General features: G+C 33.1%; 2 protein-coding genes across 2 annotated transcripts in view; both read left to right on the top strand.

The window, feature by feature from the left end:
• Positions 1 to 5,153: 5,153 nt before the first annotated feature.
• On the top strand, positions 5,154 to 38,253 carry LOC113059462 (sodium/hydrogen exchanger 1-like). Its single transcript, XM_026227995.1, has 12 exons — positions 5,154 to 6,021; positions 22,022 to 22,482; positions 23,567 to 23,817; positions 27,623 to 27,840; positions 28,888 to 29,090; positions 32,160 to 32,249; positions 33,101 to 33,171; positions 33,462 to 33,638; positions 35,500 to 35,614; positions 35,708 to 35,809; positions 35,990 to 36,062; positions 37,264 to 38,253. The coding sequence occupies exons 1-12, from the start codon at positions 5,748 to 5,750 to the stop codon at positions 37,560 to 37,562; spliced, it is 2,334 nt and encodes a 777-aa protein (XP_026083780.1). The 5' UTR covers positions 5,154 to 5,747; the 3' UTR covers positions 37,563 to 38,253.
• A 9,259-nt stretch (positions 38,254 to 47,512) lies between these two features.
• The window catches only part of LOC113059463 (mannosyl-oligosaccharide 1,2-alpha-mannosidase IC-like), a 104,985-nt gene continuing 80,408 nt past the window's right edge, over positions 47,513 to 72,089 (top strand). The window contains exon 1 of the mRNA XM_026227996.1: positions 47,513 to 49,478. Within this exon, the coding sequence (XP_026083781.1) occupies positions 48,927 to 49,478 (552 nt within the window). The 5' untranslated portion in view covers positions 47,513 to 48,926. The remainder of the gene's footprint in view (positions 49,479 to 72,089) is intronic.

Below are 72,089 nucleotides of genomic sequence, written 5' to 3' on the forward strand. Positions count from 1 at the left end.
TCATCATATGTTCATGATTTCTGAAGATCATGTGACACTGAAGACTGGAGGAATGATGCTGGAAATAAATTAACTACATTTTAAATACAATAATTATAATAATATTTCACAACATTCCTGTTTTTTTACCATTTAATCATATTTTTGTTCCTGATTGTTATAGAAGCAATAAGCCCCTCAAAGCTTCACTGATGTTTTCAGACAGAAACAGCAGATCAGAGCAGGTTCAGGTTTCTTCTGCATGTTTTCCAGATGTTTTTCTGCTTTAAAGTCTACCAGATGCTCATTTAATAGCTACTGCTGATTCAGAAGTGTGTGTTTTAGTTAAACTCCTTAAATAGTCAGGAAGAGGAGGATATAAGGTGATTGGAGCAGATGCGATTGTGGCGCGAGCAGAGAAAGTCACGTGACTTTGTTTTCGGCTAGTTTCACTAGTTTACCATCATTTAACTAGTGACCAAAGGCCAACAGCGCCACCTGCTGGAGAAACATCTATCTATCTATCTATCTATCTATCTATCTATCTATCTATCTATCTATCTATCTATCTATCTATCTATCTATCTAGAGCTGACGTTAAAAATGCCTGAATAGCAAAAAAAAAGTGTGGATAAACCAATATTCTGCACAAAATATGATTACAAATACTTCTTTTTTTATTATTATTTTATTATTTTTATTTTCTTGACTGAATATATTCAGATCAGCTGGTATTTTGGTTATATTTTGAAGTCGATGCATCACTAAAAATAACGCTGGCATTCTAGCAGAGGAGCAACAGATGCATTTAATCACATTATTTATGAACACGTTCAAGTATTACATAATAAAAGTCACGCACTGTGCCTGTGCAGATCCAGAACGCAGTGTCTTTTTTTTTAAAAAAAGGATGATTTGTGGTTAACAGTATTTTCTGAGTGAGGACAATAAATCCTGCGATTGATGAGTGAAAGATAATAAACTATATTACACACACACACACACACACACACACACACACGCAAAGCATGTCTGGACCAGTGTGTGTTATGCAGTTATTCTTCAGTTTTCAAGCACATTGTCATTAGCCTACATTGATTAGGTTGTTCTATAGTATAAATTACATTTCAGCATTTGTTATTTGTCTTGCAAAATACTTTTTCAAAAGTTGGGCACAATTTGTTTTTATTCTGGGCAGGTGAAGTAATCATTTCCAGAGCTTCTCTTCATTTACTATCATTTGCTATTCACACAGTGTGCATATGAGTATAAAGCATTTCACGACACATGCACACTGCATTAAATATACTGTTTCCCACAATGCAACGCACTCAATGTGACCTTCTGCTTCCATTGTGATGAATGAACTTGGTAAAACTGCTAATTTGTTGATCGTACAGTCAAACATTAACACATTTGCAAGGTTAAAGTGCAATGATGATAATCAGACAATACTCACAGACTTGATGAGCAGCATGCAGCGTGATGAGGTCACATGACAACATTTGAAACATTTATCACTGCATGCTGGAAAAACAAAAACAAGAGTAAAAACCTTATTCGCCAAGGTAATAGTTAGTAATAGTTGCATCAGTGTGTATGCGGTTTGTTCAGACATTACAGCATGAATATAACCGTGTTGTTTGCTGGGGACAGAGACATTCGTTTAAAGCACCATTTGTCCTAATTGTCCATGATGTCATCTAAACACTTTGACCAGGATGAAATGAGCAACTACTTTAGGATTCTGACAGATAACAGTGTTTGTGTTGAACATGATGATGTGATGTCTTTCATTTCTGCATCGCTGACGTCACGTTCTGATATCGTTTCTGCAATTGTGGAGAAAGTCAAACCGTTTAGTGTTCACTGCAGAAATACTGCGGTAAAATCTTTTTTTTTTTTTTTTTTTTTTTTTTTTTTTTTTATGTGTGCGTGTTTTAGCTTGTTTGCTTTCCAGAATTTGCAGTAAAAGCTATTTGCAAGTGAGTCACAAGGTTTGTGTTTAGTAAGAAAAAATGGTTTAACCACACTGTTTTTAACCACAAGTGCACAAAAGATCAAAAGCAAAGATATATTTGATTCTGTATTGACAAGACTGATATATGAGCTGGCAAGGTCTGACAAAACCTTCACAAATCTCATAAACTCAGTATTCATCTGAAGACGATCTGTAGCTGTCTTCAGAAGTTCCTCTCAGCGAATGTCACATGGAAGTTTTTGTCATTTCCTGTGGCTCTCAGACAGCGGAAGGCTTTTAAAGACACAAATGTTTTTCCTGCATTCTCCACGTTCTCTCGTGTCCCTGAGGATCTCGGCTCTCAGCCATCCGTGAGCCTGGGAACAGAAGACGCCCCCCTTCATTTTACAAAAATGCAACTTTGGGACTTTATACTCAACTGCCCATGGTTTTAATGTTATTCACAAAATTGTGCATTTTACATTTTTGTACTTTTTAAAAAAAATACACAGCCATACAAAGTACATCTAAACATCATGATTTTATAACCAGTGTCTTTCTAAAAAAATAAAAAAATAAATTACACTAATAATACTACAAAATGCTTTTATATATGTTTACAATATTTTTCTTTTTTTATATTTTATTTTTATACTTTCTGATTTTAGTTTTTAATTTTAATTAGTTTTTGTCATTATTTTTATTTTTCATACGCTTTTATTTTGTATGAAAATTGCAATTTATAAATGTAGAAATGTTTTTATTTATTTTTGTATGAAATTGTGCATTTTACATTTTAAATACACAGCCATACAAAGTGCATCTAAACATCATGATTTTATAACCAGTGTCTTTCTAAAAATAAAAAAATAAAGTAATTTAATTATAATAAAAATGCTACAATATGCTATTATATATTTTTACAACATTTATATATTTTTATTATATTTTATTTTTATACTTTCTGTTTTTAGTTTTTAATTTTAATTGGTTTTTGACATTATTTTTTATTTTTTTTAAGCTTTTATTTTGTATGAGTTATTTTAGTACTTAACTAAACAAGAGAAATGTTGCCTTGCTACTTTTTATATTTTAATTTCAAATTGTACCATGTTATTTATTTAATATGTTAGTGTTTTAGTATTTAATTTTATGTTTAATATTTTTTTTATTTAATTATTGTTTATATATATATATATATATATATATATATATATATATATATATATATATATATATATATATATATATATATATATATATATATATATATATATATACACACACACACACACACACACACACACACACACACACATATATATATATATATATATATATATATATATATATATTTCAGTAAATAGTTATTTTATTTCAAGGAATAAAAATGTTTTTAAGGTTTTTGACATGTTTCAGTTTTGCCTGTAATGTAAGGTTAAGGTTATTTTGTCATTCCTTTGACATTCTGGGTCACAATGAATGTAAGTCCTTTTAGTCTTTAAATTCAATATAATAAGGAAGAAAAACAATCAGATGAATTCACTGACATTTTGAAGACGTTTGTGGCCTTTGCATCTTTTTCTTTCAGCTTTCGTTTCCCATCTGTATTAATTGTTAATTCATTCACTTGTCTTTAACATCTAAGAAGGAAGTCCTGTTTAGACGCACAGTAAGACACAGATAAATGTAATAGATAATTTGCAATCAGATGCTCATTATTGTTTTTACATGCTCTCTGTGTGAATACACATGTGGGTGGTCAAAGTAAATTGCTAGTGTGTGTAATGACGCCAAATAAAAACAATGCAGGTAAATGCATGACACAATGGATCTTTTGTTTGTGCACCAATTCTGTACATGTTTTAACTTCTCCTTCCTCGTGATTATAGTTATCTGAGTTGTTTACTTGCTTCCACTTGTAGACAGTCGTGTCACAAGTCAGCAGGAGGATTATGAAACTACTAGTTGGTTTCACGTGGCTAATTGGTGCATGATATTTCACCTGGTTTTATTTAAAAACACTTTGTCATATGACAATAACAGTCATTTTGATGCAAAGTGCACATTCCAGACTGTGTGTAGAGGTGCATTGCAGTTTTTTGGATCTATTGAGCCCCCTTCAGGTGTAAAGGACACGTGTGCGGTGAAAATGAAATAAAGAGGTGATATGAGAAAGGGTGGGAACCGCACTGATTCTTGGTTCTTGATTTTCTTGGAAAGCAGCAGTTAGTGTTGAATGACTAACAATGGAATCATCTTGTCATGGCACGCAGGGTTGCCAGATCTACGTGACATTAACAAACCAATAACAAAACTCATCCCATTCCACCTCGAAATCAAAAACAGAGATTTCAGATTATACATAGGCCTTTACACAAACACATACATAAATTTATAGATGCTATATATAACGTATCAGTATGAAATTTAAATATAAATAGAACTTATGCATAATGATTTGCTACTTAAACGCTATGAATTAAATTAGTACATGCTTTAAGGGTTTCTTGAGTGATATAAAATCATAAAATACTGTATTTTATACATTTGTCAACGTCTATCTGACATTAAACATTTAAATTACGCAATTCTATTTGTTTTTAAGTATTGTGTAAATTTAATACACATAAACAGAATGCTATATAAATCTTTGTGTGATGTACAAAATTAGACTATGGATGACGTCTAAACCATTTAAACGATGGCATATTTCATTTCGAAAAGCACTGGTTCCTGTGAATACTGACTTTGATTTCTGTTTATTCATCATTGAAAGCTCTCATATGACTTCTATATGGTGCTTTTTATTTTAAATCTTGTCCGCACCAGTCTCCATTCACATACATTATACTATTTTTGTGTTTGAACAAGGAAAGAAACCCATACAGTTCTGAAATGACATGAGTGTGAGTAATACGAGGAAATACATTGACCTGGTGTTTTTGTTTTCCTTTTAGATTAACAGCACCAGTCCCGATTCATTTATTGCATGAAAGAACCCGACCCTTTTTTAGTGCACAATTTAAGAAATAGAAAGGTAACACAGGTTAATGTAAACAGAATGTTCTTTATTTTATTTTGCACAAACTACTCCTTTTAAGAATCCCCAAATCGGCTGAAAAACGCGCGATCTGGCAACCCAGCCTCCTCTCCGCTGGATGCCGCTGCAGTCCAATGAAGAGACCCCTCCCACATTCTCCTCTAAACCTGCCCAAGGGTGTGTTTTTAGAGGGGTACGTATACTTGTTCTGCATCACGCACTGCATGCATGGAAAAGGGAGTCGGTGTGTGTGTGTATAGCAGTCGAGGAAGTTCTTTGAGGAGCCGCGAATAGTGCACCGACATCGGGACAAGACGCAACAGGCTCCGGTGCTTTAAGAAGAGAAGCCACCGAGATGCGGAAAACGTGTCTGTATCGATGAGGACTGTTTTTGGAGTTTCCTTTTCACGGGGTGTTGTTGGTGATGATGATATAGGAAGAAAAAGAACACCATTTGTACCTTATAGTGTAATGCGTTAAGATAATCTTTACTTTATAAAGCCGCACATATTTTCTCGGTTATTTGCAGGTATATGTGCACGCGCACGCTCACCTGTCTATAGTTCCTGGTTATCCGTCTTCACCTGGAGAGGGTGCACTGCTCGGTTTAAGAGCCAGGAAGTAGGAAACCCAAGATGCTTTTAGACTTCAGAAAATGATCCAGGAATCATCTCGTAACTTAGATTGACACGAACCCCCCCTGCTCCGAAAATACAGTGTTACTCGTGTTTCCGGAGAGGCTCGGTTCCTCTCATCTTCTGAAACATGGAGCTCAAGATGTTCCTCCTGGTCTCGGGGCTCCTGGTGGGCAGTTTGGTGGCCCTCGGAGGGGCCTCGGGCTCTCCAGCGAAGGGATGCAAAGACAACAAGCCTCCCGTGATCGAGAAGGACTGTCACGAACCCGCGAAGAACAGAACCGATAAGAAAGAGAACGAAACCGTGAAGAAGTCCTTCCCGGTTCTGTCTTTAGATTATGAAAACGTCCGGCTCCCCTTCGAGATCTCATTATGGGTTCTGATGGCTTCACTAATGAAACTGGGTGAGTGTGTTTAGATTATTATGTTTAGACACATCTATCTATCTTTCTGTCTGTCTGTCTGTCACACATAATATCAAAAATTTTATATAAAAGTGTTATTTTTCCATTTTCAGTGTCTTTTTCATTCTATACGTGATCGACTATGATGTGTATATAAAACAATGCATTATTTTTAATATGAAGTTAAGTAGACCCTCTCTGTAATGTATTCATGTATAATTAATGTATATTAAAATGAATATATATATATATCATGTCACGTATATCACATATGCGTGATGTATAATATACTGTTTTAAAACATGTTATTTATTTGGTTATATAGTAATAAGTAATATCACAAATGTAAACTATAATATCACAAAAATGTGTGTGTGTGTGTGTATATATATATATATATATATATATATATATATATATATATATATATATATATATATATATATATATATAATATTTTAATGTATTTGAAATATATATAAAACTTATTTTATTATAATGTAATATATTCTGCATAATACCTAAATCACATAATTTCTAAATGTTTATTTTTATATTCAGTGCCGTAATTTCTAATATAAAATATTATAATGTAAAAAAATAAATAAATAAATAAATATATATATATATATATATAATACCATAACATTATTTTAATTAAAAAAGATTTTTAAATATAGGCCTTGTTTTACAGACAGGGCTTAGATTAAGTCAAGATTAGGCCGTAGTTCAATTAGGATATTTAAGTAATTTTTATAAACATGCCTTAGAAAAACAAAATCTTTCAATTAAAACAGCTCAGATTTACAATTTAGTATGGCACTAGGCTTTTTATTTAATTTAATTTTTTTTATCATATTTAATATTATATATATGTGTGTTTGTGTGTGTGTGTGTTGTGTACTTATGAGTTGACTCATATGTCATAATAACACATAAAAAGTGTTTATATGATTGTAAAAATTTCTCAGAAATGTGAAGTGAGTTCTGCGAAAGTCCCTTGCAGAATTGATGTGCATTAATATTTTTCGATCTAGTGTAGACGTGAATTAGACGTTTAATGTGATAGAGTCTTGATGCTGACAGCTTGTGCTGAGCGATCGAGCTCATCAGCCCAGAGAGACACTCAATTACCTTCATCCCAGGGGCATTTTCTTCTCTACTTCTCTATTTTCCTCAGTAAACATTAACTTTTCACACTGTGATAGTCGCACAATCATCAGAACAAAACAGTGAGTGTTTAGTCTCGCTGTCAGCATGAAGTCTGGTCCAGTCTGCAGTTTATCTGGACGAGAACTGTGTATTTAAGCAGGAAGACTGACATGTGAAGTGACCAATGGAACGTCTGGCAGCTGTGCGGCATCAGCCAATCAGCTCTTGCCATCGTGTGCATTGTGATTCATGCCAATGTGTGCCATCTGAGACTAGCACAGTGGTAACCTGAGAGTCTAACATGCTTGCCATTGACTGATACCTTACAGTGGAAAGTGTCGATTAGACGTAGTGCTAATTAAAGTGCATACTGACTGAGAGTGCACACTGCGCTGGGCCTGTGTATTTAAAGCTTTCGAATGGTTTTGATAAGTGTAATATGGTTTATTTAATCTTGTGCTCCTCCCTGAGTGGGTTGTATTTGGTGAGGCGGTTCATGCATGATGCTTCTTGTGATGTTTTGGGGAAATGCAGCAGGCGTGTGATGCAAGAAAAGAGGAGGATGACGGAAGGTGGGTCACGTATGTTGCAACGCTGAGTTTGCACGCTTCTTCCTGTTTCAGTTTACTAGTCACGAGTGCTACTTTCTTCCTGATGCACGAGTCGTCCGCTGCAGTCTGAAGCCGTCTGCATGTCGTATATTCATTGCCAGGCATTTTTAGATTTTCTTCATTGACCTTTTTTTCTTATCTTATCTTATTTTTTTAAAGAAACTCCACCCAGATCTTTTCTGAACAGCTAATGTAGCACCAAACCAGTCTTGAGTCTCCGGGGATATATTTGTAGCAATAGCCAAAAATACATGGCATGGGTCAAAATTATAAATTTGCGTTTTATGCAAAAAAAAACCCAATTAGGATATTAAGTAAAGATCATGTTCCATGAAGCTATTCTGTAAGTTTCCTACCGTAAATATATTAAAACTTAATTTTTGATTGGTAATATGCATTGCTAAGGAAATTCATTTGGACAAATTTGAAGGTGATTTTCTCAATATTTAGATTTCTTTGCACCCTCAGATTCCAGATTTTCAAATGTTGTATCTCAGACAAATATTGTATGATCCTAACGAACCATGCATCAATGAAAATCTGATTTATTCACCTTTCAGATGATGTATAAATCTCAATGTTGAAAAAGTGACCTTTATGACTGGTTTTGTGCTCCAGGGTCACAAATGAGTTCAGATGGCTCATGCACTACAATATTATATCGTATACATTTTCCAAAGTCTTTGGTTTGGTTTTGTCTGGTCTCACAGTCAGGCTGTGTTCAGTCTGGCTCCTCGGTATCTTTATCATTCAGAGTATTTACATCTCAATCCATCTGTTCAAATGAATTGGCACCTCTGCAAGAGTTAAGCATTAATTTTTCTGAATATGTTAGTCATTATTAATAAATGCTCATCATGGAGAGTGAGTGCCAAGTCTCACAGCCTGAAGATGGCAAGAAGTAGTTCATACAGTTATCGGCATGGGTGTAAATCAAATGCCATCCGAGGGTTAATGCATCAGTTTAAATGAACTCCTGTCAGGCGGGTTCGGATTGCATTGATTGCTGGGTGTTGTTTGTTTCGTCATCTGGCAGTGCAGTAATTATGTTGGCATACTGTTATGCTATTTAAACTTCTTCTTCTTCTTTTTTTTTTCTTATTATTATTTTTCTGACAGAAATTCTGAACGCTACTCCTCCTAGGGCTTTAAAGCAACAAGCCCCAAACTCGGCAGACACCTGCGGGATAGAGCGTTGCTGGTTGCTATATCTTTTCAGACGGATCAGACTTAAAGTTTTTTTTTTAATTAATTTTTAAATGTCAAAATACATTACCCATAGACTTACATTATCTGAGAAAAAATGCGCCCCTAGTTGCAATACCCAAAATTAAGGGAGGAGTCGGCCGGGTTTCGTTTCACTTTTAAACCGGTTAAAAATACCAAGTAAATAATACAATTTCCCTCAAACTGACAAGCTAAACCAACATATCTGATTATTACAGGGGTCAGGGCTCATTAATAATTGATTTCTGGGCAGAGAGCAGTCAGAAAGATGAGAGAAGAATCACTGCTGCTGTCTCCACGGAGCTCACAACGAGCGAATTCATTCTTATTTAAGACCTTTTAAAATGTCGATTGCACGCAATCCACACGTTAGAACACACCAAGAGCTAAAATCAGATGTTTCTGAACTGTTTAAAGTAATAACATGATATATTCGCGGCACCGCAACTGCCCGCGAGCTCGCGATGTATTTCTCTGAACACTTGAAGAGAATTTACAGCCTGTCACATTAAAACACTGCAGCGAAACGGCACAAAACAATTAGAACAATATATTATACTCATGAAAATGAGTGTTTATATGTGATTGTGAGATTTGGTGAACCTCACATCAATTGTTATCCATCGTCACAACATGGTAAAGTCATTTATATATATTTTTTAAGAGCTTCTTAAAATAAATATTCCTGCGAATGCACACAATCCACCCATTAGAACACACTAAGAGAAAAATCCAGGGGTTTTTGAGCCGTGTATGTGTGCAAAATGCAATATTTGACATCGCGAAGGGAAAAAAAGTCACATGACAGCCGCGTTTAGGGCGAGATCAGACAAATAAATAGGCTACACATTTCATTCACACTGACAAGCTAAATCAACATATGTTATTATTACCGGGTCAGATATCTCATTAATAAATTATGTATCTGACCAAAGAACAGAGAGAAAGACGAGAGAGAAATGAGCACTTCATCAGCATTTTTTAAGAGCTTCCAAAATAATATCACAGCACTAGTCCACCCATTAGAACACAACAAGAGCAGAATTCAGGTGTTTTTGATATGTTTATGTGTGCAAAATGACATATAATTTGACAGCGTGATACAGCTTATGAATACTGGAAGGAAAAAAGTCACGACAGCCTTTTAACTCTGGAGTCGATTAACGCATATACGCGTTTTGAGTCATTTTCTCCTGATAACCCCGACAATTACTTAAATTACATTTTCAGTTTTAATCGTACAGATAAGAGCAATACATCAATCGAATCTGTAAAGGGTCTACTTTTTTTTGGATACAAACATAATAACAACAAAACTTTGTGCACTTATAAAATAAAGATAACAAACAAGGTGTGCTGTCTTCAACCTTGGTCTGCGCTGATCTTCATTTACAGCACGTCATTAAAATGAACTTTAACTCCATGAATACTCAACGAAGAGACATGAGAGATATATCTATAGAAAGCTTGACATGTCTACTTTTAAACCAAACAAGTGCTGCCGAACAAATATTCTGTGATAAAGTAATCCATATCAAAACAACGCGATATCCTTTTTTCACGTCTAATGTGTATGGAAGGCCAAGAGGGTCAAATATACACGTGAATTTTAACGTGTCTCTGTAAAGGGTCTACTTTTTTTTGGATACAAACATAATAACAACAAAACTTTGGGCACTTATAAAATAAAGATAACAAACAAGGTGTGCTGTCTGCAGCCTTGGTCTGCGCTGATCTTCATTTACAAACACGTCATTAAAATGAACTGTAACTCCATGAATACTCAACGAAGAGACATGAGAGATATATCTATAGAAAGCTTGACATGTCTACCTTTAAACTAAACAAGTGCTCCCGAACAAATATTTTTTGATAAAGTAATCCATATCAAAACAACGCAATGTCCTTTTTTCACGTCTCCCTCATTATATCTAATGTGTATGGAAGGCCAAGAGGGTCAAATACACGTGAATTTTAACACGTCAACAACACGTTAAATACGTGTATTTCATGCGTAGACAACACGTATTTAATATTATTCATTTATCGGCGCTGCACAACATGGTAAAGTAATTTATATATATTTTTAAGAGCTTCTTAAAATACTATATTACTCCGATATTATATCCAATATTAGTTAACGCGTTAAATACGTGTTGTTTACACATGAAAAATCAGTGGGTATTTAACCTGTATTTCACGTGTTAAATACACGTGAAATACACTTGAAGTACAAGTTAAAAATCAGTTTGAAGAGGTCAATGTCATTGGCTGCTGAGGACTTGGGTCAAACCACTTCTGTGAGCTTAGAAGGGTGTACCATTCATAGACAAGCAACCACCATTTAACATGCTATAGATCAGCTTATTCAGCCTTATTATTTAGTCTTTTTTCTTTTCCGTTTTGTATAGCCTATAGAAATAATATATTTAAGTTTCAGTTTTATGAAATATTTATTTTATAATAAATATTAATTAAAATTTTGATTCAAATTCTTTAATTTTTCAGTGATGTGTGATAACTTAAAATATGTTGTCAGTACTATTAAAATAAGATTAAATTGAATGGTATTTAGGAGATTATGGTTTTTGCATGACTTATTTCACATTCAGCTAGACAACACTGTCGTAGCTGTTTTCATAGCCTAGGCTTTTTATTTAAAAAGAAAACCGCAAGGGACCATGGAAAAAGACTGTTGCAGGTGTATTTTTTTATGGTATTATTATTTTTTATTTTTTTTGGCAGCGGGGCAACTCAAGAATGCTAGGCACACAAGTACTGTGGCTCTTTTGCCCCATGGCCAAGATGGCCAAGCCAACATCAAAGTTAGTTCACTAACTTTTAATTCTAGTTCAGGTTGCTACTCCTCAAGAGACAATGTGAAATTCTTGGGGGGTGACCCCAAATAGTCAATGCTTTGATAGGAGACGCCCGTTTCGACTACCAATCTCACAGTCGAATATTCGACGAGGTGTTATGATTGTGCCATTTTTGGCAATTTGGAGGAGTTCAAACGTCTGATTTGACATAGAACTACTGGTTTTCTCCCAAAGTTATCATACAACCTATTAAGATAATGCTGTGAATAAGAATCGGAAAATAAAAAGAACGTGCATGCATAAATCCATCCACCCCTATAGATTTAAGTTTCACTTTCTATAGTCCGTGACTTATATAACATTTATAATGAAAATACTGTTATAATAAAACGCTGTGAATTTTTAAAGTTTAATTGCCATTTTTCTGCACGTTGTTGCCTGAAGCACGCGTCCACAAAAGGAGTTCATTCAGAGCCGTGCAGATATTATCTTGAATTCGGGGTATTTTGTGCCTATAAGTCGTAAAATTAACCTTATGTTGAATAAATAACGAAGCGTATTCTATATGAGATTAACGACGAGTTAAATCCCATTTGGTTTTCCAAACTGAGGTTTTTATGAGTTGATGAAAAGAGAATTTTTCATTAAATCCTAAAAAATAAAATAATAAATTAAATTAAATTTTTAAAATAAATTAAGTAAAAAAAAAAAAATCATAAAAATAAAATAATAAATTAAATTACATTTTTAAAATAAATTAAGTAAAAAAAAATAATAAAAAAATCATATATATATAAAAAATAAGTATCCCTGCCTTAGTTTAACACAACACTGGAGTATTTCAATATTGACTAACGTTCTATAAATGTCATAAGAGGAAATAAGACAACAGGCCCAGATTTCCAAGGAAAGCATCACAGATTTCAGCTCTCATTGTTCAATCTCTTCTCTGGTTTCATTGATTCGTTGCATGCTACCTCAGTCTAAATCGATCTCCCTTGACCTCAGAGAGTGAAACTGGTTTAGGCTTTGGTTAATCAGTGTTTTCAGCAGACCACCGTCAACCACCGTTCAGGAAAGTGTCCGCCCTAGCCAGAGGGATTACAGCACAGCCCCTTCCCTTTCAAAGCAAACATCCGAATTCTCTGGTCTTTAAACGCTTTGTTGATCCCTAAGGAATCTTTAAGAAGATCTCAGTCCTCTTCAATCAGGATTTAGTTTCTGTTTGGCCGATTGGACTAGTAACTAATGCATATGTATGTTGTCCGTTTGTTAAAGTTTTAAATGTAAACCTGACCAGTTGAATATGGGCGAGACTTATTAATAATTAATTAGCATTCTGTGTTTAATCTTATCAGCATTAAAGGAAACCGATAATTTGAATCTTGTTGACAGACACCTAAGATTTGACCTTTGCCCTTCACTCGGCTCACATATGGCATGCAAAACAATGGCTTTTTTAGAGAATCTTCTAAATGCCATTGTAGCATAGGAATATCATAATCATTCAGTTACATGGTATAAATAAAAATACTATGGCCCGTTCACAAAAATAACAATTTCCAGGTCTTTTTATTTCTGTCATTTTATTAATGCTGCAGTAAAAGTTAAATTAAATAATTGTATTTATCAAGGATGCATTAAATTAATCAAAAAGTGAGAGTAAAGATGTCAGATGTTGGAAAAGATTTCCATTTCAATTAAATGCTGATCATGTGACACTGAAGACTGGAGTAATGATGGTGAAAATATAGCTTTGCATCACAGAAATAAATTATATTCTAAAATGCATTCACATAGAAAATGGTTATTTGAATGTGTAATAATATTTCACAATTTTTGACTTGAAGCAGGAAAACCGCAGCCAACATTGATAATAATCAGAAATGTTTCTTGAGCAGTGAATTAGAATATTTTCATGATTTCTGAAGATCATGTGACACTGAAGACTGGAGGAATGATGCTGAAAATACAGCTGTGCATTACAGGAATAAATTACATTTTATCCATATAGAAAACAGTTCCAGATGATGCTGGCGGTTCACTTGTAACCAAGATCAATGAATCATTGGCACAGCAGTTACGAACATCTTTAGTGACCCTGTGGTCAGAGGAGCTGATGCTGCTTCTCATTTGCGTTTCTTGCCCGTTTACCCCTCAGATTTACATGGCAGAGGTTTGCTTAGCCTGTTCCATCTGCCAAGCCAGAAATTTGACTGACTGATCCAACATCTAAGACTCAACGTGATTAAAAACAAATAAAAAATGCCCGGCGATGAGAACCATCTGCAGATTTCAGGATTCTGTGCAAATCTCCAGCAGCGGTACCCAATAACCAGGGGTTTCAGTTTAGCTAGGTAAAAAATGGCATATAAAAGTTTCACTCGAATTAAGAATATAGAAGATAATTGTTTTCTTTCTGATGTGGCACACATATTTTATCTATATTTTTTTATTTTAATAAAAAAAAAAGCTGGGTGGTTTTAAAAGTGCTTCACAAAATATTCAATGGCATTTTATTTTAATTTTCGCTCCATGTAATTCCTAATTAAGTTCTTAATCTCAGTGCTGCTTTGTCAATGCACTTATTTTGCTGTTCCATAAGCGCCACCTGCTGGCAGAGAGTGGCATTACATTTACATTCGGCCTGTGTGCAGTTTTTGTTTTATTTTTTATTTTTGCCAAAAAACTGACTGAATTTCCATGGCATGTTTTACATTTTAATTGGATGATGAAAACAAGCTTATGTGGATTCAACACATTTAAACAATTCAGTCTGAAATGTGAAGTTAACCATTTTATGAAACTTTTTCAAACCTTTATTTTGTATAGTTTCACAAAGCGGATAAGGAACACGTCTAGGCATATTTCACTCTAAAATCTATTTGCTTGAATAAAATAGGGTTAGTTTTTTCTTTTTTTTGCACCCCCTCCTCCCCAAATTTTCATTATTGTAATGCAAGAAAATCTTATTATTTTTTCACTGTAGATAAGAAAATACACTTGTGGAGCATTTACATTTAAAAGTAAGTCTTTAATTTATGCATATTTAATTAAAACAATATTAACTGACTTTAAGACAAATCGACATCATTAAGACAAATGGAAGTTAAAAATATTGAAAATAAAAACTTTACAAAATATTAAAAAAATAAATAAATCTGAAGCAATCCAAATTAAATGAAAATTTGGTTAGCAATTTTTTTTTTTTTTAGGTTTTTAATTCACATGAAAAAGCCACGATTCAAAAATTATAATTGCCTTTTAAATAAGCCTGTCTTATTTTATGCAAAATGTTGTTTTTCGTTTAATTTTGAGGTCTGAGGATGTTTTCATGATTTATACTCACTCTTTAATAAATGTATTTGTTTATTGAGCGCTGTTGTTTTAATCGCTGAAGCAGGAGCACACACACTCAAGTGTGTTTTCATCTTGGTTACGGGGTTTAGTGTCATGCAAATCATGAACCGTGGTAATTAAATCTTTGGGACTTCGGCAGAAACCAAACACAAAACCTCTAATGCTTCCCTGTCGGGCTAAAGAGAGACCTGTACACGGACATTTACAGCAGTGAAGAATAGCCGTCGATGCTGTTTTACAGGTCTGAGCAAACAACGACCTTTAGATCGCATGCTTCTGAAAGCCTTTCTTTAGAAACGTCTGCGTTGCTTTGTCACTCAAGTAAAAAATGTAAAGCAGTCCTGTCTGCTGTTACTGCATTCTGTGCATGATGCATCAATACATATAATACAGAAAAATCTTACTAGCTGACACATTTCTACCAACACGAGGTGTTTTTATCATTCTGTACGTGTTCATCGCTGCTGGTTTTCAGAGGCAGTCATGAAGACTTTGCTGCTTGTAATTATGGGCTGTCACCAGCACTTTATTGCAGTCTAATGCTTCCTAAAGGGCTTTAGTAAGTGGCATGGAAATGCTTTTGAAATCACACATTTAAATGCACAGTAAAACTGTAATACTTGCATGCAATTCGAAATGGTTGCATTCTTCAGTTTTTTTTTTTTTTTAATATATTTAATTTGTATTTTTTTTTGTGTGTGTATTTTGTCTATTTGAATTTTATATTCATATTATTTTAAATGTATATACTTTTATATATTCATTTTATTATTTTTTTAATTTTTAACATAATTTTTATTTTATTTTAACAGCATTTTTAAATGGCAATTCAAATAATTGGATTCAAGATGTAATTTTTAAAAAATGTTTTTATTTAATTTAATTTTTTTATTATATTTTTGATATATTTCTGGACTTTTTGAGGGAGAGAGACAAAGAGAAACAGAAAAAACACTCTCTTTGCATTAGTGAAGTTTAAATGAGAGATGCTGATTAAATTGGTTTCTCTTTCATACTAGATCCAGTCTTTAGTAATGATGAAAAACCTGCTTTCTAATGTTAGCAATCATCATGACAAGCAGGAAGTATGAAAATGGTGCTTGTGGGCTTGATGACTTTCATTACACTATTAAAAAATAAAAGATCTGACACACTTCAGGTGTGAAACTGATGCATGTTGTTAATTGACGGTAGATTTTCCAGGTATAATAGATTGTAATATCACATGCTGTTGCTGTTATATGAACCAGACCTTGTTCTGCTTTAGTCTGCGTCGGTCTTGTGCTGGATAACGCTTCGGGTCTCACAGGTTTAGCCAGTTTTGATGAATTTGATCTCTGCTCTACTTGATGAATGAGCCAGAAATAACATTGACCATGTCGTAGTATTAATAGTCTTTTCATTCATTTGAGAAAAACATTGCGTTAAACGAGAAATGCAACGTTTGCTTGTGTAAGGAAAGAGCAAACTTTGAATACAAGTTAGAAAAATGATTTAAAAGTCTTGAATGCATCATAATGTCTTCGTATTTGTGAGTATAAATGTTAAATAAGAAATGCAATATTTTTTTTTTTATTTCTTTATTTTTTTTACTGAAACATGCTGCAGCTTTTATTTCAAAGTGATTCTATGAAGCACTTTATGTCACACATGCACAAACACCGATTTGGGTTTGTGCCGAATGATAGAGTAACATATCATTCTTGACTCTTACATGATTACATCTTTGTGTGTATGGCACATTTCCCACATGCTTGTAGTTTTGATTTCACTTAAATCAGAGTCACGCTTTATTTAAAGTTGTGCACTCTCAGAAAAAAAGGTACAAAAGCTGTCACTGGGGAGGTACCTTTTCAAAAGGGACACTTCTGTACTTTTAGGCTTTTAAATGTACACTTAGGTACTAATATGTACCTTTAAGTTACCAATAGGGACTCTTTCTTTAGGTACAAAGGTGTGCCTTTTGAAAAGGTACCGCACCAGTGACCGCTTTTGTACCTTTTTTTCTGAGACTGTAGGCTTTGTATTATACTTGGATTTTAGTATTTTCACCAACAAGTGTTTTATTTAATGAAGGCGATTTTTTTTATTTATTTATTTTTTTTTAAACTCATAAAAATGATTTCCTGTGATCTTTAGCCATGAACACACACGGTTGAATATAACTGGGTTAATATAGTTAACAAAAACATTTTAGGTACTTGGAATAAACCTTAACCAAAAAAAAAAAAAAAGTAAAAGAAATAAACTCAATTTAAGGTGTATTTTAACATTTGTGTTAAAAAAAATATAAAAAATAATAAAATAAAAACTAGTAACGCTAAAAATGACTGAAACATCAAAACTATTGAAACTTTAAAATTAAGGTGAAAGCTGATTTTTAAAAAATTTTTTTTATAAATGACAATGAATCAATACCATGTAAAAATGTCAAAAAACTAAAACTAATAAAAGAAATCACAAAAAACTAAAATTAAAGTAAAAACAGAACATAAAAGATGGTATATGAACAAAGCATGTTTTTTTTTCAATTATTATTTAAAAGGACCGTGTTGTGTGCAGAAGATTTTGACGACTACACACTGCATTTGTTTAAAGTTCTTAAAGCTACAGAACATTCTCTTAATTAATTCCAAGGTTGTAAAGCTACATTGTGTCTTTTTGTGGTGCAAGAAACCTTTATTAAAAGTGTACTGCTGTACATTCTTGACCCTTTCATCCATCTTTCCACCAGTGGTTCCCAAACCTTTCCATTCCACGACCCACCTAGACAAGTATAACCTATGTCACGACCCACCAAAATATTTGAGAAAAAAAAAAAATGGTTGACATTAGTTTAAGCCTAATCTTAAAAGTTTGATGACAAAGTAAGTGTGTCGGCGAGAACGGAGCACAATCCAACACTTTTTCTTTTTTAGAAAAGCATAAGAAGCCAAGCAGAACTATCTGAAACAGTTTGGAAGTTAAAGCGTGAAATGCTCTTTACAAACCGTGGGATGTTGACATTTGTTATGTGCAGTTTAATTAAACACAGGTAACATGTTCACACTATCGGTCTTCATGCAGTTATCTCGTCTCTCCGCTCCAGGGGGTCATTGTTGGCCGTTTGAGGGCCCTGATGATGGGGACGGGGCCAGCATCGAGGTCAGATCATCTCATAATAACTGAGGGATTCTCATGCTGCTATTTTACCCACAGTTGCTGCCAGCCCTTCGTGTATTTGTGTTTAATAGCGCTCTATTAGCACTTTAAGTCCACTAAAAAATTGTTATATTAAATCGCCAAATGCTAATGGCTACAAAATAAACATGTTGTTTGCTTATTAAAATGTATTTATTTATTTATTTTTAAGATCAATTGAAAATAAACTGAATTAATTTATTATATTGTAATTTTTAAGATGCAGAGCAACTAAGCTGTAATTGTTTTTTTTATTAAGCTTATTTTAGTTATTTAATATTATTTTAGTTTTAGTTATTCATGTTTTTTTTTTGATAAATGAAACAATTTAATTGTATTTAATTTAATGTAATTTTATTAATAATATTTGTTTTATTGTTTATTTTGTTTATTTTATTTTTTATAAACAGTTTTTTTATTGTAATTGTTTTGATGGTTTGTGTATTAACTTGTTCATAAACTAAGTAGAAGGTAGCTATATATATATATATATATATATATATATATATATATATATATATATATATATAAAACACTTCAAAATGATGTCCTTCTGATGCATGTGCATGTAGACAAATTTTGTGTTAATTTTTATGTTAACCAAGCCAAAGAAGCTATTTGTTAATGTAATCTTTAATGATCCAGTTAAACTAAACTGAAGTGAGTTATTTATTTAATAATTATATTATATTGTAATTTATATATATATATATATATATATATATATATATATATATATATATATATATATATATATATATATTTGTAATTCATTATATTGTACCTTTTATATTTAAACTAAGCAGATTTTTTTGTTAAATATATAATTTTTAGCATTTGTTTATTTTAGTTATTAAATTTTTCGATAAACAAGTGAAACAAGCCAAGTTATTTGTTTTATTATTAAATTTTATTTAATCATTTATTTGTGTTCAAAACACTTGATGCATGTGCATGTAGACAAATGAATACAATAGTGAAGTTGATTGCATAATAACTAGTGAAAACACTGGGCTGCTTTGGGTGGTTGTCAGTGGAGAAACTGTACAGGGTTAAACAGATGAAGGTTGATCTCTAGATTCAGCTGGAAAGGCCGGATCCATTATAGACCAATCCATTGCTCCCCGCTTTAATTGGCTTTAATTTATGTTGTAATACACAGATCTGATTATGTGGATGCGTAGACAACTATAATGACTTTCTTCAGCTGAAATGAAGACGACGTCAGTCTTTAAATAAACCTCAGATGAATCACTGTTCCATATGAGCTACAGATTTCCTATTTGTCGCATGTTTGACCATCGATGGATTGATTCAGCAGTCGCCTGATGCATGCAGGATCATTTGTGTGGGTTTCTCAAAGAGTATGTGCATGTGTCCTTTATCCAAAAAAACATTCGGCTCTAACAAACGTGCTCTAAATACCTGCAGAATACCTCTTCAGTTAGGAAAAGCCTTGTTGTTGTTGTTTTTCACAACTGCACACAATTGATTGTGACCCTGTCTTGAAGCTTTGACACTTTCGACATCATTCTGCAACTCTGAGGTTCACACACTTAACACGTCAGAGAACAGTTGAGTTCTCACATCGTTTCTGCTGCAGCTCTGCACCGCATCAGCATTTAATTCGGTTATTGCCATGAATTACCTGGTGAATATTTCATGCATGAAAGGAGCCAAATTTGTCCTGTGTTAATTAATGTTAATATTAATCTAAATCTTAATTAATGTACAGAGAATGGAAGCCAGACCCCGGTGTTTGTTTTTTCCTTCCACCAGTTAACGATTTTATTTTATTTTATTTTATTTTATTTTATTTTATTTTATTTTATTCGTTTTGTCAACATGCAGAAATATTAGGATCAACTGTATTATATAATTTTATAATTTTAATATTATAATATTAAATAAATCACTCATAAAAAGTTTTGGTCATATGGCCCCCTCATAATCGTGTTAAATAATCGTGATTACAATATTGACCAAAATAATTGTGATTACGATTTTTGTCATAATCGAGCAGCCCTACTTATCAAAAACTACATCTGGACGATGTTAGGTAGTTTTGCACAAAATTATGCATTTTTATGAAACCTACCTATATTAAAGTGTTTAGATAAAAAAAGAATGCTCTAAAGATACAGTTTGTAGGACCTGCCACTAGAGGGCGCACTATCAAAACAATAAGAATCGTGTGGTTTGATGACGCTAAGAAGGAGCGTGGAATGATGGGATTTGTTGTCTTCTACCCAACCGCTGACAGACATCAAATCAGACGGAAACATAAATCATGGATTTAACGCGAGTTCAACGATTTGCGCAAGTAGATAACATACAAAGTCAATGCAAAGACACGTCCTCGCGCAGGTCTAGAGACGCAATGCCCCGCGTTTGTCGTGTGTATGCCCCATAATACTAATCTTGTTGATCGTTATAATAGCATACGTTTTCTGTAAAGATATGAATCAAAACAACTCCCATGTCGAGTAAAACACAAGCAAGATCGGCTTCTCTTTCTAGTTGAAGTTTGTCGCGAAGCTACTTCAGCATTTGTCCACAACACTGTTGTCATGTGGTTTCTACATCCGATACAGTAGGTGGCGGTATGCATCTGATAAGCCATGGTTGCAATCTACCATAAAACTAAGAAGAAGAAGAACTACTGTCATTGACAGGTGACTGCACTGCCCCGTGTCACTGTTTAGAATGGGAATTTTCTCATGATTTACAAGTAGTAAAAAACATTAGAGATATTGTTAGTAATCAGCTGCACAAAATATATAACACTAGCCTAGTGTTTTTCGGATATTTTACTGCAAATATCTTACAAATTGTACCTTTAAAGCTGCGGTAGGTAACTTTTGAGGCTCTAGCTGTCAATAAACAGAACTGCTTGCGTCTTGCGGAAGAACATCGTAGCCGGAACTACTTCTCTCTGTTTATGTCTCTGAAAAATCACAAAGGTACTGGGTTACTCCGCCGCGGTATCCCCGAAGCAATCTAAAATAGTCCGAATATAAACACTTATTATAGGTGCACCCTAGTGATTCAGGACAAGCAAAAAACACGGTTTGGAAAATGGATTCATGGTGTACTCGCTTATTATATACATTTTTCTACATTTTGAACACAAACAAAGTTACGGACTGCAGCTCTGATTGGTTGTTTCTTACCAGGAGCGGATGTATTTCTGCAAATGGCAATAGGACACTGGGAGGAGCCAGAGGAGCTTGATTTTTTTTTTCACAGATTATCCGTCTTATATTCTAATGTCAGGACATAATGACAGGTTTAAACAAATATGTAAAAATAAATATTTTTACAAAAGTTAACTACTGCAGCTTTAAGCTAGAATAAAAACCTTTTTTTTTTTTTTTCAAACAGATTTTTTTTTTTTTTCAAGAAGCTCTGATCTTTATTTCGGTGCATTGCATATTCAAATTCGTACAGAAAAAAAAAAAAAAAAAAAAAAAATATATATATATATATATATATATATATATATATATATATATATATATATATAAATTAGGATAACTTTGGTTTCAGTGTTTCTGGTGGAAAATGAATTCCAGAGCATCACCATTTCTATGAAATCCTAAAGAATTCAGTGCGCCGTCTTCATGCATCCATGCTCCTCTTTACGTGTAGGTTTCCACCTGATGCCTCGCTTGTCCTCCATCGTGCCCGAGAGCTGTCTGCTGATCGTGGTGGGTCTGCTGGTCGGGGGTCTCATAAAGCTGGTGGGCGAAGTCCCTCCGGTGCTGGAGTCCAAGATCTTCTTCTTCTACCTGCTGCCTCCCATCATCCTCGACGCCGGCTACTTCCTGCCCATTCGGCAATTCACGGAGAACCTGGGCACTATTCTGATGTTTGCAGTGGTGGGAACGCTCTGGAACGCCTTCTTCGTGGGTGGTCTTCTGTATGGAGTTTGCCAGCTCCAGAGCGCTAATCTGGGGGACGTGAACCTCCTGTCGTGTCTTCTATTCGGCTCCATCCTCTCAGCCGTGGACCCCGTGGCTGTTCTGGCTGTGTTCGAGGAGATCCACATTAACGAGCTGCTCCACATCCTGGTGTTCGGAGAGTCTTTACTCAATGACGCCGTCACTGTGGTGAGTATGTGGAATGACTATAGGCAATGGTTAAATATTACCATATAAAAAATATACTGTCTTTATGTTGGTGCGAAATTCATTTGAAAATTGAATGCGAAATTATTGCAATATAAAAGTATATTTAAAAACATTAATGTTGCGTGGGATTGATTGTGATTTAAATTCAGAAAAGAAAATGTGAGATTAATAAATATGTGGATATATATATATATATATATATATATATATATAGAGAGAGAGAGAGAGAGAGAGAGAGAGAGAGAAATAATTTGCAATTAATGTTTTACATAGCACTGTATATTATTTATTTATTAAAATTAATTTATTTTAATATATATATATATATGTATATATGTATGTAAAATGAAGTGAGCTACAATAAATAATTTGTATATAAACGATGTATATTATTTATTCTATTTAAATTACACACAGATATATATATATATATATATATATATATATATATATATATATATATATACATATATATATATATATATATATATATACATATATATATATATATAAATAACTGTGTATATATATATATATATATATATATATATATATATATATATATATATAACTGTGTGTATATATATATATATATATATACACAAAAATACAGATATAGAGAAAAATATATTTTTATGAACATAATACAGTTTGCAAATAAGCAATATATATTATTTATTCAAATTAATTTATTATTATTATTATTAAGATAGCTAGACAGACATTTAATTTGCAATTTCATTTTAATTAATTAAATTATTGCATATTAATATTATAACAACTAATACAAATATGACCCATACTGGGTTCATAACATTGTTATTATTTTATATATCTATATATATTGTATTTATATTTCCATACTGGGTTCGTAACATTGTTATTATTTTATATATCTATATATATTGTATTTATATTTGTAAAAATAGTAATAATATTTTTTAAGTTAATTAAAATTCTTAATACATTTTTTTAATGAAACGCCTGTTAATTTTAGTACGGTGGCAGCACTATATGTCTTGTGTGTGTAATGCAGTGCTGGTGTTGATCTGTGATGCTGCAGGTGCTCTATCATCTCTTCGAGGAGTTCTCCAATGCCAATACGATCACTGCCACCGATGTGTTTCTGGGTGTGGTGTGTTTTCTGGTCGTGTCGTTGGGTGGCATCGTGGTGGGTGCCATCTACGGCATCCTGGCGGCCTTCACGTCACGCTTCACCTCGCACACGCGTGTCATCGAGCCTCTGTTCGTCTTCGTCTACAGCTACATGGCTTACCTGTCGGCCGAGGTGTTTCATCTGTCCGGCATCATGGCGTAAGTGTTGTCTCAGTATCAGTGAGATGCTAATACACTGTTTAGTTCATAATTTGAATTATTTTATTTTTATTTTTATTTTTTTCCATTTTACATTCAATTAAATTTCATTTTTATTTATCTTTGTTTTAAATGTAAAAAAAATAAATAAATAAATAAAAAAAAATATATATATATATATATATATATATATATATATATATATATATATCTTTTTATATTTTAGTGCATCTAGTACATTTACTACTTTTCAGATAAGGTTTGTTTTAAGTAACGCAAATAATTTTATCTTTTGTTTTGACTTGAGTTAAAGTTTTAGCATTTTTTATTTATTTATTTAATATGTTTATATAGGTACATTTTTAGTTTTAGTTATTTTAGTGCATCAAGTAGATAAATAGAAAATGTTGCTTAAAAATTAAGTTTTGTTATTGTATTTTATTTCAAGTTACGGAAGTGTTTTATTATGGCTTTAGTTTAATTTGAGTTTTTTTTTATTATTAGTTTTCTTTTAAATATGACTATAAAGTTTTTATGAATTTTTATTTCACTTTTAGTTTTAGTTATTTTAGACTACACTAAAACTAAAAAGCTGCCTTGGCAACTAGTTATTTTAAACAAAACTAAAAAGTTTTTTGTTGTTTTATTTTAAAATAAAATGCATTTTTTATATATATATATATATATATATATATATATATATATATATATATATATATATAATTAACTATAATATCCCTGTTTGCTTAAGTGACTTTTTACATGTTGCTGAAACATTTTTATTTGTAATAACATGCACCAATAAATTGTGCACAAATAGATGGGGAAAAAATGAAAATGTAAAAAAGAAAAAAATATAATTTTTTTTTCCATTTAGATTTTTTTTTTTTTTTTGTGAAATTTTTTAGAATGTTTTTTTATTTGGTACAACAGTGAGTCACACACAGGAGCATGCATTAATGTTGAATTTCTTTAACATTAAATTAAATTGCACGTTTATGGGGTTTTGTTTCTTTTGAAAATGTTTGCTGAGGACTCTCCAAAATTGCATAAGAGATAAGCGATCAGGGCAGGTTTTTCTCCGAGTAGAAAGCATCCAGTGATTTAACAGCTTGTCACAGACACTTGATCAGTCACTGCTCGTGAGTAACAGGCTGTCAGAGCTCGCTCAATACCTCGGCACTGAAGACGGCTGTCGGTTATGATCTGGTGATGCTCGAGCGGATGATAAAGCAAGTCTGAAGCTCTGACAGCGATGTGATTCACAGTGTGCATCAAGGTCCGCCGAACTGATCCACCCATCACAACAACAAACCAATACTAATGTGCCGTTCTGACTAGGGCTGGGCCGAGGATTATTGTTCAAACATTCTTTTCTTTGTTTTTGAAATAGGTTAAAGTCAGTAAGGATGCATTGAACTGATTAAAAGTGACAGTAAAGATATTAATAATGTTACAAAAGATTTCTGTTTTAAATAAATGCTTTTCTTTTGAACTTTCGATTTATCAAAGTATCGTGAAAAATAAAATGCATCACAGTTTCCACAAAAATATGAAGCAGCACAACTGTTTTCAACATTGATAATAATAAAAGCCCCTTATTTGACAAATGAATACATAAAATAACAAGTAATTGCTGTATTTCTCATTGGATTATTTTTCTAAATGCTTATTAAATTGGTTACAAAAACTAATGTTTTATGTAAATCATTGTAGTATTTAAGTTGTGCAGCGTCTTGTCTGACAAAAAAAAGCTTTTGTTGTAAATTTGTAATATTAATATCAGTTGATTTTTAAATAATAAAAATGTAGTTATTTGTACTAAATCATACAAAAAAATAATCCAGAAAGATTTAATAAAATGGAAAACATGAAAAAAAACCCTACTGAATCTTGTTTACAACATCAGAAATTATTGATTGATGATTTGTGATCAAATTGATGATTTGATCACAGGAATAAATTATATTTTACAACATATTGACATAGAAAAAAACTAATTTTAAATTGTAAAAATATTTCACAATATTACTTTGATTTTACTGTATTTTTCTCAAATACAAAATTAATTTTGCTGAGCAGAAGAGACTTTTCAAACATAAAAAAAAAAAAATCATTATTAGTGCATGCATTTGCTTTTATTTGTCTAAAAGTGTTTTTACCCTGATTAAAAACAGCACATGGACACATAACAGTCTCGAATGATTATTGCTCTATAAAATGCCACATTTCTTTTTCTTGATCTGTGAACTAGTCTATTATGCAAAGCATTCTCCGGAAGGCACAGCTCACTGCGGTCACAGGAAGTGTTGTCACAGATGCCCTTTAAAAAGAGGAACAGATGAGAACAGGAGGAACCCAGGAGTGAAAATGATCAACCCTGATAATGTTCTCAAAGGTTGAACTTTCTGACAGAAGCCAGTCACTTCGGCTGTTTTTCATGACCTCACCGTCGCCTTTCAGACTCGTCTCGACTGGAGGTGGAATTAGTTCCTGACATGTCGAGTTAAATGAGGCTGACCGAGATGTTCCCTTTCAAGGGGCGTATGCTTATATTTTTTGATGAGTTATTGACAGACAGTTATGCAAACTGTTGGCGTGCTGCGATATGCAAGGGCTTGTCGAAATCAGCCCTTGGATCAAACTGACTGAATTACGACAGAAATAAATTACTAATGTATTTGTCAACGTGGTTATACATTGTATTGTATTATTGTTATTTTATTATTATTATGTAAGGAATATCATAAAAAAAACTATTATTTGGGTTAAGGTTAGCAGCACCTTATTTGACTAATAATAAATAAATATGCAATGTTATATTGTTTTGTTAAAGTGTTATATTTTTATTTGACTACATTTTAAAAGATTAGTTACATTTTTTACATTTTATGATTTTAGTATTGCTTAGAGAAGTAATTATTATTATTATTATTATTATTATTATTATTATTATTATTATTGTTGTTGTTGTTGTCATACAACCAAAGTATTTAGTTTTAATTTCTATTGAATACAAGCACCATATTTATAAAAAAAATAAAGAAAAATAAAATAAAATTAAAAAATGCAATGTTTTGCTTTAATTATATTTTTGTTTTCCGAATTAAAGGGGTGGTTGATTGCTATTTCACTTTTTTTTAACGTTAGTTTGTAATGTTGCAGTTTGAGCATAAACGATATCTGCAAAGTTGCAACGCTGAAAGATCAATGCAAACAAGATATCGTCTTTTACAATTCTAGCAGTTTAATGCCTACAAAAATGGCTGGTAAGGGACTACAACAAGCTTCTTCCTGGGTCATGAACCCAGATAAACCCCGCCCCCAGGAACATGTGACAAAGGGGGCGGGGCCGTATTGTGCTACTTTAGAGAAGAGGAAGAGAAAACTAGGGGTGCACATAAAAATCTGTGCATATATAAATCGCGATTCTGTCTTCTAACGACAAATTGTTCCATTTATTCATTGCTATTTTTCTAAGGAATATAATGCAATTTAAAAAAAAGAAAAAATGCAATTTTTTTTATATTTTCATTTGTTTTTAAAAGAATGGTTACAAAGGTTTATGAAGTCGTTTAATCAGATACCGTATTTAATGATGAATGTGTAAAACACAATCTACCAAAAAATAAAATGGAAAACAAACAAAGTTATGATTGCATTGATTCTCAAGGCCTAAAACAAACACATGCAATTCCCGATTGAATGAAATTAATATTGTGAAAAATCTTGATATCAGATGATATGGAGGAAGGATATGAGGATGTTGTCATGTCAGTAATGTGGGTGGATCTTCTGTCTTCAGACTAATCGCATGTGGAGCCGTCATGCGTCCTTACGTGGAGGCCAACATTTCCCATAAATCCCACACCACCATCAAGTACTTCCTGAAGATGTGGAGCAGCGTGAGCGACACGCTCATCTTCATCTTCCTGGGAGTGTCGACGGTGGCCGGGCCGCACGAGTGGAACTGGATCTTCGTGGGGGCGACCCTCTTTTTCTGTTTGGTGGCGCGTGTTCTGGGTGAGTGTGGCTTTTTGGTTATTATTCACTAGACTTCATTAGAAGTATAACTCAGAAAGTCTCACTCCTGGGGTGTCAGTGCGATTGTGTGTATTTACATCATAGGTTCAGGGAAGGTCCATCATCTCCAAGTAGTTCCTTGCGATATGATACATTTATATATAAAATATAAATACTATACAAACATATAATAAAAGTGCATATATCAAATTCTTTTTACTGTGTTTTTAATTTGCATTTCATGTTCATATCATATATATATATTTAGTTAATGTAAAATCAAAATATATGATCAAATAAAATCTTTAAAAAAATAAAATGATATTAAATAATATTTACACTTTTTGTTGTATAATACTTACATTACTTAAATTAAATACTTGCAAAAAATATAATAAATATATTACAGTAAACTAATTAAATATATATATTTTTAATCATAATGGGGGAAAGAAATTAAGAGACCACTTGAAAAATCTCAGTTTCTCAGTTTTATATATAAAAATATATTAATAAACTTTTTTATTATTATTTGTAGCTGTGTGTGTGTACAAATATATAAATTAATTAAATAATTAATTTGATGTAAAATATAATTTTTTGATCAAAATCGTAAATAAAATAAAATATCACAATATAATATATACACTTTTTATTGTATATGGGTTCAGAAAAGGTGAAAAATGAAATTAATAAAAATAATTTAACTAATACAAAAGGTGAAATATTTGCTAAAAATTTTAAAAATATATATTAATTTAAATGAAAATACATTATAAAAGTATTATAACATTTTTAAATAAATATACTATTTTTAGTGAAAATTTAAAAAGTATATATTGTTTATTTTTGTATTCAATTGTTATTTAAGTTAATTGAGTGTATAGATATATGAAGGTCCATCATCGTTAAGTAATTACGATGAACTGTGTTTTGATTTTAATAACTTTGACTTTAGAGACTTCAGTTCACGTAATTAAAGAAGCGGTTGTATTCTTCGGTTCTCTCAGTGCTTGTGTTTATTGAAATGTTTTGTTTTATCCAAAGGTGTAATCGGCTTGACCTTCGTGATCAACAAGTTCAGGATCGTCAAACTCACGTCTAAGGACCAGTTCATCATCGCTTACGGCGGTCTGAGAGGAGCGATCGCCTTCTCCCTGGTCTATCTGCTGAGCTGTGATCACTTCCCCAGGAAGAACATGTTCCTCACCGCCATCATCACGGTCATCTTCTTCACCGTGTTTGTGCAGGTCAGTGTCCGGCTCCTCACATCCAGCACAGGGAGGATTTCCCTTCAGATGAATCCCCATCAGATCCTTCCGTGTTTTCTGCATTGAGTGTAGCTGAGTGATGCCAGATTCTTTGAGATATGATACACGTTCATTTTATACGTTTTTAATGATTTTATAAAAATATTTTAATGTCTAGAAAATGTTACAATATTTTATATATGTATAAAATATAGAATAGAAATAAACACACACACACACACACACACACACACACACACACATATATATATATATAAACCTAAAATGAAATGCAAATTAAAAGTACAGTAAAAATTATTTGATATAATATATGAACTTTTATTATAATAAAATTGTATTTATATATGTGTATGTGTGTGTGTGTGTGTGTGTGTGTGTGTGTGTGTAGTTTTAAGATAGATAGATAAAGCTAAAAATAATTAAGAATACAAGTAAAAAATATATATAATTCATGTGTATGTACACACACACATATATATATATATTATATATAGAAACATAAAATGAAATGCAAATTAAAAGTACAGTAAAAATTATTTGATATAATATATGCACTTTAATTTTGTTTGTATAGTGTTTATGTGTGTGTGCATGTGTGTGTGTGTGTGTGTGTGTGTGTGTGTATAAATGTATGTATTTTTAAGAGATAGATAAAACTAAAAAGAATTAAGAATAAAAGTAAAAAAAAAATCTATAATTTATGTATATGTGCGCACACACACACGCACACACATATATATATATATATATATATATATATATATATATATATATATATATATATATATATATATATATATATATAATAAAAATAAATATATGCACTTTTTATTGTGTATAGTATAAATATATACATTTATTTAATATAAAATATATAATTTATTTTGTATAAATATAAATTGATTTATAAAATTTATAAAATTATATAAAGGATGTGTCTGAATAATATTGTGAGAAAAAAGAATGATTATATCGGCATTACTCAAGATCTGATTAGGTGAATTTAGGTGAATTTGACAATGCAAATCAATTAAATTCTGTGTAAAGATTTCAACTACGATGAAACACCAATCCTAATGTTAATGTTTCTGCTGAAAACATCTCTTTGAGAGAGCTGCGGGAACCCTGATGCCTCTCACAAATGCATGAGCTGCTGAAAATGGTGAAAGTGACCCTCTTGGTCTCTGTTTTGAATGACTGATATCGTAACAAGAGTCTTTCTGCGTTGTGCTACAAGAGAGCAGAACCAGCGTAGAGTCTGTTTACAATACACAGACATGATCAGATCCAGATCTCCACAGGTTTACTGATGTTTTAGTGTGTCCGAGTGCTTTAGCGTTGTGCTAAACTGTTCTGCAGATCTAGTGTACTGTAAATCTCGCCGCTCTCAAATAGTTTTAATTCACCCTTCCACAAATTAAAGCCGTAACAAGATTTTATTTTATTTTATTTTATTTTTATGTATTTATTTTTTTATTTAATATATATATTTGTTTTTTTATTATTATAATGCAGTGGAAAATTTATTGTATAATTATAATAATTTATAATATTGTAATATTAATTATGCAGAATTAAATTTAAAGCATTGGCTTTCATGCAATTTTATTTTTAACTCTTTGTGGACAATGCATATAAGAGAATATCAGGGTTTTTTTCTATCTTTTTTTTTTTTTTTTTTTGCGATGCAGTTCTGTCTAATGCAGTGACTTTCATACAGTCTTGGGTGCATTATTTGGGGTCTCTGCAACACTCTGTGAACTCGCTGCATAGAGTTTGTGCTGTTCACAGGAAGTGGGATGTGGAGACCGTCTGCAGTGTCAGATGTGATGGTGCGTTTGCTATTGCTGCATGCGGTGTAGCTTGATCTCTGCCGGCATCTGGCCTTAAGGAAAAGCCCTCTTCGATAGTGTAACAAACGCTGTCACAGCATCAGTGCTCAGAATACTGTAGTACGAGCGATGAGGACACGTTATGAATTACAGCTCAGGACAGGAGGTGCTACCCATGTTTGTTTTCATGAAAAGTGAGTTCAACCCATAGGTGTAATGGTTTTTATTCTGTAGAAACTGTATATTCTATCGCCCTACACCAACCCTACACCTAACCCTAACCCTCACAGGAAACTTTGTGCATTTTTACTTTCTCAAAAAAACTCATTCTGTATGATTTATAAGTGTTTTGAAAAATGGAGACATGGGTTATGTCCTCATAAGTCACCCTCTCCTTGTAATACCTGTGTCATACCCATGTCATTATACAGAGTTGTGTCCTGATATGACACAAAAACATGCCCCCACACACACACACACACACACACACACACACAGACACACACACAAACCGTGTTACAATGCATAGTTTAATTTAATCTTATGCAGTGCAATGCAATTATATCTAATGCATTGATAGATCTGCTTTAGTAGTCTGTGAGAAATATTCAGCTGGACAGTTTTGCTATATACATTTTTTATTTCATATCATTATATTATGCTATTTTAATTATTTTATATTTTATGTTATACTATTTTATGAAATTATACCTAATTCAGTGGCAGATCTGTTTTTAGAATTATTTGAGAATTGCTGTTCGACAGTAGTGCTATTGTATTGATTTGTATTTTATTATATTATTGTGCTATTTTATATTATTTTATGTGCTTATATTTCTAATGCGGTGACAAATCTGTTTTAGAAGTCTGAGGAATATATTTAAATGGAAAATTTGGCTATTTAATAATTATATTATTTCATTCTGATGTGCCATTTTAATTTTATACTATTTTATGCAATTATATCTAATTCGGTGGCAGATGTGTTTTTAGAATTCTTTGAGAAATGCTTTGTTTGAAAATAGTGCTACTTTATTGATTTGAATTGTATTATTTTAATAGTGCTACTATTTGAGCTTTTTTAAGCAGAGCAATGCAGTTTCTAATGCAATGACTTCCATGCAATTTTAGGTTTACCTGTTTGGGTCCACTGTCATAGTTTTGCATTTCAATAGGATAGCACTCATCAATTTGTCTCCTCTCTTTGTTCTGGCAGGGCATGACCATTCGTCCTCTGGTGGACCTCCTGGCGGTGAAGAAGAAGCAGGAAACGAAGCGATCTATTAATGAAGAGATTCACACACAGGTTCTGCTCTTCTCTGAGTTTCTCCCATCTCTGATTCAGGAATATTTGATGCTTTCTGGATATTCTGCATGTCTCGAAGTGATTAGATTACACAGTCCTGATCATAATAAAGCCGGGCTGGGTTAGAGGAGATAATTATGATAAGTGAATTATTATATGTATTTTCATTACATCCAGTGCTACTGGAGACGAGTGTTTGAGTGCCACCTGCTGGTCACAAACTGGTACAATCACAGTTTTTCAGAAGATAAACACTGCTTGATATATTTAGAATGACAGGTATCAAAACATTTCAAGACCAAGTGTCCAAATGAATCCCTTAAAATCTGCCTAGAATGTTTCCAGGTCATATTTTAACACAAACCTACAGGGTAACAGTAATGAATTTGATTTTGCATAAAGAAAACGATGCTGATTTTTATCCCACGATGATTTTTGCATGGTGACGTTTATTTTATTTTATTTTTCAAGTATGCACCATAATGCATAAAAAAAAAAAACTTAATTGCAAACATTTATAAATGCTGTAGTATTTACTGGTTGAATTAAAAACTAATTTAAAAAAAGATTAAAATGGTAAATGCATTCAGGACAATAGGGCTGGGAAAATAAATCGATGCATCGCGAATCGAGAAATGATTCAGCATTGATTCTGCGATTTTTCCCGAATGCATCGCGATTTTTTCTTGAATCGATTTTTGAGCTTAGTTTTGAACAGCAGAGGGCGCTGCATGCTTTAGAAACACCCGTACTCTGCTCGTTTCCAAATCCTTACACACACTTGCACCTAAAATAATCATTCATTAATCTATTAATCTACAGCACATCTATTGTCATCTTGTTGATTTTAGTTTTTGGATCATCTGCTAACCGGCATCGAGGACATCTGCGGACATTACGGACACCATCACTGGAAGGACAAGTACGGATAAGTCTGGTCTTGACGATTTCGATGCGATATGTATTTTGATGATGGGTTTTTGAAACCAGATTAGTTTAGTTGGTTGAGTGAACAGATCTTTTCCTGCTGCTGCAACAGAGAAAGTGAGATTTAGGATCAAATTTAGGTCAGAGATGGTTATATTCTACATCCATTTCAGACAAAGCGTCAGTGTTTCTCTGCCACTGATGACGCAAGAGGAAGGGTTTTATCAAATGGATAAAAGATGAGCATGATTTTATGAGAGCTTCACCTCTTCTGCTCCTTTCCAGGCTGAACCGGTTCAATAAGAAGTACGTGAAGAAGTGCCTGATAGCAGGCGAGCGCTCCAAAGAACCACAGCTGATCGCCTTCTACCACAAGATGGAGATGAAGCAGGCCATCGAGCTGGTGGAGAGCGGCGGAGGATCCAAGCTGCCCTCGGCCATGCCGTCCACCGTCTCCATGCAGTGAGTGTTTCCAATCACGCTTGATTTGGGCTAGAATTTATGGCACGTAGACAGAATTTAAGGAATGTGCATTGAATTTAAGGAGCGATTATAGCATGTTTGGGATGAATGAAGAATGTGTGGAACTAATGTGTTTTTAAAGGAAGAATTTTTGATGGACTTTGGAATGTGTATGGAATGCATATAGAGTCTGGAATGTGTAAAGAATTTCGAGCACGTGGAATATATGCAATTTGGGTGGGATGTGTAAGGATTTTAAGGAACGAGTGGAATGTGTGCAATTTATGGAATGCGTATGGAAGGTTTAAGGAATGTATATAATGCATTCAGAATGTATGCAATTTAAGAATAGCATATAGAATTTGGAATGTGTTTAGAGAAGAGTGGAATGTGTGCAATTTATGGAATGCATATAGAATGTGGAATGTATGGAAGGTGTTTTATGGAAGGAATTTATATAATGCATGCAGAATGTATGCAATTTATTGAATGCATATAATGTATGGATTGTGTAAGGAATTCATAGAATATGTGGAATTTGTACAATTTATTGAATGCATATAATGCATGGATTGTGTAAGGAATTCAGAGAATATGCAGAATTTGTACAATTTATTGAATGCATATAATGCATGGATTGTGTAAGGAATTCATAGAATATGTGGAAATTGTACAATTTATGGAAGGTGTAAGGAATTAATATAATGCATGCAGAATTAATGAATTTTTTGAATTGCATATAGAATGTGGAATGAGTAAGGAATTTAGAGAAGAGTGGAATGTGTGCAATTTATGGAATGCATATAGAATGTGGAATGTATGGAAGGTGTTTTATGGAAGGAATTTATATAATGCATGCAGAATGTATGCAATTTATTGAATGCATATAATGCATGGATTGTGTAAGGAATTCAGAGAATATGCAGAATTTGTACAATTTATGGAATGCATATAGACTTTATGGAATGTTTAAGGAATTTATATAATGCATGTACAATTAATTAAATTTATGAATTGCATATACTGTAGAATGTGGAATGTGTAAGGAATTTAGAGAATGAGTGCAATGAGTACAATTTATAGAATGCATATAGAATTTATGGAATGTATAAGGAATTTATTTAATGCATGCGGAATGAATGCAATTGATTGAATGCATATAATATATGGATTGTGTAATGAATTCAGAGAATATGCAGAATGTGTACAATTTATGGAATGCATGTGGAAGGTGGAAGGAATTTATATAATGCATGTGGAATTAATGAAATTTATTAATTGCATATAGAATGTGGAATGTGTAAGTAATTTAGAGAATATGTGGAATGTGTACAGTTTATGGAATGCATATAGAATGTGGAATGTTTAAGGAATTTATTTAATGCATGTAGAATATATAAAATTTTATTGAATGCATATATGTGTATGGCATGAGTAAGGAATTTAGAGAATGAGTTGAATGTGTTCAAATTATGGAATGCATATAAAATGGGGAAGGTGTAAAGAATTTGTAAAATGCATGTGGAATTTCTAGAATATGTATAACTTGTGGAACGCATGGAATTTAGGTAGAATATGTGTAATTTTTGCAATGTGTATGGACTTTAGAGAATGCACAGAGAGTGTGTGAAATGCATATAGAGTCTGGAAGGTCTAGGGAATTTATACAATGCACGTGGAAAGTATGCAATTTATGTGGAAGGTGGAAGGAATTTATATAATGCATGGAGAATGTGTGGAATTTCGAGAATGTTTGTAACGAGGAATAAATGGAATGTGTATAGAATCTTTGGAATTTGTGGATTGGAAGCCTTTGTTCTCGGATACTCAGTTTATATTTTCGATCCCCAATGTTTTCCAGGAATATCCAGCCCAAGAGGTCCTCTCAGGAGCGTGCGCTGCCGCAGCTCTCCAAGGCTCGTGAGGAAGAGATCAGGAAGATCCTGCGCACAAACCTGCAGAAGACACGCCAGAGAGTGAGCGCTCGCCACTTCCTGTTCTCTCTATTTCCTTCAGTCGTGTGATTGATGCGGATCAAGCCAGACTCAGACTCTCTTGTGTGTTTTCAGCTCTACTCGTACAACAGACACACGCTGATCGCTGATCCGTATGAGGACGGCTGGAACGAGATGCTCATCAGACGGAAGAAAATGAAGGATCTGGAAAAGAAGGTTTGATACGACCAGATTATCAGTATCTAGAAGCTATCCATTGCCTAATTCATTCATGCACTTTGTACAATACAGAGGAAAAATCAATCTCAGTTGACTGCTACTTGACACTGAGTCTTGAAAGATAGAATGCACTGTATTAATCCTAACCGAATGTCACCGTACTTTCATATATCGCAGATGAACAATTACCTCACTGTTCCCGCTCCACCATCTGATTCTCCGTCCGTCGCTCGAGCTCGACTGACTTCAGGTGAGGCGGCGCTTTATTCTGCTGCATCTTCAGCTCTTTCCTCTCAGTCAATGTGCAGTCAATTGACAATCATGCATGTTGAGTTATTGAGTTATTGCACAGCGCCCTCTAGTGATTCACCAGATTTCAACTCTTTGCCGATTTCCTTACAAGTTGTTAGTACAGTGAAATTGCTGTAAATGGAGATTAACTATTAAGAAATCAATCAACATGGGAAAAAGTTAATGAAAGCTTCATACTTTGGTTCACAGTAGTAAAAATAACTGTAGTACTTTGGCATGAGTTATAATTAATTTCTGTGTTTCTGTAATGGCTATCATATGTTTAAAGGGCAATTACAGACCAGTAAAATTTCATGAAAAAATCTAATTATATACACATTTCTTGAAAAATGTAACAAAAATGTAACCCCATATTGATGCCTTTTTTTCTTGTTTGAAGCATAAGCCTCATTAAGTTAAAAAAAATAATCTGTTAAATTCTACTTTAATTAAAAAAAATCAATATATATTTTTATATTATGCATATTATGTTATTATATGTACGCTTTTTAATTAAATTGATATTTGAGTAACAGAGTTATATTTTAATTATGTTTATCTACTATAATAATATTTATACATTTTTATTATCTTTTTATATTTTAATTTTAGTTTGATTTCAGTATTTCCTAGTAAAAAATATTTAAATGTAAAAAAAATTGACAAGCAGTAAGCTTACAGTTCTTATTTTAAATCTTCTAACCCCATATTGATGAATAGTTTTTTTTTTTTTTGCATAAACCTCTTTAAATTTTATTCGAATTTTACTTGCAACAAAACAAAGAAACTATATGCAATTGAAGTAAAAAGTAAAATTCTTTATATCTTTTATACATTGTAAATTATAAAATAAATCACACTTTTTAAGTAAATTTATCTTTGAATTATTATTTACATATTGTAATATTTTTTATTAGCTTTTAATTTTATATTTTCAGTTTTCAAGTTTTAATGTTTTGCAATTTTTTATTAGTTTTCTATTTTATATATTTATTTTTATTTCAGTAGTTTTATTACTTTTTTAACCAAGGCAACATTTCTAATTTCCGTCTAATATTTATAGTGTATTTGATCTCAGCTGTATTTGAAGTTAACTCCGGAGTTAAGAGCTGATTGTCTGTGTAGTATCTGTTCAGTTCCTGACCGCTTCCCTCCCACAGACCCTCAAGTAAGAGGCCTCAAGTCCGCCACAAAAAACATCCCCAGCATTAAAGTGGACTTCGCCTCACCGCAGAACCCAGAGTCCTTCAGCGTGGAGGATGAGTTCAGACAGAAGGGAAGCCAGCCGAAGGAGAGCAAGGAGGACGACGGTGGCCTGACCATGAAAGTCCCCTCTCCTGAGAAACAGAAGAAGGACAAGACTCCTGACGAGGAGCCGCAGCAGCGGTTAATGCGCTGTCTGAGTGACCCAGGCCCCGCAGCCGAAGAGGAAGACGAGGACGACCCCTTCCTCCCCTGAGAGAGCAGCCGTCTGTCCTCAGGAGGATCATTAACTGCTATAACACAAGACAGATATATATCATCTGTAGCAAGCCAAAACGAGAACGTCAGGAAAACCAACCAAAATAAAGGAGCGATCAAAAAAAGCCTTTTACTATTTTTTCTGCTTGTCATTGTTCTTATCATGTGAAGCCTAAAAACTGTCCTCACCGAGCGACGAGGGATCGAGCTCCGTCAAATGTCCGGTTCGGAAGCAAATGTTCCCTTTCCGGCATTTGCTATGGAATAATAATATTCCACACGAGAGGAACAGATCTATGCATAACCAAACAGTCGCTCTGTTTGAAGTCGCTCTCAGGTGAAACTCTTCTCTTGTTGTTCTCATAAGCATCGATGCATTTCTAGTTCATGATGCTTTTGTATTGATTCACATGAATTGCCTTTGTGCCGAGTGCATCACTAGTTGTGTTTTACCTCTGGGGAATTAGACTCAGGAGCAATATGACACCGGTCACATTATGGCCTTTCTTATATTTATTATACAGATGGTGCATGTCTACAATGGTTTATTATTTCATCCCTCACACATAGAGGACCATTCAAGGCATGCTCTGTTTGCAGTGCACATAACAAACCTGAGAAACAACTATTTACTTATTGTGATTGCACAAGAGATTTACACATGTAAAGACTTTATTTTATACCAAAAAGGTTGATTGGTTGTGATTGTGTTTCCTGTTTTCTTTTTGCTTGTACTTTATATCAAAGAACATTTAGGTCTAATCTTAAGTTCCCTTTGCACTCGAGCGCTTTGGTGACCACTCGGAAAAACATCTGGACCGATGAATTAATAAACCTTGGTTTAAAGGGATAGTTCATGCAGAAATTACAGAATTATGTCTTTTTTTAACTCGCCTTTATTTCATTCCATATGCTATTCTGTGCATGGAAAGATAAATGTTGATCTTCACGCAGCTCTTTTCTTTAAAATCTCATTGTGGCTCTATCTGTTGATTTCCAAAAAAAGCATCATAAATGTATCCAAACTGTATCCAAACATTATATTCCAATTCTTCTGAAGTCATGCAATTATGAAAGCCCATTTCTGCCACAAAAAGTAATGGTAAATCATAATTATGGCATAGAGCCTCTAAATATGAGATAGTGGATCATGATTGTGGCACAGAACCTCTAAATATGTGATAGTAAATCATAATTGTGGCATAGACCTCTAAATATGAGATAGTAGATCATAATTGTGGCCTAGAACCTCTAAATATGAGATAGTGGGTCATGATTTTGGCCTAGAACCTCTAAATATGAGATAGTGGATCATGATTGTGGCCTAGAACCTCTAAATATGAGATAGTGGATCATGATTGTGGCCTAGAACCTCTAAATATGAGATAGTGGATCATACATGTGGCCTAGAACCTCTAAATATGAGATAGCGGATCATGACTGTCTCTAAATATGAGATAGTGGATCATGACCGTCTCTAAATATGAGATAGTGGATCATGATTGTGGCCTAGAACCTCTAAATATGAGATAGTGGATCATGATTGTGGCCTAGAACCTCTAAATATCAGTAGTGGATCATGACTGTCTCTAAATATGAGATAGCGGATCATAATTGTGGCCTAGAACCTCTAAATATGCGATAGCGGATCATGACTGTCTCTAAATATGAGATAGTGGATCATGACTGTCTCTAAATATGAGATAGCAGATCATAATTGTGGCCTAAAACCTCTAAATATGAGATAGCGGATCATGACTGTCTCTAAATATGAGATAGTGGATCATGACTGTCTCTAAATATGAGATAGCAGATCATAATTGTGGCCTAAAACCTCTAAATATGAGATAGTAATCATAATTGTGAGGACAGTCATAAATATGAGATAGTAGATCATGTTTTGACTATTTAAATAATAATCAAAATTATGAGATAAAAACTCATGATCATAAGTCGAAATATGAGATACTAATAAATATGATATGAAAATATAATTATGACACAGAAATCAAAATATAAGGTAGCAAGTCTTAATTAGTAAAAAGTAAATGACAAGTATGAGATAAAAATAAATAACGAGAAAGTCATAAATTGTCAATCAATATGAGATGGTCATTATGAGATAAGCCATAACTGGCATAAAACATCAAAATATGAGATACTAAGTCTGAATTATGACATACTAAGACAAATATATGATAAAAACTATTACAATGTCACAATTATGAGATAAAAAGTCGAAATTGACCAAGTTGAAATTATGAGATAAAAATTCAAAAATTGACAGTCGGATTTTACCTAATAAATCAAAATCATTAAATAGGTGAAATTATGGCACATAAAGTCAAACATAAATGATTGCATGCAGTTAGTCATAATTATGAGATATAAAAGTGGAAATTAAAACAAAAGGTCAAAATTATGAGATAAAGTCCAAATTTATATACAAAGTTTATGCAAAAATTATGATAAAAAAGTGATTATGATGTGCCATATTTATTATTATTTATTTATTTTATTGTTTTTGTGGCTTTCTATCTCATAACCTTGACTTTGGGTATAATTATGACTTTTGACTTACAGAATTTTTTTTTTTTTGAAGGTGAATAAATTAAAGCGTATCTCATTTTTGGGTGAATTATTCCTTTAATACCCTTTAGATTAACATTTTCCTGAAACCCTTTCACCATGTAGATCTGCATTCACACACACACACACACACACACACAATTTTACTGCCAGTGTGATGGAAACATGAGTTCAGGTTCGGGAATGTTGATTTGTGTTGCATGACCACCAAAAATTGTGATTGCATCCCTAAAGAACTATCTAGAGTCTGCAGTATGAATTATCTGAATTATTCCCTTTAAAGCCTTTGCACCTCGAGTATCAGAAACCTGGCTTTTGATTCTCCTGCACAACCATTAAGATCCTGCTCTGGAGGTGCATTGCATATCTGAAAAAATAATCAATAATAAATCAAAATCAGGAAGTCTTTTGCATGCACAGGGAGTAGATTAGTCTTTTAAATATGAGATTTGGTGAAATCAGAGCTATGTATTTTACATGTGTGAACTCTAAATGTCCGTAGATGTCTGTATTCTGCTGTGAAGCATTTGACTTTTGCCTTTGAGAAGCCTTTCTCATCAGATTCATCACAGTTTTATCTGAAGTTTCATGCTCTTGAGCGGACGCGAGGGATTGTGCATGAGCTGGTTTTCGTCTCATCTGTCCTGCTGTGTTTGACGAATGTTCACAGCCGTCAGAAAGCGATGTAGACGCGGAGCAGAGGACCACGTTGCCTTCAATGTACTGCAGTATTCACATCAATGAAGAAGAGAGCTGGAATCATTTAAAAATTAGGAATTCTGTCATTATTTACTCAACCTATTTTGTTTTAAACACGTGTGCTGTTATTTTTCATTATTATGCTTTGTGTTGTACGGATTTTTTTTTTTACATTTTCATCGTTTTTTGTTGTTTTGGTCATTGTTGTAGGCTATTATATGTATCTATACTTAATTATAATGATGAAATAAAATGTTTAATTTTATTATATTTTATTTAATATTAGTTAATGTTTAGTTTTAAGTTTTTAGTTTTGTTCGGTCAGTTTTTTGTTTTTTGAAAAATATATATATTTTACAAAAGAAAAAATATATATATATATATATATATATATATATATATATATATATATATATATATATATATATATATATATAAGAATGAACAAAAAATTATATATATTCATTCTTATTTTTTTTTTTTTTTGTAATGTGTATATGTGTGTGTGTGTATATATATATATATATATATATATATATATATATATATATATATAATAAATTATTATTAATTTTATTTTAGTTTTTGTTATTTTAGTACATCACATTAAAATTATTTAAATGATACATGATATGTATAGCTGAAATATATTAAGGAAAATTCAGATAATGTTTACTTGTTTATGTTTTTTTAATAGTTTTTGCACTATTTATAGTTTTTTTTTTTTTGTTATTTTAGTATATCAGGTAAAAAAAAAAAAAAATGTTGCCAAAATAAAATAAGTTTACATATATAAAGATAAAACATTTAACAAGTAAACATTATCTTGCTCTAATATGCTGTATATATATATATATATATATATATATATATATATATATATATATATATGTATGAGAATTTTTATTATAATATTATACGTGTTTTTTTTCAGTTCATGTTTAATGGTTTTAGTTTTAATTAACCAACTTGTAATGACATGAGGGTAATGAAATAATGACAGAATATACATTTTTAAATGAAATATTTTTTTAAATCCTCCTTATCTTTGACATGAAGCTGAATGCCAATGATCTACCATCTTCTGATGTTTCTTGGGTTTGTTTTAATGGTTTTCTATGTTTTTAATAACTCTGCCTGCTTGCATATATTATCAGAATTCTGTTTGTTCATGTGTTTTATTTAATTACATTTTATCTTTTTTTTATATTGCTTGCCACTGATCTTTTGGTTGATAAACATGGTGTAATTTTTCGAATCATATTCACCATAAAGCCTCTTTATTTGGACATCGTGCACTTGATGTTTGCTTTAACTTTTACAATGTTTATCATAAAGTTGATGGATGACTCTGTGTTTACATGATTTAGTCTGTTTTTGTGCATGTGTTTACTTGAAACTGCTGTGTGTGATCATGCAGAGGCAGATTCAGATGCATCATGTCTGTAATAATGAAAGCTATTTACTGTTTCATCCGGTTTGATAATTCATGTTCTCGTCTCACGCTTTAATAACCTGAGCTCGTTTTCTTCTGATGTGTGACGACGGGACTCGAATGCACACTAAAGACTGAACAAACCTGTTGCTCTCTGAAATGTGTTGAGCGATGCTTATAGCTTTCACATGATAATAATCTTCAAGCGGTTTGTAATGACTTGTTATATCAGCATTCAGCTGTTTGTATTTTCACTTCTGTTTGGTTTGCACAAAAAATGACACTCTTTACCTGCAACTTTTGCTTAGGTTTCAGGGTCTTTTCTCAGTTTTGCTGTTGCATTATTGATTATTGATTATCCTTAAGAACTGTAACTGAAACTCTAAATGAAATGACTTTATGAAACGATTTACTGAAGTTTGCATCAGTTATTTATTTTACCCTACGACACCAAATACAAGTCAAAAGAACAATCGGTTAATTTGTGCTTATCTTACATTATAACACAGATTTAAGAGTCAGTTTGAAGCAGATCTATATTTTCTTAAATAGCAATAATTACTACAGTAAATGCACACAATGAACCTCTATGTTTAATATTAGAAAGTGATTTTATACGGGTCGACTTGTAAGGGCCAAATATCATGAGAGCTGAGTTTGCTTGAATGTTATTAATCTGTCATATTATCTATTCATGTTCTTTCTGACTGGTTTAATTCATGCCATTTGATTAAGTGCATCATATTTGCAGTAAAATGTTTATTTTATATACACACACACACACACAAAAAAATATCTTAATAAAAGATTTGAGATAAATGTACAAATCTGCAATGTCAAAGTTTATGAAGAGTGTAGCACTACAAGGATTCACTGTTTCTGTCGAGTCGCTTTTGCATTCTGGGAACTAACATTTAGCCATCAAAGATACAAGAATAAAGTTTAAATGTGCTAAAAGCATCTGTTTTGTCTTTTGTGTGAATGTGAGGTTGATTTGATGCACTGAGATGCGAATGCACGACTCGACCAGCAGAGGACGCTGTTTGTCAGTCAATAGAGTTAAAAACAGACCTGAAACTCTTGATCTAATGTCAATTTCAACAACTTATCAGTGAAAGGAGGTGTTTAACCTTTTGGGAAATGTATCTCATCAGCCTCAAACTCACTATTTCATGAGCTTTGTTTTCTCTTTATTTTATACAGTTTATTTTATATATATTTTTCTATTGTTTTTGAAATGCAGTTTTATACACTTGATTTGTTCTTGCAATAAAGATCAGAGAAACGTGACAAATAAATAAAATTCATGGAAATGCGAGCCAGTTAGGGTAACAGGGTTGTAAATTTTGTCTAAATTAAGCTCATTCAGTCAGGACTTACTCCAATGTTGATATTTAATTATGGATAACTATATAAGAAAAATATTTTATCTTTTCCCTAAATATTTGTGTTTTATAAAAAGCAATCAACACTACAATTTGCATTTAAAAATAAATAAATAAAAACTGTTATGAGATTATTTACTTACTATCCCCGTGTTTAAAATTAAAAATTAAAGTAAAAAAAAAAAATATATATATATATATATATATATATGTATATATATATATATATATATATATATATATATATATATATATATATATATATATATATAATATAGTTATAGTTATATATATATATATATATATATATATATATATATATATATATATATATAGTTATATAAATATATATAGTTCCATTAAATAAATATTGATATGTATGATTTAAGTCGAGAAAATCAAGACCAGTTTTATGGAAAGTACGGTCTTTTTTAATTTTTTTTTTACCTGAATTCTATTAAGATACATTTTTATGCTTTACAATAATATACTAAAAACAAAACCTAATGGTTTTAATTTCAAAGAAACATTGGATTGTGCATCTAATGCAGCTAAACACATTACAACTACTCTACAGTTCGACTAATCTCTGTTTTATCATTTCACATTTTTATTAAAGACAGTGAACCCCAAAATAAATCCCCCAGACTCATGCATCTCTGTGACATTCATAACCCTGATGTGTTTCTGAGAAGTTCAGCAGTGCTTCTGGCCACGTTAGTGTTTATTTATTCTTGTTTGGATGCTGTTAAATTGCTGTGACTCAGCGGCTTGTCATCTCATCTTCTCTAGAGAAGCACACAACCCAAACCCGATGTGCCTTCTCAGATTAATGTGATTTATTTGCATCAAGATATGCCTATTTGGCCCAGATTGTTCTTGAGTGCTGAGATAAGTGTCTCTCTATGATATTTAGATCTTATTACTGAGTTATTCAAACGATGAATCAGACCGTTACTAAAATGAGAGACTGCATATAGAGAGTATTTTATGCCTCATATTGAGCATTTGGGAAACATTTTCAATTCATGCACGGAGAGAAACCCTTTGGTTAATTTCAGTGTTTTATAGGAATAGTTCACCTAAAAATGAAAATGTGTTCACCCCTCAGGCCATGCAAGATTAGGATGAGTTTGTTTCTTCATCAGATTTGGAGAAATGTAGCATTCATTGCATCAATTGCTCTGCAGTGAATGGGTGCCGTCAGAATGAGAGTCTTATAAAAACATCACAATAATCCACACCACTCCAGTCCATCAGTTAACATTTGGAGAAGACAAATGCTGCATGTTAGGACTCTCATTCTGACGGCACCCATTCACTGCAGAGGATCCATTAGTGATGCAATGCTACATTTCTCCACATCTTGCATGGTGTGATAGTGAATAGGCTACATTTTCAGCATTTTTTCTTCTTTTTTATGGCATGCACTATTCCTTTAAGTGTCTAATTAGCATCACTTTCTGAGTTTGAGCCTTGTTATTGTTATTGTTTTTTTTCTTCCACTGTCTACCAAACACTTTTCATTCATAACTGATTTGTGCATATGAAAAAGTTCAGAAAGTGAAGATCTACCGTCTCCAAAATATCATATTTGCAATCACAGCATCATTTGATTGTGCTGAGGTAGAGCAGGTCATTTACTCTTATGCATATTCTTCTGAATTAAACACCTGTGCTGGAAATAAGCTTCGTTTTCCCATCAGGAATGGCCTGTAAACAGCCGCCCCGTGAGACCTGAACAATCAGCACTGAATGGAAATTTTCTGCTGCTGGTTGCACTATGCTTTTTTTTTTTTTTTTTTGACCTTTCCTTTAACTAACTTTGTTTCTGCTGTGCTTGGTTGTTTTTTTTCTTAATGATCAACACCTGATTAATCGAGACCATTCGTCTTGTTTTGTTGCAGGAAAACTGCTCTCTGTCTCTGTCCGGTTTGATTGGAAAATCTGTTGAATTTGTGTATTGATCGCTGCCTTGAATTGGTGTTGCTTATATGCTGTAAATTTGAGAAACACTTGCCTTAGCTAAACCAAGTTAAATCTAGACAAAGTGCCAGAGGAGTGATTAAAGATGGTAAAGGCCCTTCTCGCAACAAGCATTGCAATTGCTCAGACTTTAAGAACTTTTATATCTTTACGATTATAGTTTGATGAAGATGAAATATAAAGAACACAGTGCCGATCTGTGAACACTTCCTGAGTTTCGCTCGCTGTCATCTGATTGGCTGATATTTGAAGGGAAGTTAGCAAAATGTATATCAGATGATTGACTCAAAACATCCTAAAGTTCCCTGAGCAATGATGGTGGATGTCAAATCATGTAAGCTATGCTCTGCACCAGCCAATCAATGAGAACTGTATAATGCATCAAAAACAGTTAAAATCAATTAATGCTAAACTGTTGAAATCACTTGACTCTGTAGCTTTGAGTTCATTTGCATACTGAATTATGAGTGTTATGCATCTGTTTAACCTGTTGGCATACCACCTGCGGTACAAAGTGTGTTTTGAGGGTTAACTTCATTACACACACACACACACAAAAAAAAGAATAATAATAATAATAATAATAATAACATGACATATTTTTGGAAAGCTGAGATTCTTGTGATTCTTGTGATTCCAATGATGCAAACCACTTCAATAAACAACCCAAGCAACACACTGAATTAAACCTGAATTTTTTAGAAATAGCCTACTTAAATGTTGTTCGCTTAAATAATATAAAATAAATAAAACATTTATTGTATGAATGCAGATGAAATGTAATAATCTGTACAACAAACAAACTTTTCTTATGTAACCTAGCATAATAACGAAAACAAGTTTGCTATAAAATGAAATGTTCTGCGAACGAAGCATGTTTTATAATCGGTTTATGGAACGCAGATTTGCTAAAATTAATATTTTTAATTACATTTCCGCTAAGAAATCGCTAAATTTCAAAATTATAGAGAAACGCAATTAACACACTGGAATATACAAAAGCGTAAAACGTTTTCTTGTATGAATACAGATTTTATAACCTAACATAATAATGAAAACATGATGATTAAACTCGAAGTTTGCTATAAAAATAAATGTTCTGACAACCCTTATTGTGAATCGTTTTTTTAATCGATTAATCGAAAAACAATTTAGCTATGAATTTATTTTATTTTTTTATGAATAGGTTGAACTGACATATGTTTGCAGATTGCTAGGAAAGTAAATCAATATTGTTAACATTATTTCAAAATCGCTATTAATAAATACATTTTTAGGCTGGAAAAAAAATGTGTAGAAAAATCCATTAAGAAATCTCTAAATTTTACAATTTTAGAGAAACGCAATTAACGCACTTAATTAAACAATACATTTTGAATCAGAAATAGCCTACTGAAATACTTTGAATGTGAAATGCTATTAACGTAAAACATTTTATTTACAACGTCATGTTTTTATAATACGGATTAAACGAATATAGCAATAATTTCAACGAAAAACATGTATGTATAACCTAACATAATAAAGAAAACATAGTGATTAAACTTCAAGATTAAATGTTCTGGTCTGGTGAGAATGCTTCTTGTGAATCGGATTTTTGAATCGGTAAAATTCGCTAAAATGAATCGGCGTCTGAACCATACACTGCTAGATGAAAATTAACACTGCTATTTCACTCTTTAAATACAAATGTAGCTTATTAAATGGAGAACAAACCCCGTTGTCCAAGTTTATTACCCACACCCGCCACACGGTGGATGTGTCGGCTCGCGCTCGTGCTCGTGCTCGCGCTCGCGCTCGCGCTCGTTAATGACTCGCTCCCCGTCACCGCTGCTGCTGCTGCTGATCAAAGGGTTTGCAGCAGACCGCCCAGTCACAGAGCTCTGTTTCGCTTTCAGTCTGCGGATCATAACGGTTTCACAGCAAGGCGTTGAAAGCACGAGACTATCCTACAGCGATTTATTTGCTTCCGTCCTTCTCTGGTGATAAAACCGGGCGAGCGCGCGAGAGAGAGAGAACGCGCAGTAAAGGGAAGACGCGGCGTGTTTTCATTAGGTTACGTTTCCGAGGAATGATCCATCCATCTGTCGAACACGTTTTACGAGCACGGACGTCCTTCTTCACGCATTGGACGTAGACTTTCGCAGCACCGGAGAGTTTTGAGCATGCACGGCGCTTAAACAGAGCAAACCCAACAGTTTTTAACAAACACTTGGACCGAATTACGGCGTCTCGTCGCTTCGTCGACACTCTCGATTTGATCTCTGGATGTATTTTTGCTGCTCTTGTGTCCTGCGGTGATGTGCACCGTGCCAAACGCGCGTAGATGTTGTGAGATAACACAATATGTTGCAGTTTTGGGGGGTTTCAGCTCGGATTTGTCTTATTTCATGCGCTAAACTTCAGTGTTGCCCTGTTTGGTCATGAGTCTTCAGCAGCAGCAGCATTAGAAAGCAGTGTGCGAGCACGTTGATGCTTGGCGTTTTAATATGCATGAATGTGATGCTTTCTCTTTTTAAAGTGCTTTCACGCTCATAAGGCTTCAGTTTAGTCTTCTAGACATCTGTATGTTGGTAGGGACGTAGCTTGAATTGTGGTTGTGCATGACATAATAGGCCACTTTAACTTTTTAAGTTCATAAAGCGTCATTATCTTCAGTGCAGGCATTTGCTTGCCTAATAAGGTGTTTAATTATGCATAAATGACTTAAGTTGGCTGTGCATATTTTAGACTACGCAATTGCTGCTTAACTTTTCAAAGTGCATTTACGTGCATAAACGCGTTATTTCGCTTTCCAGTTGAGCATCATTGTCATTTTCTGAAAGCAGTGTGTTTACTTGCTTTTAAAGCGTTTCGACTTGCTTTGATGTGATGACTTTTTGCTGTGCATATTATTATATGCTACTTAAATGCTGCTTTAACTTAGAGTACTTTTAAGTCAACGTAGTTTAAGTTTTGGCTGTGCATAACATTTTGTTGATTTATTGGCATTTAAGAATTTAATGTCTCATTTCGGTCTCCCGGATGAGATGTTGCATGACTGCTCTGAAACTAAAGGAAGCTGGTTTTGAAGCAGTGAGCGCGCACTGATGCGCAATGACGCTGTTGTTGTGCGCAGATATGTTGACGCCACCTGTGGTCTCTTAAATAGATTGTTTCGGGAAGATTTAAGCACTTTGACCAGGAGAGAGTTCAGTTTGCACAGGAGACGTGTTGCTTGCGCTTTCTAACCAAGGTGTGTATCCTCGTGCTTAAGTGGAGAGTTTAAATGGTGCTCCGTAAGTTACCCGGTGTCTCAGCATCGGGCATGGGGCTTCGTCTGTCTCAGAAATTCGTGTTTCTGCTGTTCCTGTCGGGGTTGGTTACTCTGTGCTTCGGGGCACTTTTCTTTCTACCCGACACCGTGCGCCTGAAGCGCATCTTCCTCTCCAAGAACGAGAATCCCGCGGTGACCGTAGGCTCCGAAAGTGTGCTTTCCAAAAAGGTGCCCGGGGATCCAGAGCATCAGCGGGCGGGTTTAAAAGGGGGCGAGGGGGCGAATGTCAAACTGAAAGTGAGTCGCAAGCCCTCGGTCACCCATGGAGCGAGAACCGTGGTCAGATCTGTTGGGACTAGAGCGCAGGACGAGTGGAGTCCGGCGAAGGCGCACGAACCGGCGGCCAGGGACGAGCGGGTCACCTCGCCCGCGCATGACGGGCAACGCGGGAGCGCGTACAGCTATGAGGCGTTTAAAAAGTGTCTGCACAAACCAGCTTTGGGGAAGAACAAGGGAACTCCATCGGATTCCGAGACGCTTCAGCGGAGGGAGAAAGTCAAAGAGGTGAGGTGATGGCTCTCATTATGGTCTACAGTGAATGGAAGCCCATTTATGATACATAAACCTTGGAAATCATGAGATGTAAAGTCATAGTTATGATATAAAAGGCGGAATTATGACGTAAGTTATAAATTATGACATGCCACGCCATAATTATGAGATAAAAGTCGAAATTGACATATTGTGTCAAAGTTGTAAGATAAAGGAAAAACAAAATAAGAATTCCGAACCTTCATAATTATGTGGTTAAAGGTGGAATAAATAATATAAAAAGTTATAAATTATGACTAAGTCATAACTTTGGCATAAAAAGACGAAATTATGACTTGCAATAACTGTAAGATAAGAAGAAACCGTTACATACTGTATCATAATTATGAGAGAAAAATTTGGAATTATCACAAAGCGTTATAAACTATCACATAATAAGTCATAAATAAGAGATAAATTGTAACAGTTAAATGACAAATACAATGACATAATCCTAATCATTGGATAAACTTGACATACTTATCCATAATTATGAGAGAAAGTTGAAATGTTGACATGCCGTGTCATAATTGTGAGATAAAAGGTAAAAAAATATGATTTGAAAAGTTATAAATTGATATACTAATTATGGAATAAAAACTCCAAATTATGAAAAGTAAACATGATTAGATAAACGTCGTAATTATGAGACAAATTTGGAATTATGACAAAAGTTACAAATCACGACATAGTCAAAAATAAGGCGAGAGGCGATATAAAGCCAACTTAATTGTTTAATTTATTATTAATAATATTTAATAAATTTTAAATCATTTGACAATGGATTACAAAATAAATGTGTAAAATAAACATACGTATACAGGTATACTTTGGATGAATTTCACAAATAAACAAGTATTTAATAAAAATATAATTAAAAAGGAAGTAAACACTGTAACCAACAGGGCACTCAGTATTCTGGGAAGTTTGTGTGCATTGGGAATCATATTTTTCCAATAAAGCTAGAGTAACACTCATTTTACATACAGCACACAGAGAAAATGACATGGATATTACAGTGGGCGAATGCATAAAGAAGCATGAATTTAAATCACGAGTTGAAACAAGAACACGAACATGATGGATAAAAATGCATGCATCAAAGCAGGATTCAACTAAGTTTGCAAGGTTTGTGAAATTAAATGTTCATTAGTCATTCAAAGATTTGTTTAAATTATATAAATGTGTATTTGCTCTATGCTAACGGCAAATCAGAAAGTATTATAATGTTTGCCTTCTATTACTAATAATATAAAAGAAATCGTTATAATACTTTCTGTATACATTGATTCCTTCGTTTAACCGTTCTGTCTGATTATTAGACAGACCTCTAACAGTTTTAGACAGTACTGTTAAGAAAGACAGTAAACAAGAGGGAGAATATGAGCAATGTGTGCTCAGGTGCTGCCAGTCTCAGCGCCGTCAAAATAAAGTCCCGCCTCGAACAGGAAAACCTAATTGGCCAATGCCGATATTTGAAAAACGGCAAATATCGGCCGATATATCGGCCTTGTCAATATATCGGTCCACCACTAATAGTGATTTTTATCTCTTAATTATGACTTATTATGATTTCATCATAATTATTATTTACCAAATTGTGAATACCCCCCCCCCCCCACACACACACATTTCAGAAAAAGGCTTCCATAGTTGTGTAGCCTAAAAGGCTGTTGATGTGAAATCTGTAAGATGTGTTACTCCTGTGGGATTGTGCCTGTGAGAAGTGTCACTTGAGATAAAAAGCACTTCCTAAATGATTTAGAGCTAAATTGCCTTGAGGTGAACAGCAGCAGGCATAACTGATATGAAGATGCCAGTGCTTTTAACCTTAAGCTATAGGTGAGTCGGGGCTAGTCGTCACACTTTTACTGCAGTGTATAAATCAGTCTGTGTGAACTGTCTACAAAACATTGGACATTTTCAATGTTATTGCACGAGAAAAATAGATTTTAACACCTTGGCCACTATAGCAGGGCGTGTTGTAACACTATAGTTAATGCATATTATAAGCTTTTAAGCAAGATTGAAATGGTGAAATGATTACGAAATCTAAAACCACTGGCCAACAAAGATCTAATAATGTAGAAAGCTGCATATAAAGCACATGTGACCACTTGCCCCCTGCTTTTCGTTCCATGACCTCAGTTAGAATCTACACGGTCTGTATGAGTGTCCCTTAACTGACACTGATCACTGTTTGCAGCTTCTGGACAGAAACTTCTGCCTTGTTTTGATATGTGTAATACATGCATCGACTGTGCTGGGGAAGGTTTGTTGTTCCTCAATCTGTCTTCAGGCAAATCAATGGTGGTTAGATCTTTTTTTTTGGAGTGCTACTGAAACTTCTTGTGTCAGAATGAGTTTCGCTCTCACATGGGGGTGAGAAAGCTGAAAATGGACCCACAACATGCTTCAGTTATTACGGAAACATGAGCTTTAGTGCTGCTTTGCTTATTTATTTTTTTAGTGGCGTGCTTTAGTGCTGGTGAGGTGCTTTTATTGTTTTGATACTAAACATTGCTATTATTATTATTGCTGATGCTTAAGCTTTGAACTTCGGTGTGTAACTCTCCACAGAGTTTGTTCTCCAAACACGAATGAATCCTCAAATCCTGTGTTGCTGAAGAGAGCTGTGGTTTCACTTTACTAAGTTCGGCATTTGTAGGAAGCAGAATTTATGGTCCAGTAAACAATCACCTGAAACACCTTAGCATTAGCAATCACATCATAGCATCATGGCAGCCAGCTTTGCATGGCCATACACCTCTTATTTTGTTTTTATCCTCCAGTAAATGTTAAAATCTTTAAATATTTTTTTATTTTATTAATGTATGTATTTTAGAAACATTCTGTTTTTGTCACTTCTCAGATATACTGTTTTATACACACACACACACACATACACACACACACACAAACAGTGTGTGTGTATATATATATATATATATATATATATATATATATATATATATATATATATATATATATATATATATATATATACACGCAATAGCACATCATTTTTGTTTCAAAGTTTAAATTTGATATTATTTATGGCTGGTTTGATGTGTCTAACCGTATATTTTCTATTACTATAATGTATAATTATATAGTATAAATGTACAATGAACAAAATTATAAACGCAACTCTTTTGTTTTTGCCCCATTTTTCATGAGGTAAAGATCTAAGACTTTTTCTATGTACACAAAAGGCCTATTTCTCTCAGATATTGTTCACAAATCTGTCTAAATCTGTGTTCGTGAGCAATTCTCCTTTGCTGAGATTTTTTCCAATTTGTCTTAGTTTAAATGAGCTTTTTTCTGTGACGATACTTGACACATCTCATTGTTTACGTTATACTTTGTATTAGTAAAATGTAAATAGTACGTACATTTTATATTTATTTTATTTTTATTTTTGCTACTGCTATTTTTAGAAACATTATGAACTTTATTTGTAGTTACATTTTTTGCATATGTCTTCTATAAGTTTTGTCTTATATAAAGTTTGAAGTTGCTATTGTGTATGACAAGTCTTGATGTATCTTATTTAATTTAAAGTGAAACTTTGCAAGAAAAGAATAATTTATGCAAATTCTGTCATCATTTAACCGGCTTCATGTTGTTCTAAACCCTCATGACAAAACTTACTGAGAAGCAAAAGGTGAAATTTCCAACATAAATGCAGCGTGACTAAAGTCTGATCTGGCTTGAGAGTTATTCAGTGAAATAATGACGTCAGTTTGGGTCTGTTGCTCATAGAAAACTCTCATGACTGCAGTAGTCTGGAAAAATAAAGCATTATATACTGGACTACTCTGATACTTTCTCACTCTAGGGTGTTTTTTAATGATATTTTGGAGCTTTTAGAGTATTTAAGAGTATTCTTCAGAATTGTAATCTTTTGTGTTTGAGGGAAAAAGAAACGGCATTGTGGTTTGGGGAGGAAATGATGACCGTTCTCGTTTCGGAGTGAGTTTTTCCTTTCAAATGTCAGAGTGCTGTTTATTCAGGTTCATGTGGTTTCACAGTAGTTCAAGGCTAAGGTCCAGCTGTCTGACATCATATTGATTTCTCTAACGTACTGAAATCAGACTTTGTCAAATGAGTAACTGTAGAAACGGTAAGTTTCCAGAGTTCAGTGAGCATATATTGAAATGTCTTTTTATGGAAAGTGCTGGATGGTTATGAAGTGCTGTAGTGGCAAAGCCTGTACTGGACTGGATTTCTTACCTTATTTTGGGCAAATGAGTGGAAAATGAAAGGCAAAATCAAGCAATTTACCTTTTTTTTTTTTTTTGCGTGTTTGACTTTGAAGTCAACTTGAAATGCTCATTTTGGGTAAATTTTACAGCATATTTTACTTTTATAATCTGACATATATGAAACTGGATATCCAAAAACCAATTTTAGGGCGGGGCTTAATTTTCTTACATCAGGAATTGATTGGCTGGTCAAAAGTGGGCGTTACTTTGAGGCAGGAAGGAGTTAGTATCATCAAAAAAGGAAAGATGTTTTAGAGACTAGAGAAGTTTATGAAAATAAACCATTTTTCATCAGGATTGTGATTTTGTTATCATTTCTTGTTGAATTTGCCTGTTTGTTGATGCGCATCAACCTGCACTGACCTAGATGCATGTAATTTCAGTGATTCATAGAGGGTTTGTACTGTTGCTATTAAAGCCACTTGCTGAATTAACTATTTATGTTGTGCTGTTTTTACACAGTGTTAGCCTCACGGATGCCTCTGGCTTCCCTCTGTGCCACCTCCTGTCAGAGCCATGCATATTCATGTCTAACCTAATCATCATAAACAGCTCCATTAAGTATTAATAATGCCGAAGATCAGCTCATCGGGGGAATCAGTGCTCAACCACTAAAAGCCATCAATCTCTTAGCTTTTTAGTCAAGTTGAGTGAAACTACAGATGGATATAATGTAAATGTTTGAAATATGATTCAGATCTTGTTTGCAGTCTTGACAAACAGTGCATGGTCAAGGATGGTAGTTTTTCCAAGATTATTGAGTTTGCATCCAGCAGGTGTGCTTTAGGCTTGAAGATCTTAAAAACAAGGACTAACTTTACATATGTTCTCCTTCAACCATTGGTTGTTTCGTTGTTGCACGAACGGTGAGTAGCTTGACGTGAATGAAGCCAAATATTGACCTTGTTTCGCTGATCTAAGTGAAATCCACTGCTGATCCATCGCATGCTATGACTGGAACTGACGGTTTGATTGACAGGTGAAGCGACCAATCACTGTTCGTTTCTGTTGTGTGACGTTCAAGCACTAGCTAATCTAAATCCAGATTTAACTAGACTCTTTTTGAAACACAAAAACTTTTAACACTGACTCTTGGAAGCGTTATTGTAGCTGTTTGGAAACGAGTAAATACTTAGGTTGATCTCAAGAAAACTGGTCACATTTCAATGCAAAACTGAAAGAAAAAAATAATTGCATTGAGAAAGTAATAAATTAAGCCTATTTAAAGGCCATTATGATGTTTTGCATTGTGGCATTAATGTTAATATCTATGCATGAATCAAACCTAAATCAATGTGTATTTTGCATAAATACTATCACTATATTTTTAATTAATATAATGAACCTTATTTTAGGACCATTACGGTGTTTGGTATCAATGGATCATTTGATGTTTGATGTGCCTTAATTTTAATAGCAGTGCTTAATAAATTAAACATAAACGAGTAGCTATTTTGCATAAATCAAATGCAAATCAATGATTATTTAGCATAAATAATATCAACATATTTTGGATTTGCCTAATGAAAAAGAAATCTATTTCAGGACCATTATGGTCTTTGGTGACATAGGTGTTATTTTTAATATCAATGCTCTTTGCATAAATCAAACAGAAATTGATGCTTTATTAATTAGATAAAGTCCTGTTCTGGATACATTTTTATATGTTTTTTTTTTTTTTGCATTGCAGCATTAATTTCAATATCAATACTCATTATTGCAATGTATTCGAGTCAAAGGTGGCACTTGATTATATGGTATTGGGGTTCAAAAAACTCTTTCTGTAGCTAAAACTTGTGCTTTTCTTCATGATACATCGGTATAGTCTCTTCTAGTTGACTGGAGCTGCACTCATGGCACCCGCTGAAGGTTGGAAATGTTCTTGCCAGAGTTTTTTGAGCTTCCCCAGAAAGTCTAGAGGAATTTGCGGTTCGCATCCTTGAGGATGTGAAGCTTGTCGAGTCTATGGCCTCTCATTTATCAATGCCTCCCTCCTTTTGTCACGGGGAGCTGACTGGAGGGTTTATCCCCTGTTGGGACATGCTGAATGGGCGTTCACTGCTCTGTGAGATGGATAGAGTTACAAGGAGCAGCTTGGCAGAGCTTAGCCCGAGGCTGTGTGGAAGCAGAGAGTGAAGCCATACGCTGTAATGAGCACTTCCTCTCAGGAAAGCCAAGATCCTGTTCCTCTTCTCGATGCGGAGGAGGACGCTGCAGGCCTCGGAGCTGCTAGTGAGGGGCAGGTGAGCACAATTAGCTTCTGGCTATTGAAACGGTAGATGAGTCATGATTACGGCATCTGTTCTTCTGTTTGAGAATTGCCTTTCTTAATATGGGCAAACTAAACTTGATGCATTTACTTGGTTACATATAGGCTAGATTTAGTTACCACAGTAACTGTGATGACTGATTTATTGCACATGTTGATTGAGTTTATACTTCAACATTTAGAATTGTTTCTTTACACTGAGCTTCCAACATCAGCATCATTCATTAAAGGAATATTTCACCCAAAAATTTACATTTGCTGAAAATGTTCTCACTTTCAGGCCATTCAAGATAGAAGAAGAAATTTAGCATTGCATCACTTGCTCTGCAGTGAATGGGTGCCGTCAGAATGAGAGTCTAATAAAAAAACATCACAATAATCCACAGTCCATAAGTTAACCTCTGGAGAAGACAAAAGCTGAGACAAGTCCAGCATTAAGACGTGTTTAACTACAAACCATTGCTTAAATACAAGTCAATAATCCATAATAATGCTTCCTCCAGTGAAAAAGTGGTCTGGTCTGAATCAGGAGAGAAATCTGCACAGATCAAGCACCGTTTACAAGCCAAAACAGCTCTACACAAACATGTGAGAGACAGCAGGAGAAAGCAGTGGATAGAGGAATATTGTAATGTTTTTATCAGCTGGACTCTCATTCTGACGGCACCCATTCACTGTACAAGAGCTTTGGGTGAGCTGTCCTTTCAAAATGGGTCAACCAGCTCTCTGATGTGCTACACATGCAGTATTTTCTTTGTACATGCACTTATTTTGTGTATCTATCTTATCTTTTAAGATAGTGTATTCAGCTAAATGTTGGTCAGTATTGACATGATTTCCCACGACCTTTAGAAGCGGTTCATAGTTAATGGAAATGGATTTTAGAGTAATGCAAATTCAGGCCACTAGTGAAGACTAATTTATAAAACAGTTTGGTTTGCATGCAACTAGAAACATGTTCTGCCATTTCAAAGGTTTGGGGTCAGTATGATTTTTTTTAGCAGTATTTTTAAAGGGATAGATACCCAAAAATGAAAAATACCCCATAATTTACTCTACGTCAATACTTTCTAGGTGTATATGACTTTCTTCTTTCAAAGGAATCCAATCAGAGCTGTGTTAAACAAGGTCCTGGCTCTTCAAAGCTTTATAATGGCAGTGAATGGATGTTGTTTATCAATAGTCCACAAGAAGTCTAATAAAGTGCGTCCATCCATCATAAACAGTGCTACATGCAGCTGCAAAGGGTGAATAAATGCCTCTTGATGCGAATTATGAGTTTTTGTAAGAAAAAATCCATATTTAAAACTAGTTTCTGCCTATTGTCGTACTCGCGTCAAATAAATGTAAGAAAATACTTATTTTAACCGTTGATCTTCAGTGTGTTTTACTCCATGCTAATGCACTCCGTCTGGCTGTTTTGAATGCAAGAACGCTTCCTGTGTGAACGGCCCATGAGTGCACTTGAAGTATAATAAACATCATTGTGATTATGTGCTGTAATAAAACTGAGGAGAAATGCATTAAAATGTCTGGTTTAAATTTGTGATCTAATTCTAGCCGCTTCATTAACTTTGTCGAGCCTCTTTCAGCTTCTGTGAATATTAGGCTGTATCTTAATGTTTTCTCCCAGAATGCAAGAACATGTAAATATGCAATTTAATGCAATACTATTTGAGCTGCAATACAAATTATATTCATGCAATTGCATAAGATTTATCAAGTGCATGGAGTGGTTACAAAATGCTGTAGTGTAGGGTCAAGGTCAGGTAGTGCAAATGATTTACCAGTAGTTTAGACTCTAAAGGAGCATTTGTTTGTTTTGCTTGTTGCACAATGACTCACGTTTGTTATGTTGAGTTACTTTGCATCAGATGTGAGCAGACATGACCTCTGCATGAGCTCCGCTCTGCTCCCAGCCAAACGCTCTGCTGGCGACCAGAGTTTCCTATTGTGTGTTCAGGAGTATTTAGAGTTCAAATTCTAGGTTTTAAGCTTGCAGTCTGTTTCAATGCATCGCTTCAGTGCTTGAAAACTTCTGTTCTTTTCCACCACACACTGGACTTGTAATTATGGACATGCTAATTATAGAAAATCAGACGCTTGAGCAAAAGGCAATGATATTGTCATGGCTCTGATGAGGGTTTGGCAGTCTGATATTATAGACCATGCACTGGTAGAAATGTGTCAGCTGGCAGAGATTTTCCTGTACTGCATATAGAGTGCTAGTTTCCCAAAAATAGCTCACTTGGGTCACCAAACCCTTGAATTTTCAGCAAAAATGCCATAATATTTTATATATAATAAAATGAATAAAATAAATTACTTGTAAAATAATAAATATATTTATGTATAATAATATAAATTAATTTATAAAGTAAATAAATTATAAAATGATATATTATAAATTATTTTTAAATAATATATTTATCTATATATATTAAGTAATTTTTTATAAATATTTTTACTGTATTAATTACACATACACAAACACGTGCACATATAATTAATAAAATAAAAAATTACAAAATATTTATTAAAAAAATATATTAGACCAGCCATAATGCTTTAGGCCCTCATATTTATCTTTGAGAAGCGTTTCCTCTAATCTCTTCAGGCTTTTATCTTGGTCTAATTGGTCAGTATAATTGGTCAGAATTGTGCAATAGTGTGTTAAAAGTCTGATTGTTGTCTTGGAAAGATTATTCCTCGGACTGTTTTGTTCACATTCAGCATTCAAAGAGAAGCTCAAACTTTTAGGCAATGAATAAATATTTTTTGCTGGTACCAGATCATGTTGTGAAAAAAGGTTTTCATTATCAGAGTTTATTGGAGATTTATAGTAGTGTTATGGTTTTTATTATCATTGTTTTGATTTAATCGCATGAAACTATCAAGAGCCGGCAATTTCTTTTAAATAAAAAGGAAATTTAGCCTATTTCACAATGTGAATAATGTAAAAATCTCATTACTGTAATGGGGAAAAAAACAATGACGCATTTTTTTTTTTACCTATTATATATTTATAAGTCAATATGTATAAAAACAAAATATTATTATTTATTATCTACTGTAAAAGAGAATAATTTGATATCACACTTTGAACAATGAATGGTCCAATAATAGGCTTCTTATTAAAAATAATATGGAATATACTCGATAATATGATCCATCTGTGCTTTTTGTATTATAAAAAAAATCTACAAATCAATAAAAAAAATGTGAATCCTGCTTTTTTCATGTAATATAATAGAAAATCATATTCACACACACACACACAAAATGTATTCTCCTTTCATTTTAGAGATGAAATGGGATCTGGACATGTTTTTCATGTAATGATGCATGCAATATTATTTGATAAACATCATTGAATTAGTGCCTCACAAGCGGTGTCTATTATATTTATTATCTATAATATATCTATAATATTATAGTTATTCTTCGTTCAATAAAGTTCAGAGCAGGAATGCAAATCATGCAAGTAGCAAATTTGACAAATATGCTGTTTAATGCAGAACTGTTGGAAATGAAGTGTGGTGTTTCAGACGCCGTTTCGTCAGGATGATGTTCTGCTGGTTTCAGTGATTGTGAACGCCGTCTTCGGTTCAGTCAGGCATTGCGAGTGATTTTCCACCGGGACGATATTGGTAGAAATAGTTTTTAATTAAATGGATGTTTAGTGCCTTGCCCTGCTTTTGAGAAGGGTGTTTTGTTCATTACCAACACAATTAGGCCGTTAATGAACAGCGGTACACAGAAATCATTACAGCCCAAAGGACTTGAATCATTTTTCCTGTTTAGCTCATGTGGGAGTGACAATATCTGCCCACCTTGTTTACAGAGGAAAAGAGCAGATAAATTGCAGTCGTGTTCTGAACTTCTTGTAACACAAAGTGACAAATAATGAATAATAATCGCTTTTCAAATGTCAGTGCAGTGTAAATAAAATGCATAATTTTAATATTATTTATACTGTATAGACGCAGCAGCATCTATATAGTATAAATAATATTAAATGTATATATTTTTTCTTAAATTTAACAATTTTAATTATAAAATTAGTATAGTGTATATAGTATAATTTTACTGTAGTAGCTTTTATCATAGTAAAAAACTCCAGTATATACAATAATATAAAGATAAGTGTTATTTATATTTTATTTTTATACACACACACAGACACACACAATATGTATATATATGCATGCATTTTAATATATACTGTCGTTTTTTTTAAGTTGAATAGTTTGCTATAATATTTTACTGTAGTAAACACTATGTATATATATGCATGCATTTTAATATATATATTTTCGTTTTTTTAAGTTGCATAGTTTGCTATAATATTTTACTGTAGTAAACACTATGCATGTGTATATATATATATGCATGCATTTTAATATATCCTTTTTTTAAGTTGAATAGTTTGCTATAATATTTTACTGTAGTAAAATGTATTATTTATTTGATTATCGTACTGTATGGTTTAAAATGAAACTATTAAAAACAATATAGTTCTATTATATGATGTAGTTTTTTATTTTGAAAGTTAGTTGTCTATAATATTTTACTGTAGTAAACACTATGTATGTATATGTGCATGCATTTTAATATATACTTTTGTTTTTTAAGTTGAATAGTTTGCTATTATATTTTACTGTAGTAAACACTATGTATGCATGCATTTTAATATATACTTTTGTTTTTTAAGTTGAATAGTTTGCTATAATATTTTACTGTAGTAAAATGTATTATTGATTTGATTATCATACTGTATAGTTTAAAATTAAACTATTAAAACCAATAATATAGTTATATTATTTGATGTAGCTTTTTATTTTAAAAGTTAGTTGACTATAGTATTTTACTGTAGTAATATATATTGTTAATTTGATTATCATATCAAGGACATTCATGTGTTTAAATCAGCTTTGTGCATTTACATATATTATAGGTTTTTGCTCGCATTGATGTGATTTTATATTCACATTTTTCTCTGCTTTTTCATATTCCTCTCCTCTTTAAGCGCATAAGGGTGTTTTTGCATGAGCTTGGTTTGACGTCAGAGTTTGGTTTAGTTGAAAGCAGATTTCTGAACTCTGTTTTGGACCAGTGAACCAGACCTGAGTCCACTTGTAAAATCGGTCTTGCCTGAAATCATGAATTTCATTTGCATAATGCATGTCTCATTGCTGCTTCTCAGAGTAAATTGCCTTCATAAAGCGAATTGTGTAAATGAGACACTTATTGTTGGATCTGAAAGTATATTGCGCAAATAGACCTACAAGTTGAAAGAGTGGATTTGAATCAAATGGAATCAAATGTGAAAATGCATTTAAATGCATTTTTCAGCTATTTCTTAATATTTATTTTAATACTGAAAATTTGTGTGGTTGATTGTAATGTGCTTGTTATTATGTTTACTTTTATTAGAAATTTTAGTTTATTTTTTAATTTAGTTTATTAATTATATTTCACTGAATATAATATGAATCTATTTTAATACATTTTATTATAATTTGATTATGCGGTTTACTTCTAAAACTTAAGTATTTTACTATAATATTTTACTGTTAGTATTTAATTTTGATAATATTAAAAGTTAAGTGTTTTTAATATTTAATTATATTTTACTGTATTAGTATTTCTTTATTTTAATTACGAATAACTCCTAAACCTTATATTTTACTGTAAATTTTTGATTTTATTAATAATTTCATTATACTTTGTTAACTGTAATATTTTAATATAATATTGTTCAAAATTTATTAATTATTGATTTTATAAATTATTAGTTATCAATTTAATTATATTGTGTACGTATAAAACTTAAAGAATTACTTTTTTAAAATTCTTATTCTTAAATTGATTTTTACAATTTGCTTCTAATATTTTATCAAATATATTCATATTTATTCATATTTATAATTAACTTTTTTTTCTTTAATAATTTTAATATATTGTTTGCTTTCCCAAACTTAAATATTTTACTACAGTAATATATCATAAATACATTTTTATTGCTTTTATTATTTCTGTTTATTTATTTTTACCACAAGGAGTTGCAAATTGAATCTTGTTGTACAAATCGTGCAATGACAATAAAAATAATTTAAATTAAATTATATGCTTAACTTAAACCTGAATATTTCACTATAATATTTTACTAAATATATTTATTAATTTCTATTATGTTTAAAAGGTTTTAATTTGATTAAACCGTTTACCTCTGAAACTTGAAGCTGTTTACTATTTTATTTAATTGCTCAATACTTAAAGATGGCATGCCATTTGTTTGCACTTAATAACCACACACATATTTGTGTTTAGTTGCGTTTCCATGTGGTTTGCTCAAGCAGTGGGTGCAGTGGTTGCTTTCGGAAGTGACCCGACCTCTGTTTCAGATAAGGCCAGAAACAGGAAGTTGGTTTGGAGGTGTGGTCGCGCAGAGCCACACTGTTCTGAACTTGACCTTATCTTTCCACTAGTCAGTATATCTTGGGCAAAACAGCAGAAACGTTGGTTTGTTGTGTCAGATTGAATCTGAAATCATTTCCTGTTAACTCCTTTCCGTTTTCACACATGCAGAAGCTGCTGGCTTATTAAAGTCAACACAAAACTGCTTTTTTTACATCTGTAATCTGATATATATATATATATATATATATCTACAAACCCGATTCCCAAAAAGTTGGGACACTGTACAAATTGTGAGTATAAAAGGAATGGACTAATTTACAAATCTCATAAACGTATATTTTATTCACCATAGAATATAGATAACATATCAAATGTTGAAAGTAAGACATTTTGAAATGTCATGCCAAATAGTAACTCATTTTGAATTTCATGAGAGCTACACATTCCAAAAAAGTTGGGACAGGTAGCAATAAGAGGCCGGAAAAGTCAAATGTACATATAAGGAACAGCTGGAGGACCAATTGGCAACATGATTGGGTATAAAAAGAGCCTCTCAGAGTGGCAGTGTGTCAGAAGTCAAGATGGGCAGAGGATCACCAATTCCCCCAATGCCGCGTGAAAAATAGTCGAACAATATCAGAAAGGAATTTCTCAAAAAAAAATTGCAAAGAGTTTAAGTTATCATCATCTACAGTGCATAATATCATTCAAAGATTCAGAGAATCTGGAACAATCTCTGTGTGTAAGGGTCAAGGCCAGAAAACCATACTGGATGCCCGGCACTGCATCACATACAGGAATGATACTGTAATGGAAATCACAACATGGGCTCAGGAATACTTCCAGAAAACATTGTCGGTGAACACAATCCACTGTGCCATTCACCGTTGCCGGCTAAAACTCTATAGGTCAAAAAAGAAGCCATATCTAATCATGATCCAGAAGCGCAGGCGTTTTCTCAGGCCCAAGGCTCATTTAAAATGTACTGTGGCAAAGTGGAAAACTGTTCTGTGGTCAGACGACTCAAAATTTTATAGCTCTTTTTTTGGAAAACTGGGACGCCGTGTCATCCGGACTAAAGAGGACAAGGACAACCCAAGTTGTTATCAGCTCTCAGTTCAGAAGCCTGCATCTCTGATGGTATGGGCAACTTACACATCTGGAAAGACACCATCAATGCTGAAAGGTATATCCAAGTTCTAGAACAACATATGCTGCCATCCAGACGTCGTCTCTTTCAGGGAAGACCTTGCATTTCCCAACATGACAATGTCAGACGGCATACTGCATCAATTACAACATCATGGCTGCGTAGAAGAATGATCCGGGTACTGAAATGGCCAGCCTGCAGTCCAGATCTTTCGCCCATAGAAAACATTTGGTGCATCATAAAGAGGAAGATTCGACAAGGAAGACCTAAGACAGTTGAGCAACTAGAAGCCTGTATTAGACAAGAGTGGGACAACATTCCTATTCCTAAACTTGAGCAACTTGTCTCCTCAGACGTCTATGTTGTATTCTGAATAAAATATTGAAATTTGAAACTTCCACATCAATGGATTCTGTTTTTATTCATAATTGGGTTTTTTTTTTATAGGCCTACAAAACAGGATATTCAACTGAGTAATTCAAATGACTTTGTAATTCATAGAAAATCGTGCATAGTCATCATAATCACAGTCATGCATTAATACATTTTACAGTGACTCTTTCTGACTTATAAAGATTCAGAATTTGAATACCGGTACTTGCTTTTTATACTGTAAGATAAACGCAGGATTGGGGAATATAAATTAAGAATTGTGAGATATAAACACCAAATTGTGGAATATAAATTATGAAATATAAACAGATTTGTGACGTGTAAACAGAATTGTGCCATATAAACAGAATTGTGCATATAAACCCAGAATTGTGCACTATGAAATCAGAATTATGATGTATACACAAATGAATATGACGTATAAACAGAATTCCACAATTTGAACACAGAATTGTGCCATATAAACAGAATTGTGATGTATAAACACAGAATTGTGCACTATGAAATCAGAATTGTACCATATGAACACAGAATTGCGACATATAAACGCAATTGTGATGTATAAACACAGACTTATGACGTAAAAATAGAATTGCAACCGAAAAACACAGAATTGGGATGTATAAACAATTGCAACACAGAAATAAATTATTGTGATGTATAAACAGAATTGTGAGGTATAAACACGATCGCAATGTATAAATACTGAAATAGAATTGCAATGTATAAGCAGAATCACTAGATTAACAGAATGTTTAAACACAATTGTGACCTATAAACACAGAAATAAATAGAACTGCATTGCATTAACTGAATTGCGAGTTAAACAGAATTGTGACCAACATAAATATAATTGTGATGTTTAAAAACTTTTGCAAAATATAAACACAATTGTGATGTTTAAACAGAAATAAATAGAATTTGTGGCACTTAAGCACAATTGCATAAAAAAACTGCAATAGAATTTACATAAACAGAATTGTAAGATATAAACAAAATTGCGACATATAAACAGAAATAAATAGAATTTCAATGTATAATTAGAATTGATAGATACACACACAATTGTGACACAGAAATATAATTTTGATGTATAAACATTTGCAACATAAAAAATAGATACTGTATAAATAGAATTCCAACATATAAATACAAATGTGAGATATAAACAGTTGCGATGTATAAACAGAAATAAATAGAATTACAATATAAAAACAGAATTGTGATGTATAAACGTAAATCGAATTGTGACAAGAATATATGCTGGTTATAAACACCAAATGGTGATGTATAAACACAATTGCGACATGTTAACACAGAAATAAATAGAATTGCGACAAAATGCAAGCTATAAACGGGTATAAACAAATGCAAGATATAAACAGAATCGTGATGTATGAATGCAGAAATAAATAAAAATTTGCTGCACATACTCTTAATTGCAAGACAAACTCTGAACGGTGAGATAATGAATTGTGAGGGTCAAGAAGTGTGAATTGTGAGATTAAAAAGTCGCAGCTACTTTAATTGCAATATATAAACTTAGAATCCAGAGCGGGAAAAAGAACTGCGAGTTGTTTATCTTGTTTTAACACACAGTTGTAATTCACACCAAAGGAAAGGTAAAATCAGAAAAGCATAATAGGTTTCACTCAAGCTGAGTTGTTTGATTGTTTTCTGAGCGCATGAACTGATGCTTTAAATTGCAGTGAGATCCTGCACAGTAATCCTGTTTATTTTCTGTGTCTAGAGCTGATAAACATCAGCGTTTATACTAGGGATGCACGATAATATCGGCACAACATCGGTATCGGCCGATAAAAGCTTAAAATGACCATTATCGGTATCGGCCGATATGAATATTTCTGCCGATGAGCCAAACCGATATTCTCCAAGTGAAATAATTGACCTGTTTTTCAGATGTGAATGTCTGTCTACATTTGTAAAATAATAAATTTATGGTAGAATCAGTACAGAAGAGATACATGGATTTCTCTTCAGTAAAATTAAAGTTTAAATATATCAGTATATATTTGTAAATATATCAGTATATATTTGTATATATATATCGATATCGGTATCGGCATCGGCCAAAATTATTTAGAAAATATCGGCATATCGAATATCGGCCAAAATCCAATATCGTGCATCCCTAGTTTATACTGTATCTCTCTCTCTCCTGCACACTAAACCGGTGTGTTCCCCGTTCCCGCTTTTCATCAGACGCTCATCCACATTTCTGTAGTGTGAGGAGACCTTGTACTGAACCTCAGAAGGTCTTTCCGGCTGTTTAGTTCCTCTGCGTCTCGGGAGACCCTCTGTTTCTCCAAATGGGATGATGGATAAAGAAATGCATCTGGTTTCTCCAGGGAAGCAGTACAGTAGGTGTGCAGCTCTGTGTACTCCTGCCTCTGAATAAATTGTCTCTACATTAGCGCTATGGCAGTAACTCACCGTGCGTGATGTGCCGTTATAGCTTTATTGTTCTTTGCAGCAGTAACTGAGATTGTTTAGGATGCATCTATCCTAGATACTGCTGTCTTTATAAAGTAGCACAACGTTAAACTGACCTGCGCTGTGTTTTTTTTTGTTTGTTTTGTTTTTTACAGCTTGAAATGCTGGTTAAACTATTTATATCTTGACCTTTTCTTATTTAGGGTCATGAATGCACATGCAAAGTTTTAACATAGATGTGTTATGGAAAGGCTGTACAGACTTTGAGTTTATGATGGTGGGTTTTAAGGCGGTAAAGTTAGTTTTTGTTATGTTTTGAGCACAAATTAACCTCATATATTTATGCTCTTTATGTTGCACAAGACTTCATTTCTGCTAAACGCATACATTTATTTCTAGAAAAGAAAATTACCATATAAATAAATTAAGCAATGTTACTATATGACATTATAGTATAAAACCAATAATAAAATGTTCAGTAAAACATCCCTGTTATTGCACAAGGCTTTGTTTATGGAAATAGCATTTTATGCGTTTCATAATAATTTTTCAACTTTTGTTAACACCGTTTAATCTAAAGGTAACAAACCAACTGTACAACTCTCTAAATATTATTCCCTTTAATGCACAAAGGCTTTTTTTTTTGTCTGTGTTGTTTTTGTATACGGTACTGAATCCATATATTTTTATGTTTTGTATACTGTAACAACTTAATTTAATTAAACTCTGACACTGTTTAAGCTAAGTGCCGTTTGATATTTATTGAGGTACAATGCTGTCACTGGGGCACTACCCAGTTGTATCTTATTTACCATAAATGGTACACATACATTAAAGGTACATATTAATACTTAAAGTCCCCATGAACTGGAAGTTGCATCCAAGTATTTTTATAAAAAAAAAAAAAAAAAAAAAGTAAAAGTGGATGTGTTTCGGTATATTGGATCTGTGCAGTCTGTCTTAAAGTGACAGCAGCCTAATAATTCTGCTGCAGTCTGTGTCATTCGTGTAAATCAAACCATGCATCAATGGAAGCTTATTTATTCAGCTTCCTGGTGATGTATTGACAAAAATGTACACTTAACCAAAATTTTATTAATTAATAGTATGCATCAAGATCAGACTTGCATAATCCTACAATAAAGGTTTGTTAAATACAGCTACTGTAGCTGAAAAATGTATATTATCTTACCCATTTTACAATTGAATGTAAATCTCGTTCTAACTGCATGCTTAACATAGGGAATGAATGCATGAGGAATGTTAGCTTCAGCTAATAATACGATAGCATGTTAACTGAAAATGCAAAGAAAAAGTGTAATTTAATGTCTTTTATGTTATCAAAAAGACAGAAATTGACACAATTTCATGTTTGAACCTTCTGTAATAAGCTGGAGAAAGCATATTAGAATGATTTCTGAAGGATCATGTGACACTGAAGACTAGAGTTTATGTTAATGAGCTTCAGCTACTTTATGCAAAATATAAGAAACTGCAATATGAGAAACATACACCGTAGCTTTACAAACTGAAAGAGCGTGTTAATGGACATACTTTTAAGTTGTATTTAACCTGGAATATTCCTTTAGCAGTGAATCAGGCCACATGTTGTGAGCAGGACTCAGTACGGCTTAAGAGCATCGTCACAGTCTGTAAGTTTAGCCGAGCTTGCAGCGGGAGACAGATACAGATACAGACTGCATTGCTATTCAGGGTCGGAGAGCGAGACGGCATCTCATCTGAGCCGGCAGGAGGACAGGATCGCTCTCCATTCACTCACTCATCCAATGAATAATTAATGCAAGCAGAGTAGATGAATTCAGGGCTCAAAGAGAGACCGTTTGCCCTGAGATAGTCGTGTGAAGTCTGTTCATAGTGCCATAAACCGTTTGAATGCATGCATTGCAATGAATGCAAAAAATCTGAATATTATTAATTGTTCATTGGTTGCACATTAATGCATTAACAGGTGTGTGTTTATTGCATTTTTTTTTTGCAATTATTTCTCCACATCTCTCTGCTTCAGTAGATGCAGTACTGCAAAGATCCCACATTTCAAAAGTACATTTTACTCGCACTTTTTTAGGAGTAACACTTAAAAAATACTAAAATTGTAATACTAATAGTGGTCTTATTTAAATTCCTGAGTAATGTTTATTTGTTGTGTAAGGTTTCCTTTTTTTACCATTACTATAACTATTTTTTAACCATTAATACTGTGTTCGATAAAAATATCTGAACAGAAGCCAGTAACATTGACAGACAAAATTTATCGTGATAAATATATATGTAATTCATATCTGAATTATTGTAAATGCATTAATTATTTTATCAAATGCATGATGACAGATTACACATTCTGTCTTTGCATTTTCAGCTAACATGCAGATTTAAAGTATTTACTTAAAAAAAAAAAATGCTCTGAAATTTTAACAGCATTTTTTCAAGCATAGGTGAAAAAAGTACTCTAAAGTTATTATATTGTACAGTGAATATAGTCAGTTTACCTTAGGAAAACCTGCTTTGGGGTCCGTAATGTGTGTAAAGTTGTTGTTTTTTTATACAGTATATTAGCTGAAGGAAACGTTTCTCATGCATTCCCTAAGATCAATAGAAATAAATGCTACATTACAACGGAGAAGGTCATATTTTCTATTCAGAACCGATGTTGAGATGTTCACCACGTAAAGCCTTCAGAACAAAAGCAACCTAAAACACAAAAACAAAACAAGAGTTGCATAATAATAACCATTTACATTTGCATTTCAAGAAGGTGATGCAGATTCCCATTTAATCCAGCAGCTCCAGAACGAAGCTGGTCTGATAAACACTGGTCTGTTAACAGTCACAGGTCCAGACAGAGATCACAGGTCAGACAGAAAGTGTGTTTACAGTCGAGTCGCTCTTCATCAGACTGAATCCTGCACTTGATCTCTACAGCAGTGGTTCAGACGGCCTTGACCTGGAAGATCTTCTGCTGAAGTGCTTTAAAACAACAGTTTGACGCGCTTAAGAGTTACCAGACACTTTTAAACTCATGCTACTTCAACATTAACCCTAGTGTAAATATATATTCATTTTATATTCGCACAATTCCAATGTTTAATATAAAAATGCATGCATTTAATATATAATTTTTTTTATTCTTTAGATGTTTCGATAGTGATGCACTGAATTATTTTATTTAATTTTTTTTTTTGCTTGCTTCCTCTGTATAATGGTACAGGCAATAAAAAAAATAATAATTAATTACCTCATCCGTGAACATGATTCGTGACATAAACATATTAAAAACATAAAAAATGACCCGTTCAGCCCTAAAATACTAATTAATTGTAATATTAAATCTTCAAAATCTATGTTTTTAGTCATATAAAATATTATAAAATTTAGTACAATCACTTATACGTTTATGTATTTTTTATAAGGACGGATCAGAATAAATATGTTTGATTTTTACATAAATACATCTGTCCCGCTGAATGATGATAGTACATTATTTCAACCGTATTTTGACATTTTATTTTCACAACACAGTGGACACTTTACTTGCATTTCTATGCATACAAAATCATAAATTTAATTTGATGCGGACACCGAAATAAAACGTCTCATCTTACCCCAGAAAGCAATAAGCTTTCAATGTAAAAATTTTTAAAAACATTGTTTTTTGCGGCTTGTTTCTTTAGTAAACACACACACTCACACACTGTATGTTCTCTTTATAGTGAGATGGATGTGTCTCGGTGTCTTTGGGCTGTTTATTTAGGCTTGCGTCTTGAATTCTCTCTCCCGCTGTGTTTGTCTCGCAGATTTCATCTCTTAGTGTTTTCAATTGCCGGCCGGGGCTCATTTCCATAAGCTATGGAGACGTGGGCATGAGTGGGCCGTGTGTGTGTGTGTGTGACAGATAATGCCACTCACTTTGGCAAAGCTTGTAAAGAATGGCTTCAGAAAAGCCTTCCTGTCGGGAAAGAGAGATTTCAAGAGGACGTGCCGCTTTGTTCTTATATAGGGTCTCGTTTGCTTGTGCTGCTGGGTTATTCTGTTTCACTTTAAGTGTTTTGTGTTCATCAGAACATGCATATTTGCTAATATGTTGCCACTTGACTGCAGAAGTAGTAATAGATGATGTCCTTCTGGCTAATAGTAATAAAAATGATTTAAACAGGGATGCATGTAAGCTGATGCGCATGCATGATTTATATATCTGTAACAGTCACTTGTTGCATGCTAAAGCAAGCACCGCATCTCTCAAATCTCTTGATTCATCATTTCTAAATAATACTTAACTAATGATCTGCTGCTCATCTGTAAATCAGCACATGCATCATTCATCTGACAGGCTTCTGTGCAGCTCTCTCTGTTGGCTCTAGTCAGCATCAGTCGGATATTTTGGAGCGACTCTGCATCCTCCTGAACGCGTAATTGAATCTCATTTCATTTGGAGGCTGTCCAAGAGAGATTGACACATATTTGGACATGTTCTTCAAATCTAATCATGTCTCTGGCTTGGTGGAGCTCCGTTGTGTCCGCAGCCGCTCGTTTGTTCCTGCCAGCCATCGCTCTTCAGCCAGTTTGATCGAATTACTCCGAAAGCGCCACAATTACAGCCTTCTTCAGAGTTTAGTTTCCTCTGAACAGACCAATGACAACGCAGGACGCTTTCCACACCATGCATTACACACGGGAGGCTTGTGATGCTGGTTGCATTTGAATGCATTGAATATTAAAACATATTGCAATTCATATCATATTTTTTTGGTACTAATCCGCTAAAGCAGTACTAATCTGAAGTGCTGAGCATCGTAAACCACCTCACAATGTGATGCAATGCATGGCATCATTTAATGCATGCATCATCTCTTGCATTGTTTGCATTTGTACAGTGATGCATCTTATTTAGATGTTTATGGTTAATTAAATAATCACGTCTTCATTAATTGGTATGTCATTCAAAGGTTTAGGGTCTGGGTGATTTTTGAAAGAAAATAGTACTTTTATTTAACAAGGATACATTAAATTGATCAAAAGTGAAAGTAAATACATTTATAATGTTATAAAATGTATTTTTTTTACTATTAAACTATATAAAAAAATCGTAAATGTAAAAAAATAAATGCATAAATTAATTTTTTTCTGTAATGTTTTTTTTTTTTTTTACTTTTTTGTTAAATGTGACCGTAGTAATTTGATATTGTTTGATATTTTTGAAATACTACTAATTATTATTTTTATTAGGGAATTATATGAATGAAGTTTAGGGTCGGTCATTTAAAAAAAACAACAACATTATTTTATTCAACAAGGATTGATCAAAATTGACAATAAAGACATTTATTATGTTACAAAATGTTATAAAAGATTTCTGTTTCAAGTAAATTCTGTTATTTTGAACTTTCTATTAAATAAAGAATCCTAAAAATCAAATGTATCACAGTTTACACATTGATAATAATAATAAATGTTTCTTGAGCAGCAAATCATCACATTTTCATGATTTCTGACGATCATGTGACACTGAAGATTGGAGGAATGATGCTGAAAATACAGCGGAGCATCACAGAAATAAATTAAATCTTAACAGATAATCACATAGAAAACACTTATTTTAAATTATAATATTA

Source organism: Carassius auratus, chromosome 41, assembly GCF_003368295.1.
Source record: "Carassius auratus strain Wakin chromosome 41, ASM336829v1, whole genome shotgun sequence".
Taxonomy (NCBI): Eukaryota; Metazoa; Chordata; class Actinopteri; order Cypriniformes; family Cyprinidae; genus Carassius; species Carassius auratus.

Bases quoted from the DNA above. Each gene is read 5' to 3' on its own strand.
- LOC113059462 (XM_026227995.1), top strand. From the start codon at position 5,748: ATGGAGCTCAAGATGTTCCTCCTGGTCTCGGGGCTCCTGGTGGGCAGT. The intron at 29,091-32,159 runs GTCAGTGTCCGG...TTGTTCTGGCAG, and splicing joins TCTTCACCGTGTTTGTGCAG to GGCATGACCATTCGTCCTCT. The intron at 35,810-35,989 runs GTTTGATACGAC...CATATATCGCAG, and splicing joins TGAAGGATCTGGAAAAGAAG to ATGAACAATTACCTCACTGT.